Source organism: Lissotriton vulgaris, chromosome 6, assembly GCF_964263255.1.
Source record: "Lissotriton vulgaris chromosome 6, aLisVul1.2, whole genome shotgun sequence".
NCBI classification, from domain to species: domain Eukaryota; kingdom Metazoa; phylum Chordata; class Amphibia; order Caudata; family Salamandridae; genus Lissotriton; species Lissotriton vulgaris.
The window spans coordinates 553,453,114-553,525,202 of NC_141694.1; positions in this window are offsets into that span (position 1 = coordinate 553,453,114).

Consider the following 72,089-nt stretch of genomic DNA (forward strand, 5'->3'; position numbering starts at 1 on the left):
AACACCGTTCGGAAGGACTCCCATTGACTTCAAAGGAAGCCTGTGTTCCGACCGACAACACATGCTCCTATGGGGAGAATGGGTGTCTGCAGAAAAGTTTGCTCCCTGTGGTCAACTTCTGAAGCCTTGTGTACCCCTATGACCACAAATCGGAGGCTACAGAATGAAGGAGGGTCTGCTAGGGGCACCGAAAGTCTGTTTTGACAGCCTTTTTGTGCCGGACAAACTCAGTGGGAAAGGCTATCAGAAACCAACATCATATTTGGTCCATTGGAAAAGCTCTTTATAGAGCTGTACAAATTGGCTTAGACCAACTCAGATTCTTCAAATGCTGGTCAGAACGGATTCAGAATGACTGAACGGTTCCCCTTCTGACCGCGAGTATCGCAATCGGTCCCAACTGAGTCGAGCGGATGGGTTCCGACAAGGTCTAGGAGAATATGACTGTCGGCCCTGTCTGTGTATTTGGGCATGTGTGGGTATGCCTGCATATTTGTGTGGATATGTCAGTGTTTATGTACATGTTTGTAGAGCTGAAAGTTTGACCTGGCTCGAGTCAGAAGTATGACTCTGGCTGAGCTCAAAGTCCTCCTGGAACCTCAAGCCCAACAGAAGCTGAGCATTTACAGAAGATGATGTTGCCTAGTGGCTACAGCTGCAGTCCGGACACAATGGGGAGCCAGATTTAAATCTCCTCCTTGACTCAGCATGCCGTTAACTGCCATGTGCTGATACAGAAATAAAGTAACCTAGTCCGTGTGTTGTGAATCATTTTTATCTCCGTGGGCAAGGTTTCCACTGTTATAAGCTGCCAAAAATAAGATGTGAAGTCTTCCTGTCACCCACACTGTAATCACACCCTCTAAGCATTAAGGATAAAGCATTAACCTTTGACGTCAGAAAAAGATACCCATCTAGTGGCTAGATTGCAAAGTATTATATATATAGATTGCAAACTGGAATATCTGGAATCAATCCCAGCTTCATTGCTTGGCCAAACTGTGTGAGTCCAGCCAAATACTTGATTTCAATGGGCCCTTTTGAATTCATTATCACATAGCGAACACCTTCTAATACAAGAGTGCAGCATGTGTGTTGTACAAAAATCTCTCTTGTGTTTGATTTAACATCCTAAAATATTGCCCCAACCATAATAAGAATCTAGGCCACATGCAGGGTGAACATGACAACTGACTTGCCTTTTACCTCACTGTTGAACTTGGTCCTTTCTGCAAGATCACCCCCCAACTTTTTGCCTCCCCCCTCCTGTTTCCTGAATTTCGTTCTTGTTGGCATTAGAACTCTGTACACTTTACCATTGCTAACAAGTGCTAAAGTGCTTATGCTCTCTCCCTTAAGATTGTATGACTTAACAACTACTACCTAAACCATGACTTCCTGAACAACGAAAGCTAAACAACAAACAATGCTTACCAACTACTTTTTTTACAACGACTTCCTAAACCACGAAAAAAAGTTTAAATTAACCATTACTAATTGACGCCAGTATGCTATTTTAAATAAACGTGTACAAGCTGTGTCAATCAGGGAGCACAATCAAGCAGAGTGAGATGAAAGGTTGTGCTTATCTACTTATGCACCTAACAAGTGACAAACACAAACACATCAAGCTGTGCCCCTCTGCACAAGCACAATTAGACTTGTAAGGCTGAATTAGAACAGCTGTGGACTTTTGTTCCTACACGCAGTCTGCAGGGTGAGCTCAGAAGTTGCCCTCAACTGGCTTATTCCAGGGGGAGTTATTTTAAGTCCAAGTGGGTGACATGAAAGGGGTGGGCAGAACAAGCTTTGCATGACACTGGGATCTGAGCCCAGCTGCAGGCTTCACATGGGATTCGTGACACCTCTGCCTAATTCATCCGTGTGGAAAACATGTTAAAGCTGATCTGGCTATAGAGCTTTTCTATGGGAAATCTATCACCATAATTCAAAAATTGTAATAACATTTTAAAGAACAGCCCTACATGACAGTTCAACGGGCCCTGTCCTCAAGGCAGTACAGCTTGTAACATATTTAACCGCTGCAAGTAATATGTTTTGAAAACAATAAATTAATTTCTTACTTTTCCTGTTTTCTGAATTGTTTGAACCAGAAGCTTAAAAACATACTACAATTGTTTTTCAAAAGAAATAAACTCCCCTTGAAGGAAAAAAAAACAAAAAACCTGAGCTGGCTGCTGATTAAATCGCGGAGCCAGGGGTCACGGCTTCTGGCCTTCAGACCGAAAACTTCAAAGGCGACGGCCCAAATACTTCAAAACGGATTTCCACAGGCATAGTGTACTGAAATAAGTTCCTGCTGCACCATAATCCAAAAGAAAGGAAACAGGAATTCCGAAGATTTCAAAGTGTCTTTTAATCCATCCATTCAAGGCACATGTACAGTTGAGAATAATCTCAACCGCCACCCGCCATGCCTATATTCTCCACGCACATTTTAAACGATGCCATCCCACACATGGTGAAATTTGAAGTAGACACGAGCTCGGCAGCACTCGTGCCAACTTCAAATGACAACAATAACAGCATAATACACCTCCCCTTTTATTAAACAAGAATCTTTGAATTTAGTAGGTGATCTACGAATTCTTGGATTCCTAGTCGACCATGGTGGAGCAGGTATACATTGTTCTTCAACAGGTAATTCCGTGCACGAGTTGCTCACATAATTTTCATTCACATCCAAAAATACATTAGAGGCAATTCTATCACTAAGAGCAACCTTACCTTTATAAACTGAAACTCTATTAAATTCCATACACTCACATCCTCTACCCGTAAGCATTCCTAAACACTTCCACTACTCACACAGGATCCGACCAGATAGACAAACGCTTACGTATAGGACCGCCTTTCTTCAACCGTACTAAGTCTCTAACTTGGACAGAAAAGTTCCTAACAATTCTAGTTTTCAGCAAGTTATCTTTCATCTTGCTCTTGTAAGCATCCAATTTAGGACAAATTGCTTTGAAATCTATCTCAGCAATTTCTGCTTGTGCTTTGTTCTTGTTTGTTAACCACCATGGAACCAGTTTTGTGCTGGGTTTATGGCCTCCCAATAAATCAAATGGACTAATCGAAGTTACAGCATTGGGTGATGTTCTGTAAGATACCAGCATGGATTGTAAAGCTTTGTTCCAACACAGTCCACCCTTGACTGCTAACTGGATAGCCTCTTTGACAACCCTAATACATCTTTCAGTTTGACCATTATCTTCTGGATGGAAGACAGCAATCCTTTTGTGAGTAATACCACATCTAGTCAAATAATTTTTCATCTGTTTGCTAACAAACTGTGGCCCATTGTCTGTAACCAACTCTTGAGTGAGGCCTTCCCTACAGAAAATATCATCTAAAAATTGTAAAATGGCTTCTGAAGTAACTTCTCTGAACATCTTTATCTCAGGCCACTTTGAGAAATAATCAATTAACACCATCCCAAAAGAGTGATGATGCGGTAAAATACTAAACGGACCAATTATGCCAATGCCTAATTTGCACCAGGGCAAAGCAGGTAAATCCACCGGTTGTGGGGTAGCGGTTAAAATTTTAGCTGACTTATCACTGTTGGCGCATAAATCACAGAGTTTTACATGATGCTCAACATAGGAATTAATGCCTGGCCACCAGAAACTATCCTTCAATCGTCTCCTGATGATAGAGATATCAAAATGCCCTTCATGAGCAACATCAACAAACATTTTCCTGAGACCAAAAAGTGGAATAAATGTATCACCCCTCAGAATTATACCATTCTCTATAGCCAATTCATCACAAACCTTAAACTAACTAGACTCCCTATGAGCTCTCTTTCTTCTGGCCAACCTTCTAGTATGAATTCTTTCACCATTTTAAGTTCTTGATCCTTTGCCATCTCTTCATTACACAATTGCTCTTGAATAATGGCATTGTCATTAGACAACAAATTCACGTCACGCACAACATGTGCAACCTCACATTAATCAGTATCTATGCAATCTGATTCTAGACACCGAAGAGGCAATCTTGACTTGCAGTCAGCATGAACATTAGCTTTACCAGGGACATACTCTAGAGTATATTGGAAGTTTTGTAGTCTAGAAGAAAGTCTGGCCAACCTTGATGACAATCTACGCCCACCACCAGGTGACAATATATGAACCAAAGGCCTTTGATCAGATTTAATGGTAAATTTAGTTTCCCATAAAAGTGGTCTAAAATGTTCTCCCCCCCACACACATGCTAATAGTTCTATTTCAATTACTGAGTAATGTCGTTCAGATTCTCATAATGTTCTTGAGGCATAAGCTACAATTCATTCTTTACCCAATTCTTCTTGAATTAATACCGCACCTAAACCACAATTGCTTGCGTCTACCATTATAACACAATGTTTACCAATGACAAAAGGTTTGAGACATTGAGCTTTCCGGATCGTCGCCTGTGTAGTTAGATATGGAGCTTTCCGGATCGTCGCCAGTGTAGTGAGATAAGTTCCTGCTGCACCATAATCCAAAAGAAAGGAAACAGGAACTCAGAAGATTGCAAAGCGCCTTTTAATACATCCATTCAAGTCACAGATACAGTTAAGAATAATGTCAACCGCCACGTGCCATGCGTATATGCTCCACGCACATTTTGAAAGAAGCCATCCCTCACACGGTGACATTTGAAGTAGACACGAGCACGGCAGCACTCGTGCCAATTACAAATGACAACAATAACAACATAGCACATAGCCTTTTAATCACGTCTGCCTGGTGGATTTAGAGGAAGATGTGGCAAGGTTTAAAAGTGAAGGCAGGAGGCCGAGTGAAGTGCACGTTTCTGCACTGTCACGGCAGATTTCTCACACTTCAGGGAGCAATGAAGGTTACTTGCCTTTGTTGTGTTTTCTTGTAAACAGGCCAGCTGCACAGAGTGAATGAGTCAGCCTTTTACAAGTAGTAATTGCACATTGTTGGAAGGCTATTAACTCTTAGACGCAACTGTCTGCGTGTTACTTCAGTGCCCTTCCTTCATTTTCATGTAAGGATCTTGAAAACACTAAAAAGACATTATTTTGCCAATGTTTTCCTGTTTTTACTTCCTATTGACTAAAAGTCGGGCTTGGGTAGTGCTCGGCGGAGATGAGTGAGGTAACACTCCAACACTACTGAATCAAAGTGTAGATGAGGGGTGGGGGGGCAGAGAAAAGTAACATACCTCACAGACCTCCCGGATACAAACAAGACGTAAGCCTGTCGTGGACTTCAGAATATGTCTGATTCTTCGTTGTAAAGGACTTTGCTGAAAAGTTGTGGTTCAGGACTTCGTGGTTTCGGACTTTGTGGTTTCGGACTTCGTGGTTCAGGACTTCGTTGAATGTAAACCTTTGTTGTTAAGACTTCGTTGTTAAGGTAAGTCGTTGTTTGAACTTCATTGTTCAGAATGTTTCCCCTCCCTTAAACATGGTACAATTGGCTTATACATGATTGACATACTTAAGTTTCTAGTATATGGTAGTACATATACCCAGGGCCTGTAAATTAAATGCTAATAGTGGGCCGGCAGCACTCATTGCGCCACACACTTAAGTAGCACTTTAAAACATATCTCAGACCTGTCATTGCAACCAGTAGTGCTGTTACGCGCCTGGGCTAGGTACCAAGTAACAAAGCTGCACATTTTCTAAGATTGTCCAAATTTTGCACAGTACAATTTCTGCTGTGATCCTTTGCACATATTTGCGTGTGTGACAATGGGGGATTAGTTTCTCTGAAACGACTTCTATTTTCCCATCTAGCTTTGCTATCATGATGCCTTGAAAATCATTTACAAGGCCTTTTTATGCACAATCTACAAATGTCATTCTATATTCACCCACTGAGCGACAGGGCTATCTACATATCAATAACATTGCTAATCTATACGTACATCAAAAAGATGCTTTATATTATATATAATGAGTGTTAGAAATAGGCGTCTCTAGTTGCCAATGGTTTGCACCATTGTCCAAGTAGGGACCCTTCTTCCTAGTAAGAGTAAGGGGGATACACTTCTAAAATAACCCCTGCTCACCCCCTTGGTATCTTGGCACGAGCAGATCTTATCTCAGAGGCAGTGTGTAAAGCATTCATTTATGCACACATACAGTAATACAGTGAAAGTACTACAAATGGACGCCATACCAGTTTAGAAAAATAAGTAATCTTTATGTAAACCAAACAAGACCAAAACAACGAAAATCCACACTACAGTAATACAAATATGACTTTCAAAAGGTAGAAACAGTTCTGTTCAAAGCAATTTGCCGCTGCAACACTTTCAACACAAAGTACCTTGGATGCTTCAAAATCAAAAGCAAGAACAACAGTAGGGAAGGTGGTGCTTTGTTTCCTTACTCCAGGGGAGGTGATGCATTGGTTCCTTAGTGCCATGCAGAGGAGAAATGATGCGTCTGTTCCTTACTCCAGGGGAAGTTATGCATCAGTTCCTTACTGTGTGGGGAGGTGATGCGTCAGTTTCTTATTGCAGCCCCAGCATCCTTGTAACATTGCTCCCTGGTGTAATGCGTGAGGGTCGGGGATGCGTCGGTTTTCAATGCACCAATGGCACTTGCATTGAATCTTCAGCTGTGGTCCCACGATGAGTGGGTTCTTGCAGCCGCAAGCAGGGTTTGCTTCGGAATCAGTGCAGTGATCTTCATTTTGTTACTGGGGGCCAGTTTTGCAGCAGTGCTACAATATTGACCCCCTACAACAAAACAACAGCAGTGTTTCCCACAGGTACCACCCCACCTCCTCTCTGGGCTGGTCCAACTTAATGCCAGTGCTGGTTTGTGTTCCCAGTCCAGCCTTAGATATGAAGTGGTAAGGGAAGGCTATGTGCACAAATACTGGGAATTGCCATTCAGATTTAGATGCAGGAGTTGGGACACGGAAGTCTTTCTCAGTGGTTCAGACTGTGAGAATTCTTTGAGTGGATACTTAGTATGCAAGGACATTTCTCTTAATGGGGCAAGCAACGCATCAGTTGTGAACTTGTCTTGTTTTCTGAAGGGTTCACTGGCTGCCGTGATTCATCCGGTTTTCAATCTGCTCTTGAATTGGAGGTATTTGATGCTGAAAGATCAATGTTGTTGTGGAATTGAACCAGGCGTTTTATATCTGGTAATGGTTGATTTCATAGTCACATGTAGCGCACAAGTGCTGTTTCCACCTGCCCGAACAGTTATGGAGGCAACGGTATGGCCTATATGCTTTGAATCTCTGAGGAAACTGAAATCCATGCTTTTTGAAAAAGATGTGGCCTTAACATCAGCCAGAGAGGCATTTGATCTCCAGGTTGCATGGTCCTTGTCCGAGATACAGATGCTACTCCATACTAACTTCCCACTTCACTTTGGGGAGCTGGTCTGCCATATCTTTAATATGTCTGATACAAAGGGAATAGTGCACTATAAAAAATATTTTGGCTCTGGACTGTTTAGCACCTTCCATACACTCCGTATTGGGAAGCATTTTTGGAGGTCTCCCGCTTGTTCTGCTACTTGTAGTGGTTATTTTTAACTTAATTTTATTTCCTCCGCAATGGACGTCTCAGTTCAACCTGGAATGGAGACAGCACTGGCTGTGCAACGATGCTGTGAGTGCATGCTACACTGCTTCAGCACACCTTGGTTTCGAGATCTGAATGAGCACTGGTTCTTCTCCTTCAAGCCTGTTTGGCTTCACTGCATCCTACCTGTATTCTGCTGCCTGCTTTACAGCTATGAATGCATATTGGATCTATAACTTGGATATGGGAGTTGCACCTCTGGTCATTGAAGAACTGATGGACCCCTTAAAGGCCCTTGAGTATTGTTACCCCCAGCGTACTCTATTTTTTTTTTTTTTTTAAGACCAACGGTCCCAAACTTTATTCGGTTTCACAGATAAGCCAGTAGTTATTCATACAGTGTCAGGACAACGGATTATTGCTACAAACATTAACCCAGCAGATAGTACATGTCGACATATCAGTTACACATGAGTGAAAACAAACAGTTGCTGGTGGAAGTGCATCAGTTCATAAATGACGGTGTCAGGAAATGACTCATGGGGCAGTGTCCGCGGTTCATAGCACTGCAACAAGGAACTAGCGTGTTCAAAACTAAAGGTCAACAGTCATTGTGTGAAATGGAGTTCCCTGGTCAATGTAGCAGAGGATAGAGGCAGCATCATACCCTCTGATGTCGTGTGGGTCGCTGGGTGCCCGCTTCCTAGTCCGGGACGCATCTGAGCAGCTTTATATGTGATGCAGACGAGGAAGGGTGGTCGGGCGTTATCAAAAGCATAGTATGAACGGCCTCTGTGTCAACCAAAAAGAAAGTGACTGGGTAGCCGAAAACAGGGGGGGGGAGGAACATTTCAATAACCGTTAGACTAGTAGTCGTGTGTGTGGTAGTGTATCTAGGATCCTAGCTGTGTGTGGTGCACCCTGTGTGGGTCGTGCAGGGGCGGGGACAATGGAGGAGGCGGCGTCGCCGCGGTCGTAGGGCACTAGGGGGGGGGGGCTGAGCGGCGGGGGGGGCGAGAGCGGCAGGGGACACCTCCATCGCGCAAGGCCCCAGTCATCGGGAGGAGGAGGGGGGAGGGGAGGCGCGTGGGACGGGAGGGGGGGAGGGGGGGGGAGAGGGGTGGTGGAGTCTGTGCCAGGTGCGGACAGCAATCAAGTGGTCCCGCTCTGTTCTGCGTCGAGTCGGTACTCAATGCCGGCTTGGGTGCACGCGCGGTGATATGCAATCAGGGCAGCGTCCCAGTCCTGGGCGATCGGGTATTTCCGTAGGCCCGCGGTTTCCTCTCTATGGAGTGATACACTCTCCGCACAGGCCCAGTTGGCGAAAGAGCGACGCCAGTCTGCAGGGCGCGGCGGGGTGGGACTCTTCCAACGCCGTGTGATAAGACGCTTGGCCGTAATGAGGCCCAAGTCCCAGAAGCGTGCCCGTAGCTTGGTCTGCTTGGTTCTCTTGTAGAGTCCCAATAGGCATACTTCCCACGTCGCGGGGAGGGTTTCGCCCGCGGCCGCTGTCAACATACCCGTGATCGCAGACCAGTAGGAGGTAAGATGAGTGCAGCTCCAGAGTGCATGTAGGAGTCCAGGAGGCCGCATCTGGGACATGCCGACAAAGTGAGCCCGAAGTAGCGGTTCAGTTTGTCCGGAGACAGATATGCACGGTGGATGATGTAGTATTGGATAATCTTGAATCGTGCGTTACGGGGAATGACCCTGGCGCCTGCTAAAACAGCGTTCCATTGGTTGTCCGTCCAGTCCGAGCCATGGTCGGTCGTCCATTTTTCCCTCAGTTTCTGGGAAGAAAATTGCGTATGGCTGTGCAAGGCTTGTGCGAGCCAGTGCACAATGTGGGACCCGTCTCCCATCACATGCAGGTATTGGATGAGTAGGTGAGTGGACGGCTCGTGGCTGAGGTCACCCCACGCCCTTGCCAGCTCGTGAAGGAGTCTGGCGTGCATCAGAAATTGACCCACCGATAGCCCTGTGTCCGCGGCCAAGGTCTCGAAAGGCAGCAGCTCTCCGTCGCTGTACAGGCCGCCCAGGTCATCCAGGTCTGCTGCAGTCCAGCTGCGCAGCTCGGCCGAGGACAGTGTGCCTGCGCCCAGGGGTGTCCCCAGCAAGGGTAGGTTCGGAGCATAGGGCACCGTATGTTTGGTGAGCCGGAGGCTCCGTGCGAAGCACCGCTTTGCCCCTGCTACATGGACCTGCGTGGGGGGCCGGCCCAGCGTCAGTGGGTGGAAAAGTGTGAGCGCCTGTACGGGGGATAGGATGGTATCGGCCGTGGCCGTATCCGCTAGGTTCTTACCGCTCAGCCAATAGGCAACCCACTGCAGCTGCGCTGCTAAGTAATAGAGCTCCTGATTGGGAACCGCTAGGCCTCCAGCGTCTGTGGGTGCATACAGGGTCTTCAGCGCAACCCAGGGTCTCCCCTTGTTCCAGATGAGGCGTCTGGTGAGGGTGTCCAGCCCCTTAAATATGCGCACCGGCACATACACTGGCAAATTAGTATAATAATAGAGAAGCCGGGGTAGCATTATCATCTTGGTCAGAGCCACTCTGGCTGGCACATTTAACGGGAGGGAGTTCCAGAATGTGACCTGGGCCGTGAGCGAGGAGATGGCCCTCACCAGGTTCTCCTCCAGGAGATCCATAGGGTCTCGATATATTAAGATCCCTAGGTACCTAAATACCGTCGGGTGCCATCGGAGTGTCTCCCCCATCATGCGTACATCGCACTGTGGCATCTCGCCATCGAATGCGTAGGTCCCTGATTTGGCCCAGTTGACACGGAGCCCCGACATGTCTCCAAACGTCCGAAAGGTGTCCGAGAGCGCCGCTGGTATGCGCGTGAGGTCTCTGACAAATAACAACAGGTCGTCGGCGTACAGAGACACCGAGTGAGTGCCGTCCGCCAGCGGAATGCCCCAGGTGTCTCCGGAAGTGCGGAGCATCTCCGCCAACGGCTCCATCGCCAAGGCGAATAAGATAGGGGAGAGGGGGCAGCCCTGTCTGGTACCTCTTCCAATACGTATCCTGTCCGAGAACAACCGTCCGGTCCGGACCCGGACCTCGGGTGCTTGATAGAGGAGTCCCACCATCTGGACGTAGGTATCCCCCAGTTCGTACTTCTCAAGGACCTGGAGGAGATACGGCCACTCCACCGAGTCGAATGCCTTTTCCAAGTCAAGCACAATGCATCCCGAGCGCGGCCAGGTTGGGGTCGCGTAACGTTGGATTCTGAAAAACCGGCGTAGGTTGTGGGACGTGCTCCGTGTGGGTACGAAGCCATTCTGATCAGAGTGTACCAGAGTGGGGACCAGTGGTGCAAGCCTCCGGGCCAGGGCCGCTGCAAGTATCTTGTAATCGGTATTGAGGAGCGCTAACGGCCTGTATGAACCGAGTTCGTTCGCTTCTTTACCTGGTTTCAGCAGGGAGACCACGTTGGCTTCGTTCAGGGACGCCGGGAGTTCAGCGTCTTCCAGCGCCGCCTTGTACATTTTCAGCAGTTCCGGTATTAACACCAAAGAGTAGGCCTTGTAGAACTCCGCCGGGAGTCCGTCGGGGCCCGGCGCCTTGCAATTGGAAAGAGAGAAAATCACCTCTCGCAGTTCCTCACCAGTGAGCGTGGCTCCCAGCTCTGCTTGTTGGGCAGCAGTAGCGGTCGGGAGCTGCAGTGTCGCCAGGTAGTCCGTGATCTCCGCTACCGTGGCTCGTAACCATGAGCAGTATAGGGATTTGTAATGCGATGTGAACGCATCATGGATTTGTTGCTGGGTATAGACCTCAACGCCCTGGGCTGTGCGGATGGATAGGACCGATGCGGATTGCGCGTCTTGTCGCACCAACCATGACAGGAGCCTGCCAGGCTTGTCGCCCGTGCTGTGGGTGCGTGCGGAGTGCGCAGCGAAGTTGATATTCTTTAGGCGCTCCATCAAAGCAGCGTGGTCCGCTCTGGCCGAGATGAGTTGGGAATCATCGCCCCCTATTGCCCCCCGCTCTTCATCCAGCAGTGCCTCTTCCGCCTGTATCAGATCTCGCTCTACTTGCCTACGTAGGCCCGCTTGTACACTGAGGCAACTGCCCCGGGTCACCGTCTTAAAGGCGTCCCACTCGGTTCTCGGGGAGGAGGTCGAGTCTACATTGTCCTCAAAGTACTGTAAGATCTTCCCGGAGATTTCCTCTCTGAATGGGGTGTCAAGCAGGAGGTCCGGTTGCAGGCGCCACGTTGGTACGGGCGGGTGCGGGCGCTTCCAGCCATATAGCAGCGTGTGTGGGTTATGGTCCGAGTGGGTCCGACCTAGGTAGTCAGTGTTGGACACAGAGGGGAGCAGGTCACGGGACAGCATGAATCTGTCCAGCCTGACATGTAGTGAGTGGGCTCCCGAGTAGTAAGAATACACCCGGGCGGTGGGGTTTCTGACGCGCCAGGCATCCTGTAAGTTCCACTGCGCTGCCCAGTCAAGGAGGGCCTTGGAGGTCGTCTGTATCGGGGCGATTGCTGCTGGGAGGGACAAGCGATCAAGGGAGGCATTCAACACTCAATTGTAATCCCGCCCATCATCAAGGGTACGTCCGGCCACGCCGCTATCGCTGTCGACAGTCGCGTGAAGAATTTCCCCTGTTCTACATTAGGTGCGTATATGGAGGCTATGACAATCTGCTGCCCGTCAAGTCTGCCCTGTATGAAGACGTAGCGTCCCTCAGTGTCAATATTGCTGTGTGTTAGTGCAAACGGAACCCCGGGCCGGACCCAGATTAAAGTCCCCCTCGCAAACGCTGAGAAGGTTGTGGCGAATATCTGTCCCCTCCATTTACGGCGAAGCGTGGCTACCTCAGTGGCAACTAGGTGTGTCTCCTGCAGTAGTGCAATCTGGATCTGATGCCTTTTAAGATAGGAATATACCTGGTATCTACGTGAGGGTGTGTGCATGCCCCTGACATTCCAGGTACAAAATTTAAACATAGCCATCACAGTGTTGATTGCGGCCAAGCGTCCATCTCCCCCCCTCGGTCCCCCACCCGCCCCGCCCACACCCGCACAGCAGCGGCGAATAGTGAGCATCGTTACCTCACGCCCCCTCCCACAGACCCAAGGATGCACGCAATAGCAAGTCCCCAGCGTACTCTATTGCTGATAAATGCATCCTTCGAGCCATCCCGGGATGCTTTGGCTCATAGTGAACTGGATACCGGCTCCATGATACGCTTACAGGATGCAGTCCCTCTCTCAGCGGCTGCTGCAGGAACTGGATGAAATCACCTTTGCTCCATAAACATGCTTCGTGGTGCGCCTCTGGGAATGTCATCTGCAGTTGTCTGAGACATCAATGCTGCGACTACCACTCGAAAGAAATAAACAATTGGCGTTTCCATGTGAAGGGTCCAATTTGGCCAGTTTTTTAAGCAAAATGATTCAAAACAATATTTTTTTCTGCTTTTCTAGGCACCACAGTTTTCTGAGTGCTTGGAGTTTTAAACACTATAATGATTTTTAATGGGTTTTGTTAAAGAGAAGCTTGCTTTTAGATAATATGATTTTAAACAGTGGTTTTAGACCTTTTTCAGTTTGCATTTCATTATGGCATCCCGCCTTTTCTAGATAGCATTTATATATCGACCCATAGTTTGTGGAGTGGGTGTTATGGGCCCGTGTGGACCTATGTAATGAAGCTGCACATTTTCTTACTTTGTCCTAATTTTGCAGAATAACATTTTGTCTGTGACCTTTTGCACATAATTGCACATGTGACAATGTTGGAATAGTTTCCCTAAAACAACCTCTGTTTATAAATCTAGTTTTGCATAACATTATCATTATGCCTTGAACACCATGCACAAGGCCTTTTTATACAAAATGTACAAATGTTCCATCTTCACCCAAAGGGCAACAGGGCTAACTACATATCCATAACATTGCTAATGTGTATATACAAAGAAACCTGGGGGTCTATCATCAAGACAAAGGTGTGTCTAAAGCCATACATAGTGTAGAACAACTGAATGTCTGTGCGGTAATTAGATGGTCTAGTTATATAGAGTATAGTAAACCAACGCATGGAACCACCAGCAACTTAAGGTGAAATCCAATATCCAGAGATGGATTACCATCAAAATCTTGTTGGTGATGTAGTTTTCTCATGTGGTCATCCACAGGGCTAGGCTGGTGTGTCCCTAGATCAATTGAGACTACAACCAAAACCGCCTGTCAGGACTGGGGTCACGCCCGCAGTCACTAGCCGACCATGCGTGGGATCACCAATTGGAAAAAGGTGCAGTGCAAAGGGTGAAGATGTGAAGAGAAAGTGACAATAAAAAGGAATAGAGGACTCACAGTAAAATTTAATGAGTGAAGAACCTCTTTCAATTTAAAAACCAGAACAGCGCAAAAACAGCAGTATAAACAAATGACTGCTTCAGGGCCGACATGTTTCTACCAGTAGGGGATACACTCCCTTGGCTTTCCTCAGGGCCTCTGTTCTTAAAAACTTTTGCTACTGCAAGTGTTCAAAACAAATCAACTCAATTCATAAATCATAAACAGTGACATATTTTAAAGGATATATTTCTATTCCTCCATGTCAGCTGGTGTGTGAATCACCTATAACACAAAATGCAAAGTGGTATGAATGCGCTGGTTATATAACACTATAATACCGTTAACAAAGAGCAACATCAGGTTCCTTACTCACCCTTCTTGACAGGGGAAATTGCCTCACCTCACCTGCACCAAGCTCAGAGTAAGGGAGGCCACGCTCTAAGGATAAGGAAAAGTAATCCAAATCAGGGAGAGGTAAAGCAAGGTTTAGCCTAACTTCTTGTTTGGAGTTACTAGAAAGTCCTCATCCATAGCTTAAAAAACTCACAACCAATCTCTAAAAAAGGGTAACGCCCAGCTATTCGCACTACAGGTAGGATAAGTAAAAGTAAACAAAGGGGTATCAAATCACCACATGTTAGGAAGTCTTAACATGGTCCCAGCACTCACCTATCCGTCGTTGCCCCAAGCTGTGTCTGAGGCTGGGGGAGGCAACGCTGGGTAAATGGAGTCCAGCTTATATGGGTGTGTTCTCCATTGAGGTGCCCCTATCAGCGCGAGTGTTGTTGCAGCGCTGTTTCTCTAGAGTTGGAATTGCACCAAAACTTGGTGCTTCTAGAAAGGGCACGCTATTGTATTTAGCTTAGCAAATGCATAAAGGATGTCATTCTGTTGCTCAATAATCGATCGCCAGGTTAGTTAATGGTTGCTAAATGAGACGCGTGATATCGCGAGGTCTCGGCAGAACTACAACCATAGAGATTGTAGTTCGAGCTACGATCGCTATCGGAACTACCAGACAAGGGAAATGTAGTTCTATTTCCAATTCCCAATGTTAGGCCAGTTATATTCATAGAATATAATTCAGATCGCCGTGGACTTTGGGAGTGCAAATACATATCTGTTATCAGCCACATAGAGGATAGTTACCCTTATGCTAATTAATTGCGCATTACCCAAAAATTTACGAGGTCGGGTTTAACCTCGCACAGGGAATATATGTTATTTGATCGTTAACCTTGTGCCAGTTTCTTATGCTCAGATCTTTCGCATGGGTACATTATGCTGTATCACAGTGATCGGTCTCAAAAGGTGGTTCCTGGTTGCCGATTTAGGCGCGAGTTCTCGCGAGATCTCGCCATGACTACAATGATAGAGATTGTAGTTCGTAAGCGTATGACTGGGATAGCTGATCATTAAACCAATGAAGTTTTAAACACTACGCAAGTGGTCTAACCAGGCCCTATCCCAATTGTGTGTGACCTTATCTCAAGCTAATCATAATATTCTAGAAAAGGTACTTGAAAAAAACAGATATAGCTATACACATAGTACAGTGACTAAGGAAGATGTAGTGTATAAAGCTAGTTTATGTATATTCAGCAGGACTACTAGACAAGTGTGTAATGACCATATAGTAAAGATAGCCAATCATAGGGTAGTCCATGGGATTTCATCGTTCAAGCCCCTGGAATCAGTAGATAATCTGAATATCCATTGTTGTTCCTTTACAAACAGAAATCTGGCTATGTCTCCAATATGAGAGGGTATAAATGGCTTCTCTAAAACTGTCCAAGTGAAGTCAGTTTCTTTATGATTTAGCTCAATGAAATGTTTCGTAAGTCTGGAAACACTTTTTTTACAGCGAAAAGCACTTTTGTGCTCCAACATCCTAGTTCGCACCTTTCTGGTGGTCATACCCACATATTTCTCTTGACAAGGACATGTCAGTAAATAGATCAGCTCAGAACTATTACAATTAGTAAAGTGTTTAAGGATCCACGGACGGTCTGTGCCTATATCAATTTGAGTGATTTTTTCAGTTTGGGGACACATAGTGCAGTTCCCGCAAGGGTGGTGTCCGGTAACTGCTGGAGTGTTCCAAAGGGTCCCTACTGTCCTCATCGGAGGATCTCTCGGGCGAGTATGTACCAGTCGGTCCCTTAAGTTGGTGGACCTTTTGAAGGCAAAGAGAGGGGATTCGATTCTTTCATCACCAAAGTTCAGAATCTTCCAGTTGTTCCTTACAATGCGTTGAAACTGGTTGGACTTAGTGTTGTATGTAGTCACCAGGGTTAGACGGTCTAGAGGTGGTTTATCAGCTTGGACCTCCAGTAATGCGTCCCGATGGTTGTTAGCTGCTCGTTTCAATGAGCGAGTGATCAGTTTTTTAGGGTAGTGTCGTGCTTTAAGTTGTAAGGACAAGCCTTCAGCGTGTTTCTGAAAGGTGGTGGATGTCGAACAATTACGTCGAACCCGTAAAAATTGCCCATAGGGCAAATTATCCCTCAGGGATTTAGGATGTTGGCTCTCATAAAGGAGCAACGAATTCCTGGCAAGAGGTTTTTTATAGAGTTCTGTTTCCAGACCAGTAGGGGTTGAAAAAATAGACAGATCAAGGAAGGGAATCCTGTCTTTACTTTTCTCCACTGTGAATTTCAGAAAACGATTCTGAGTATTCAGCCACTGATGGAACGATATGATTGACGCCTCATCTCCTCGCCAAATGACAAGGATGTCATCTATGTATCGTTTCCACCAGTGGATGTGGGGCCTGAAAGGGTTGTTAGGGGTCAAAACACATTCCTGCTCAAATGCATGGACATATAAGTTCGCCAAGCTGGGAGCAAAAAAGCTCCCCATGCTTGTACCAGACACCTGTAGGTATATGGACTTTTCATACCTAAAAAAGTTCTCTTTCATGGCGATTTTTGCTAAGGCCATAATGAAAGGAACTGGTGTTATAGATTCCAGATTGGCCTCTTCAAGGATACGCATGATGGTATCTAGGGTCTCATCCTGGGGGATGGAAGTGTAGAGAGACTCTACGTCGAGCGAGACAAGGAAATCAGTTTGTGTGTTGAAAGTAATATCTGGAATCACTCGTAACACATCTTTGGTGTCCTTCAGGTAGGTAGGCATGGTTTGCACCAGAGGCCTCAGAAAAAAGTCCACAAAAGATGACAGGGGCTCTAGGAGGGACCCCTGACCTGATATTATAAGTCTGCCCGGAGGTGGTCTTTGAGTTTTGTGGACTTTTGGCAAAGTATAAAAATAGGGCATCGTTGGACTACTGGTTTGTAAGAACTGTGCTTCATGTGCCGTAATCCAGCCCTCATTGAGAGCTTCCTCAACTAAGATCTTAATTTCATTTCTGGCACTTGACCCCCTTATCACTATAAAGCCAGCAGATAAGGGGGGATCAATAGTAGTGCAGGATACTTCCACTTACAGAGCAGAATGTATCCGCCAACTGAGTAACACACTTTCATATGTTCTCCTAAATGAAGATCCTACTGAGCGACTCACAAATGAAATTAAGATCTTAGTTGAGGAAGCTCTCAATGAGGGCTGGATTACGGCACATGAAGCACAGTTCTTACAAACCAGTAGTCCAACGATGCCCTATTTTTATACTTTGCCAAAAGTCCACAAAACTCAAAGACCACCTCCGGGCAGACCTATAATATCAGGTCAGGGGTCCCTCCTAGAGCCCCTGTCATCTTTTGTGGACTTTTTTCTGAGGCCTCTGGTGCAAACCATGCCTACCTACCTGAAGGACACCAAAGATGTGTTACGAGTGATTCCAGATATTACTTTCAACACACAAACTGATTTCCTTGTCTCGCTCGACGTAGAGTCTCTCTACACTTCCATCCCCCAGGATGAGACCCTAGATACCATCATGCGTATCCTTGAAGAGGCCAATCTGGAATCTATAACACCAGTTCCTTTCATTATGGCCTTAGCAAAAATCGCCATGAAAGAGAACTTTTTTAGGTATGAAAAGTCCATATACCTACAGGTGTCTGGTACAAGCATGGGGAGCTTTTTTGCTCCCAGCTTGGCGAACTTATATGTCCATGCATTTGAGCAGGAATGTGTTTTGACCCCTAACAACCCTTTCAGGCCCCACATCCACTGGTGGAAACGATACATAGATGACATCCTCGTCATTTGGCGAGGAGATGAGGCGTCAATCATATCGTTCCATCAGTGGCTGAATACTCAGAATCGTTTTCTGAAATTCACAGTGGAGAAAAGTAAAGACAGGATTCCCTTCCTTGATCTGTCTATTTTTTCAACCCCTACTGGTCTGGAAACAGAACTCTATAAAAAACCTCTTGCCAGGAATTCGTTGCTCCTTTATGAGAGCCAACATCCTAAATCCCTGAGGGATAATTTGCCCTATGGGCAATTTTTACGGGTTCGACGTAATTGTTCGACATCCACCACCTTTCAGAAACACGCTGAAGGCTTGTCCTTACAACTTAAAGCACGACACTACCCTAAAAAACTGATCACTCGCTCATTGAAACGAGCAGCTAACAACCATCGGGACGCATTACTGGAGGTCCAAGCTGATAAACCACCTCTAGACCGTCTAACCCTGGTGACTACATACAACACTAAGTCCAACCAGTTTCAACGCATTGTAAGGAACAACTGGAAGATTCTGAACTTTGGTGATGAAAGAATCGAATCCCCTCTCTTTGCCTTCAAAAGGTCCACCAACTTAAGGGACCGACTGGTACATACTCGCCCGAGAGATCCTCCGATGAGGACAGTAGGGACCCTTTGGAACACTCCAGCAGTTACCGGACACCACCCTTGCGGGAACTGCACTATGTGTCCCCAAACTGAAAAAATCACTCAAATTGATATAGGCACAGACCGTCCGTGGATCCTTAAACACTTTACTAATTGTAATAGTTCTGAGCTGATCTATTTACTGACATGTCCTTGTCAAGAGAAATATGTGGGTATGACCACCAGAAAGGTGCGAACTAGGATGTTGGAGCACAAAAGTGCTTTTCGCTGTAAAAAAAGTGTTTCCAGACTTACGAAACATTTCATTGAGCTAAATTATAAAGAAACTGACTTCACTTGGACAGTTTTAGAGAAGCCATTTATACCCTCTCATATTGGAGACATAGCCAGATTTCTGTTTGTAAAGGAACAACAATGGATATTCAGATTATCTACTGATTCCAGGGGCTTGAACGATGAAATCCCATGGAGTCAAGTCAAGTCAGAGAATTAATATAGCGCACTACATACCCAGAGGGTCTCAAGGCGCTTAAGGAGGGGTAGGGAATCACTTGTCAAATATCCACGTTTTAAGTTGCTTTCTGAATGCTAGGTGGTTCTGGGTAAGGCGAAGGTAGGTGGGAAGTGAGTTCCAGGTTTTAGGTGCCAGGTAGGAGAAGGATCTACCTCCCATGGTGGTCTTGTTGATGCGAGGTACATTGGCAAGGGCTTGGTTGGAAGATCGAAGCTGGCGGGAGGGGGCGTAGAAGGACAGTCGTGTGTTGAGGCATTCTGGTCCGATTTCGTAGAGTGCTTTGTGTGCGTGGGTAAGGAGCCGGAAAGTGATTCTCTTATTGACGGGAAGCCAGTGGAGGTTTTTCAGGTGACCAGAGATATGTTCTTTACGCGGGATGTCTAATATGAGCCTGGCTGAGGCGTTTTGGATTCGTTGGAGTTTTTTCTGGAGTTTAGCGGTAGTCCCGGCGTAGAGGGTGTTTCCATAGTCCAGTCGGCTCGTGACCAGAGCGTGGGTGACCGTTTTCCTAGTTTCGGTGGGGATCCAACGAAATGTTTTTTTGAGCATGCGAAGAATGTTGAAGCAGGATGAGGAGACGGCGTTGACTTGTCTGTTCATTGAAAGTGAGGAATCCAGGATGACGCCCAGGTTCCGTGCATGGTCTGTCGGGATGGGTGCTTTTCCAAGGGCTTCTGGCCACCAAGAGTCGTCCCATGCGGAGGGGGAGGTACCTAAGATGAGGACTTCTGTTTTATCTGAGTTCAGTTTCAGACGGCTGTGTTTCATCCATTCGGCTACTTCTTTCATTCCTTCGTGTAGGTTCGTTTTGGCGGTGCTAGGGTCATTGGTGAGTGATAGGATCAGTTGAGTGTCATCCGCGTAGGAGATGATGTTGAGGTTGTGTTGGCGGGCGATGGCCGCGAGGGGGCTCATGTATACGTTGAAAAGGGTGGGGCTGAGTGAGGATCCTTGTGGTACGCCGCAGATGACTTCAGTGGCCACTGACTTGAATGGTGGAAGGCGGACTCTCTGGGTTCTTCCGGTGAGGAACGAGGTGATCCATTCCAGAGCTTTTCCTTGGATTCCGATGTTTCTGAGGCGCTGTAGAAGGGTGCTATGGCAGACTGTGTCGAAGGCTGCTGAGAGGTCGAGGAGGATGAGGGCGACTGTGTCTCCATTGTCCAGTAGAGTTCGAATGTCGTCTGTTGCTGCGATGAGGGCGGTCTCAGTGCTGTGTTTTGCTCGGAAGCCGGACTGTGAGGAGTCAAGGGATTTGTTGGCTTCGAGGAAGGCGGCGAGCTGGTTGTTGACAGCTTTCTCGATGACTTTGGCCGGGAAAGGAAGGAGCGAGATGGGGCAGTAGTTTTTGAGTTCGGTGGGGTCAGCTGTGGGTTTCTTCAGAAGCGCGCTGAGTTCAGCGTGTTTCCAGCTTTCCGGGAAGGTGGCGGATTTGAAGGAGCAGTTGATGACGTCTCGGAGGTGCGGTGCTATGATGGAGTCTGCTTTGTTGAAGATGTGGTGAGGGCATGGGTCTGTGGGGGATCCTGAGTGGATGGAGTTCATCAGGCGGATGGTGTCCTCAGTGGAGATTGGGTTCCAGTCATTAAGGATGTTCGAGGGGGGTGGAGGTTCAGTAGATGGTTGGGTGGGTTGGTCTTCGGGTTGGTTGTCGAAGCTGTTGTGGATGTCTGCAATTTTGTTGTGGAAGAATGAGGCTAGGGAGTCGCAGAGTGCTTGAGAGGGGATGATGTCGTTAGAGTTGGCCGAGGGATTGGTAAATTCCTTGACGATGTTGAAAAGTTCCTTGCTGTTGTGGGCGTTGTTATCTAGTCGTTCCTTGAAGGCGGTTTTCTTGGCTTTTCGGATCAGTTGGTGGTGTATGCGGGTGGCGTTTTTGAAGGCGTCCTTGGTGCTGGTGGTTGGGTCTTTTTTCCAGGCCTTCTCAAGGGAGCGGCAGAGTTTCTTGGATTTCTTAAGATCATCGTTGAACCATGATGCCTTCTTGCTGCCAAGTTTGCTTTGTCGTTTTTTCAGTGGTGCTAGGATGTCGGCGCTGTTGGAAAGCCAAAGGGTGAGGTTGGTGGCGGCTTGGTCGTTGCTTTGTCGTTTTTTCAGTGGTGCTAGGATGTCGGCGCTGTTGGAAAGCCAAAGGGTGAGGTTGGTGGCGGCTTGGTCGGGGTTTGAGGAGTAGGCTGGGGGGTTTAGAAGAAGCGATGAGGAGATCTGGTCGATGGTGATTTTGTTCCAGTTTCTTTGCAGAGTTGGTTGGGGTTGGTTGTTGGGTTTGGGCTTGTTGTAGGTAAAGTGAACGCAGCTGTGGTCAGTCCAGAGGAGAGCCGTAGTGTGGCTGAAGGAGACATGATTGCTGGAGGTGAAGATAGGGTCGAGAGTGTGACCTGCGATGTGGGTGGGGGAAGTGACCAGTTGTTTAAGTCCGAGGTTGGCGAGGTTGTCCAGAAGGGTGGTGGAGTTGCGGTCGTTGTTCTTTTCAAGGTGAAAGTTGAGGTCTCCCAGAAGGATGTAATCTTTGGAGGGGAGGGCGTGTGGGGTGATGAAGTCCGTGATGTCCTCACTAAATTGTGCACGGGGTCCTGGTGGCCTGTAAAGGAGGGTGCCTCTGAGTGTGGTCTTGGGGTCGATGTGGATCTGGAAGTGAAGGTGTTCAGAGTTGGCGAGATTGATGTCAGAGCTGGTTGAGATGTGGATGGATTTCTTATGGACGATAGCGATTCCTCCTCCTTTGAGGCCGGTACGGTCCTTGCGTATGATCTTATAATCTTCTGGGATGGCAATGGTGATGTCTGGGGCGGAGGAGGCGTTCATCCATGTTTCTGTAAGGAAGGCGACGTCCGGAGAGATGGTGTCTAGTAGATTCCATAGGTCAATGGCGTGCCTGTGGACCGATCGGGTGTTGAGCAAGATGCATTGTAGGTGGTTGGGGTCGGGAATCTGAGGTGTGATCGTAGCGGAGATGTTGACGGTGCCGATGAATCTGCAGGAGTAGCATGAGAAAGGTCCATGGGTGTGTCCAGGAGCGGCTTGGACGCAGTTGGGGGGACGGCCGGGGTTAAGGGCTAGGAGGGTGGAGGCATCGTAGGTAATGCGGGAGGGCTGGGCAATGCGAGGGCCAGGGGGTCTGGCGCTGGGCGCGGGCTCGGCGCGGACGGGCGTAGACGGGCTTACCTTTGGCGCACCTTCGGCGCGACTGGGGCGCGGTCGCTGCGCGTGGACGCTGCGCGTTATGACATTGGTCATAAATGGATGGTGGAGGGGGCGGAGCGTGGGAGGGGCAGCAGCTGGGAGGCGGTGGCGGGAGGAGGGGCGGACCAGGGGAAAACAACAACAGAAAATGGAGGGTCAAAGGCTAGGGTCACAGCGTGTAATGAGAAAGAGCCTAAAGCGCACAAATAAGTATCAGTATAGCGGCAATCACCGTTATTTACTCAGCGAGGTCGCGCTTCAAATTAATAAATAAATTAATCGACAGTGCAGCGCGAGAAAATCAATGGAGCGACAGTGCAGCGCTGTAAATAAATAAATAGTTGCGTGCAGCGCTAGGCGAGCAGAGAGCGGCAGAGATGCAGGTCAGGAGAACAAAACGATACCAGCGTCTTGGGAAACAGGAGCGTGGAGGAGCAACCGGACTGAAGGAGGGTCCAGGCGGTCACAGCGAACTCAGGAGCGAGTAAAGGAATTAATCGTGGGTGGGAGGGGCAGCAGCTGGGAGGCGGTGGCGGGAGGAGGGGCGGACCAGGGGAAAACAACAACAGAAAATGGAGGGTCAAAGGCTAGGGTCACAGCGTGTAATGAGAAAGAGCCTAAAGCGCACAAATAAGTATCAGTATAGCGGCAATCACCGTTATTTACTCAGCGAGGTCGCGCTTCAAATTAATACATAAATTAATCGACAGTGCAGCGCGAGAAAATCAATGGAGCGACAGTGCAGCGCTGTAAATAAATAAATAGTTGCGTGCAGCGCTAGGCGAGCAGAGAGCTGCAGAGATGCAGGTCAGGAGAACAAAACGATACCAGCGTCTTGGGAAACAGGAGCGTGGAGGAGCAACCGGACTGAAGGAGGGTCCAGGCGGTCACCTGGACTACCCTATGATTGGCTATCTTTACTATATGGTCATTACACACTTGTCTAGTAGTCCTGCTGAATATACATAAACTAGCTTTATACACTACATCTTCCTTAGTCACTGTACTATGTGTATAGCTATATCTGTTTTTTTCAAGTACCTTTTCTAGAAAATTATGATTAGCATGAGATAAGGTCACACACAATTGGGATAGGGCCTGGTTAGACCACTTGCGTAGTGTTTAAAACTTCATTGGTTTAATGATCAGCTATCCCAGTCATACGCTTACGAACTACAATCTCTATCATTGTAGTCATGGCGAGATCTCGCGAGAACTCGCGCCTAAATCGGCAACCAGGAACCACCTTTTGAGACCGATCACTGTGATACAGCATAATGTACCCATGCGAAAGATCTGAGCATAAGAAACTGGCACAAGGTTAACGATCAAATAACATATATTCCCTGTGTGAGGTTAAACCTGACCTCGTAAATTTTTGGGTAATGCGCAATTAATTAGCATAAGGGTAACTATCCTCTATGTGGCTGATAACAGATATGTATTTGCACTCCCAAAGTCCACGGCGATCTGAATTATATTCTGTGAATATAACTGGCCTAACATTGGGAATTGGACATAGAACTACATTTCCCTTGTCTGGTAGTTCCGATAGCGATCGTAGCTCGAACTACAATCTCTATGGTTGTTGTTCTGCCGAGACCTCGCGATATCAGGCGTCTCATTTAGCAACCATTAACTAACCTGGCGATCGATTATTGAGCAACAGAATGACATCCTTTATGCATTTGCTAAGCTAAATACAATAGCGTGCCCTTTCTAGAAGCACCAAGTTTTGGTGCAATTCCAACTCTAGAGAAACAGCGCAGCAACAACACTCGCGCTGATAGGGGCACCTCAATGGAGAACACACCCATATAAGCTGGACTCCATTTACCCAGCGTTGCCTCCCCCAGCCTCAGACACAGCTTGGGGCAACGACGGATAGGTGAGTGCTGGGACCATGTTAAGAATTCCTAACATGTGGTGATTTGATACCCCTTTGTATACTTTTATTTATCCTACCTGTAGTGCGAATAGCTGGGGGTTACCCTTTTTTAGAGATTGGTTGTGAGTTTTTTAAGCTATGGATGAGGACTTTCTAGTAACTCCAAACAAGAAGTTAGGCTAAACCTTGCTTTACCTCTCCCTGATTTGGATTACTTTTCCTTATCCTTAGAGCGTGGCCTCCCTTACTCTGAGCTTGGTCCAGGTGAGGTGAGGCAATTTCCCCTGTCAAGAAGGGTGAGTAAGGAACCTGATGTTCCTCTTTGTTAACGGTATTATAGTGTTATATAACCAGCGCATTCATACCACTTTGCATTTTGTGTTATAGGTGATTCACACACCAGCTGACATGGAGGAATAGAAATATATCCTTTAAAATATGTCACTGTTTATGATTTATGAATTGAGTTGATTTGTTTTGAACACTTGCAGTAGCAAAAGTTTTTAAGAACAGAGGCCCTGAGGAAAGCCAAGGGAGTGTATCCCCTACTGGTAGAAACATGTCGGCCCTGAAGCAGTCATTTGTTTATACTGCTGTTTTTGCGCTGTTCTGGTTTTTAAATTGAAAGAGGTTCTTCACTCATTAAATTTTACTGTGAGTCCTCTATTCCTTTTTATTGTCACTTTCTCTTCACATCTTCACCCTTTGCACTGCACCTTTTTCCAATTGGTGATCCCACGCATGGTCGGCTAGTGACTGCGGGCGTGACCCCAGTCCTGACAGGCGGTTTTGGTTGTAGTCTCAATTGATCTAGGGACACACCAGCCTAGCCCTGTGGATGACCACATGAGAAAACTACATCACCAACAAGATTTTGATGGTAATCCATCTCTGGATATTGGATTTCACCTTAAGTTGCTGGTGGTTCCATGCGTTGGTTTACTATACTCTATATAACTAGACCATCTAATTACCGCACAGACATTCAGTTGTTCTACACTATGTATGGCTTTAGACACACCTTTGTCTTGATGATAGACCCCCAGTTTTCTTGTATTTAGATATTGTAATAGGGGAAATTACCTGGGCCGGTCTTTAAATTCCCTTAGACCCTCCAACCCTCGTTTTTGTTTTTGTTTAATGTATATATACAACCAAAGGATGCTTTCTAGTAAAAATAATGAGCATCTCACAAGATTAGCAAAGGAGGCACTTCAGCTGACATCGAGGGTCCCTGCATGCTGAGACTTTACACCCGCCAGGTAAGGGGTTAATTCGTCCCTTGGGGGGATTCTTGTCTTGACACTTGCAAGCACTCTAGGTACACGCAAAGTAGGGCTTGCATAGTAGGAATGCCCCTGATTACAGCCTTGTATCATATACCTGCATATATACACACTGTTTTAGCACCATGGACTGCATCAACTATTTACTCTTTTGCTGCTTGTAATCACTTTCATCTGCTTCTGTCGACTGATTATCGCAGCAAATGTATTCTATTCAAGAATAACATTGGTTCAATATATATATGGAAAAAGTCCCACTGTGTAGTCTCTGTATATTTCTCTGAGCACAAGTAAGCATGAGTGACTGAGCGAATGATTCTGATCTGTTACCTGGATCCCTGAGGTGTCAGGGTTGTCATGTTCAGTGGTTGCCAGAAATGATTTGTTCTCTGCTAGTGTTGCAGGACTTACAGTAGCACTGTGAGCTAGCTAGTCTCCATGCCATCATATCCTATGTGGGGGCTTGGATTCAGTCTGGGCACCTCACCCAAAGTTTATGTTGTCCAACAAACACACAGATTTGACGGATTAGTGGGAACTATATGGCAGTGAAGTTTTAAAACTGCCACTTCGAGCTGGCAAAATTAGCCTTCTGATATGCCTAAGCCTCACTCTTAAATACATATAAGTCATCTCTGAGGTAGGCCCTAAAAAGCCCACAGGGTGGGGCGCATTGTATTTAAAAAGTAGGACATCTGTTTTACATGTCCTGGTAGTGGAAAGTCCTACATTTGTTCTTCACTACTGTAAGGCTTAACTCTCCTATTGGATAACATTGGGTTATCTTATTACATTTAATAAGTTCTAGCTCTTGGTTTGGAGCAAGTAAAAGGTAGAAATATCATATTTGGACACAAGTGGATTGTAATTTAAAATGTAGTGGTAAAGTCGGATTTGAAGTCACAATTCCGAAAATGCCTCTTTTAGAAATGTAGTATTTTCTTGCCCTAACCATTTGGTGCCTGCTGCCAGTGTTCTGGGTCGAATATGTGTCATTATCCCACAAGACATTACCCCGTATACCATCACCCCACATTTTTTACAACGCAAGTGCAATTACTGCGCGATACCATCACTCTGCAAACCTTCACTCTGCATATGACTTTACCACGCATTCCATTACAATGCAAAGGCATGCTTGGTGAAGGCATAAACTGTGTGAAAGTGCTTTACCTAAAAATATATATATATATATTCTCTGAAAAAAACATAGGTTTCAGAGGCGTTATAGTTAGAAATTAACATTTAAAAAACCTTAGAAATTCACTGAAAAAAAACTAGGTTTCTTGAGTGTTATAGTTAGCTGGACATTTCACTCGTACAAAACCATAAAAATTCCTCCGTTAAAGTTAGTGCTGCTAACTATAACTCGCGCGCCCGCAATGCACTGCTGATGATGTCACATATTACATCATTCATGACATGGTCAGTGACATCACTGATGACATCACTGATGACATTTCAAATGACATCACTGATGACATCATCCACATGACAATCTTATAAACCTCATCACACACTAGTATAACCTTTGAACACTCACTATAAAATATAGAGTACCATATTTGATCTATGAGAAAGTGCTGCAGCGTGACACTGCAAGCCCTTTAGCTGCACTGCGCTGCAAACTTCCGAAGCACAGGGATGTGACATATTTACATGAATATGTTGCAACTCTCTACTTCCCTCTGCACTGGCGCACAAACTGCAGCCATGCGCTGGCGCAGGCACCGTTGCACCATGGTGCAAGAATGTCTGTGTTGTTGGGAGATTATTTTTGTGCAGGAAGGGACACCTTCCTGCACAAAAACAATTAGTAAAGGCATTTTCCTCCTTCAATGTGTGCTGTGGAATGCAGCACACGTTGAAAGAGGAAAAAACTGGGAGAAATGGAAGCATTTCTCCTTGTTGCGCCTCGCTACACCACCTCTAGGATGGTGAAGCATTTATACGTATCTCCAGATTTCCGATTTCTCATAAATCTTGAGATGTGTCTTGTTCCATGGGTGTTGTTTGGGAACATACACAGTAACACCCATGGAACGCCCCTTCAACACAAAGTGCTGCGTTTCAATAGGCCGTATTTTCAAGGAGAGGAAAATCTACGTAAGGTGGCTTTTCCTCTCCTAGTAAATATTGAGGAGTCCGGGGCGCCATCACTACGTCAATAAAAGTGACGTACTGGTGGCGCAGGGGGCTTGTAAACCTGCGCCATAAGTGCTTAGGTATTGAAGGAGTGATACAATGAGAACTTACAGCCTGATTCATGTAGGCAATAGCGCTCGCAAAAGGGCCAGATTCTGAGAATCTGGCCCTTTGCGAGTGCGATTTTTGCATTTGGTATTCATGATACCAAATGCAAAAATCGCTATTTAAGAAGTCGCAAATATGCGAGGAATAGCATTTAAGGAATCTCTATTAGAGATTCCTCAAATGCTATTCATGACACATCCTGAAATTGCGATTTAGCACTTTTGGGGCCGCTATTTACCGAGAGGTCAGACCTGTCGGTAAATAGCAGAAACTCAGAAAAATGCTTTTAAAAGCATTTTTCTAAGTTGCATGTTGCACACACACATGTCCTTTGGACATGTGTGTGCGCAACACCTGTCCAAATGTGCATTTTAGGGGTGCTACAGGGCGTCCTTTGGACACCCCTGGCACCCTTTCAGTCGCTATCTCATTTGCGAGTAGCAAATTGCTACTCGCAAATAAGGGATACTCCCCATTCATTCCTATGGGCCTCTTGGGCCATAGGAATGAATGGGGAGTATTTGCGAGTAGCAAATTGCTACTCGCAAATAAAGAACATGTAGGAATCGCTATTTTATTAGCAATTCCTACATGAATGCCGTTTTGCGTGTCCTCAATAGCGAGTCGCTATGATTCGCTATTAGGGCCACGCAAAACGGCCCGTACATGAATCAGGCTGTAAGTGCTGGATGGGTGATTGATGAAGTGCATGAGACTGACAGGGGGTATCCTAGGCTGCATGGGTACGACTTCAGTAGTTAGTGGAGTGTACCAATATTATGTATGTGCTTAAAGGTTTGTAGGGAATGTGCACAAAATATTGTACGTGTACTTGTGTTGGTGCCTAGGTAATTCTATAAGAACACCACTAGTAATTGGAATGATGACAGTGCTGCAAACACAGTGCACAGTTAATTTATAAGTGCTTAGGTATTGGCAGAGTAATAGGATAAGTAGATAGTGGTAGACACGTGATTAAAGAAGTGCTGCGGACAGACTGGGAGATTCCTAGACTGCATGGGTACTAATTGGGTATTTGGAAGAGTGTATCAACAGAATGTAGCTAGTTAGAGGACTACATGGATAGTGCACACACTATTGTTGCTGTACTTGTGTTAGTAGCTAGGCCTTTCGATAAGTTCATGACTAGTAACTAGAATAATTAGAGTACTGCAAACAGAGTGTATAGTGAATTTATAAGTGCTTTGGTATTGGCAGAGTGATAGGATAAATAGATAGTGCTGGATGACTAATTTGAAAAGTCCATGGGACTGTCAGGGGATTCCTATACTGCATGGGTACTAAGTAGGTATTTACAAGGGTGTCTCAATAGTATGTAGCTGGTTCGAAGTCTGCATGCATAGTGCACAGAATATAGTAGCTGTACTAATGTTTGTGGCTAGGCTATTCCTTAAGTACATGACTATTAACTAGAATGTTTACAGTCCTGCAAACAGAGTTTATGCTCAATTTATAAGTGGTTAGGTATTGGTGGAATCATAAGATAAGTAGATAGTCCCGGATGGGCGATTGGAGAAGTGCATGAGATTGACAGGAAGATTTCTAGGGTGCATGGGTACTACTTGGGTATTTAGTGCAGTGTAGCAATAGTATATTTGTAGTTATACGTCTACATACATTCTGCAGAGAATATTGTAGGTATATTTGTCTTAGTAGCTAGGCCGTTCCATAAGAACATGACTTATACGTGGAATGATTACAGTGCTACAAATACGGTGTCTGGTGAATTTATAAGTGTATAGATATTGTCAAAGTGATTATATAAGTACATAGTGCTGGATGGGTGATTAAAGAAGTACATGCGACTGACAAGAGAATTAAGAGAATTCCAAGGCACATGGGTAGTACCTAAGTATTTACTAGATTGTACCAATGGTATGTATGTGCTTAGAGGTCGGCATGCATAGTGTATAGAATGTTGTATGTATACTTCTCTTAGTAGGTAGGGCATTCCGTAAGTACATTTCCAGTAATTGGAAAGATTACAGTGCTGCAAACAGACTGCAAGGTGATTTTATAAGTGCTTAGGTATTGGTGGAGTAATAGGATAAGTAGATAGTGCTGGTTGGGTGATTGGAGAAGTGCATGAGACAGACAGGAGGATTCCTAGGCTGCATGGGTGTACTTTACTAAGTACCTGGTTAGAGGTTTATATATAGTGCACAGCTGAATGTAGTGCATGGATAGTCTTTTGATTACTTAATCTTACCTTCACAGTAGTAGATATCAAAATATTCTCAACATTTTTTATAGTTGTTTTCTATAATATAAATGTTAAAAGCTTTCAAACTTTAGAATTAGGATCTGTAGGTTTTGAAGGTTTTATTAAATTAGCACAGTTAATTAAAACCATTGCTATAGAGTATCAACATTAGCGCAATTATCGCGTTAAAAGCAAAATCAAGAAAACCATCAAGCTTTGAGTTCCTATACATATAACTAAAAATGCAATCTTGTAGTTACCATTGTAATCACATACAGAATTCAAAAGCCTAAAATAAAATAAATGAATACGGGAATACTAGGCCAGGGGATGAAAAAAGTCTGTGATGATTTTTTGGGGGGAAGGAACTTGAAGAGCAGGGGCCAAGGAGGGTAAAAAAAGATTGTCCAGGAGTCTCACGTATTTTCCAGTCCTTACAAGCACTTGAGTGTCTAAGGAAGTAAAGCACAGGGCCGATACCTCCCAACATGACCTGATGCCCCATTTTAAATATTAGGGTTTTAAAAGAAGTCTTCTGGGAGCGTCAAGGGAGGGACAGCAGCACAGAAGATGCAACCATGATTCGGACCTGTAGTTGCACAGTCTGCAGGCCCCATCCTCACTTGTTGGAGCCCATCCGTTGAAGGCAGTGGAGCGCAGACCTAGGAGACGCTTAAACATTATATTCTTCCGAGCTACTGCGTTCAGATTTTCCAAGAGGTAAGATTGAGGTACCCCAGGGAGGTATGAGTTATTCAGGGGGAGCAAGACAGTGGAGGTTTTTAAAGCCTGGGGGGCAGATTTACAAGCCCCTTGCACCTCTATTGCGCCGCCGTTGCGTCACTTTTGGGACGCAGTGGCGGCGCAAAAGATGCGCCATGATGCGGGCTATTTACAACGTGACGCATCTGGGAGATGCGTCACGTTGTAAAGCCCTGTGCCTTAAGGAGGCATTCTGGTGCGGGGGCGTTCCGGCGCAGGAACTCCTCCTAAAAGTGGCTGAGTAAAATCTACAAGATTTCACTCAGTCATTTTTGGGCCCATGCTGCGCCAAAACCCTGCGCCTGCTTGAAGCAGGGGTATGGCTTAACGCAGCAATAGTAGAATGGGCCCCCTAGAGCATTGCTGGAGCTGCGTCGCGCATGCGACGCAACTCCAGCAATGCGATACCTTGACGGCACAGATGTGTGACGCATCTGTGCCATTTTTGCCCCATGGGTGGCGGAGCTGCGGCGCACAATTACTGGCATGCAGTAATGCGCCAGTAATTGTAAATATTCCCCTGGGAGTCCATCCGATGGGAAATTTGTCTAACCTGCTTATTGATAACCTTTTTCCAGATTGTGTATAGAATAGTGTCTGTGGTTAGTAATGAGTTATCGATGTCTAGCGATCTTATGGCCTTTGTGATTTGACAATTCCATGGATTCCCAGCGCTGGCAAGGGTTTCTTTTAGCCGGGCTTTTAGGGTGTTGTCTGTGGCTCCAGAGGTTCAATGAGCCACCTGTGAGAATGACTTCCGTTTTGTCCGGATTAAGTTTGGGGTGGTTGCTGTTCATCCAGTCATGGATGAACAGCAATGTCATCTGGAATTCTTGATACAGACGTTTTGACCCAGAATCGATGCACGTGTGGTATAAACCTTGCTAGAGGGTCTATATAAGGACAGGGGTTGCGGAAGGTGGGGCAATGGATCTTAAATTGGTACTACAGTGTAGTAGGTATGTCTCAATAGTGGTAGATTTCTGAAGATGCAGTAGTGAAGTTACGTTCTTTTAATAAAAATGCTGTTGATAATAGGAGATTCACACGTGGCTGTATTAGATGGTGACTACTAGGCGCTGCCGAACTGTAAATGGTAGAACACAGGAATGTAGACTCTGTGAATAGCAAAAATGCGCAGAAAACAGGGGGTTCAACTGTGGTTTTAATCAAGAGCTTCTGTAGTTCACGGCTGAATCGAACGTAGTGGCGTTCATCGTCAGCTTGATAGAACAGAATCTGCAAAAAGCAGAGATTCAGCAGGAAAATTGGGCGGAGAGTTGAGATTCAACTATGGTTTTGAACAAACGACGTGCATGGGTCACCGCTAAAAAAAGGTGTTCTCCACAGCTCTGAATCTAGCAAACGCTGGAGTGTCAAGGAACGCGGGAGAGTTTTATCCGCTGGTTGCTTCTGCGATTTTTAAGCCGAAAATGTTGAAAGACAGGGTCGTGTGGCAGGGAAAGTCTTGAGTTAGTCAGGATATCCTAAATGGCACTGCTCATCGCTAGGCTCGGAAGGAATTCTTGAGCAGCGGTATGGGAGTTGTTAATTGGGAAGATTAGTTGGAAGTCATCTGGGTAGTAGAAAGTTCCTTTCCTTTAGTGCGTGAATCAGCGGGAGGAGGTATAGGTTAAACAGGTGGGGGGATAGCGAGGAGCCCTGGGGGATTCCACAGGTGTTTCCTAGGAGAACCGCTTGGCAGCGTTTTTAGGAAGGAACTTTTAAGTGCCGGTCCTTGGCTTCCTGCATCTCTGACACGGTCGATCAGGGTGTTATGGTCGACCATGTCAAAGGCAGCCGAGAGATCTAGTAGTACTAGTGCTTGGGGTGATTTCCCGTCCGCTTTCTCCCGCACGGAATCCTGGACTGCTAGTACCACTGATTCTGTGGAGTGAGCCGGACGGAACCCTGCTTGATGAGGGTCCAGATAGTCTGACTGCTCCAGGAAGGCAGATAAGTTTTTGGCTACATGTGCTTCAAGTAGTTTAGCCAGATAAGGAAGCAGTGAAATGGGTCGGTAGTTAGTGAGGGTCTCGGGGTCTGCTCCAGGTTTTTTTAAAGAGAGGAATGAGAGATGCTTCTTTGAAAGTATCAGGTACATGGCCCTGGGATAGTGAGTTGTTTAAAAGGGTCATGGCAGGCTCTGGGTAGGCCGAGAAGACTTCTCTTAGAATCCAAGGAGGGCAGCAGACTCTGAGAGAGCCTGATTTTAATTTGGTTATCAGGTCTGTGAAAACTTATTGGTTTATCATAGGAAATTGTTCTAGCCTTTGTGTGTTTTTTGGTTTTATTTCGCAAGTGGGTTTTGAGCAGAGAGGGATGCTGGCTTTGATCAATTTTATCTTGTCAATGAAGAAGTTATTCAAGGAGTCACATAAGGATTGGGAGGGTTTGATTTTTTGGACTACTCTGTCATGGTTTGATAGATCATTGGTTATGGAGAAGATGTCCTTCGATTGGTTTTTGGAGGTGAGGATTTTGGCTGAGAAATATTTGGTTTTCGCAGTTATAATCGTTTTTTGTAATGTTTAAGAGTGTTTATGAAGATATTCTTGTCTTCCGGTAAATATTTGTGTCTCCATTTCCTTTCTGCTTGACGCAAGGCAAGTTTTAGATCTTTTAGATCTGTGCAGAAGCATTTCTGGGCTGCATGGTGTCGTGGCCGTTGTGTTTTCTTAAGCGGGGCATGTTTGTTGCTGGTAGTCAGCAGCCAGTTTGTCAGGTTTTCCTTATTATTCCCTATGGTGGGTTGAGCGATGGTGATAGTATTGGCCAGGGTTTCCAGGAATTGACCTTTGTGAATGGTGTTCCAGCTCCTAAAGTACCCTAGGTCAGGTGGGGGGATTTTCAATTTGGCGAGGTTACTTATGGAGAATGAAATCAAATCGTGGTCTAACCAGATGCAGGGGCTTACATCTAGGTTTGTTATAGTCAGATTTGTTGACCATACCTGATCTAAAGTATCCCCTTTGATATGCGTGAGGGTTGTGATGTGCTGGCTGAGATTAACCGCCATATTCATGAAAATCGGCATTTGCGATTCTGAAATAGCGAAAAATAGCGAATCGCTATTCAGAAATCGCAAATCCGAATTCATGAAGAATTGCGATAAAAAAAAGCGATTCGCACGCGATCGCAAAATCCGATAGCGATCCGATCGAAATTGCGATTAATCGCAGATTAATCGCAATTTCGGCCTACCCGTGGCTGGACTGCGATCTCGCAAATAGCGATATCGCTATTAGCGATATCGCTATTTGCGAGATCGCAAACTCGCGAGATCGGGAAAACGGGAAGTCGCATTTCGAGCCCAGTGATGACATCACAACCAGGAAGCTGCCGGTTCCCAGCACCATTTTGCACATTGAGGCACAGAGACAGGGAGCACATAGAAGAGCTGCTGCACATCTTGGCTAGTAGAGTGATCCACAGAGCCACAACCCATACCATGGCTGAGGAAGCTGCACCAGGGACCAGCAGCTCGTCTGGGAGAAAGCGAAAGCTCAAATTCTCCGAGCAGGAGCTGGAGCACCTTATCGAGGGAGTTGTGGCTAACCACGACCAACTGTTCGGTGCCAATTCCAGGAGGGTCCCAGAAATGGAGAAGAGGCGCATTTGGCAGGGGATAGCCTCTGCAGTAAACTCGGTGGGAGTGGCGGCCAGGTCCCTGGAAGAACTTAAAAAGCGGTGGTACGACCTCCGAGGCCGTGCCAAGGAGAAGGTGGCGGCGCGCCTTGGGGAGTCCTCGGGCACAGGAGGAGGAGGTCCGACGGTACCACCGAACACCGCCCTGGAGGACCAGGTTGAAAACACCCTGGAGAGGGAGGCCTGTGTGGGTTTCACTGCACTGGACTCATCCGGCCCCACACAAGACACCCAAGGTAAGTGGCATGCGACTGCGACCCTGCCCCCTATGGATGTCCATGACCAAATAGGCTCCCCCAATGTCCCATAGGCATGTCATTGTTGCACATCAAGGAATGTCCTGAAGCATTGTGGGAGATGTAGTCTGGCCACAATGTAGTAGTACCACAATGCAGCCAGTCAGGTCCCAATGCACACAAAGCCACTGCCATTCAGGGAATGTCACCCAGCATGCATGTAGCAACTGCACGTCTGCCAGATGCATACAACTAATGGTCCTCCACTTACCCCCACAGGTGGCGATACCAGTGACAGTGACAGGCTGGTGATCGACGACAGCGTCCTGGAGGTGCCAACACCTACCCAGGCACCAGCCCCTTCCGCTGCAACTGTACCACCAGCAACTACCACCAGCAGCGTCCCACCTGCAACTGCTGCAGCGCCCTCATCCGCTGCCATGGCAGCCCCCATTGTGCTCCCTGCCACCGCTGCTCCTCCCAGAGCTGCAGCCAGGTCAGTCACTCCTGTGGCCCCTGCAGCGACTGCTACAGCCACACCAGCAGGCACACCCCCTGCGACGAGCACACCTGCAACACCGGTGGCCTTACCCCCAGCAGCTGGCGCCTCAACATCCGGGGCTGCGCCACTGTCCACTCAGCCCCCAGCCTCACAATCCGGCCAGCAGGGCAGGCGTGGCAGGTCACGCCAGCGCTCCGCAGCTGCTACCAGGCGGGCCAATGGTGATGGACAGGCGCGGCTCAGCATCGAGAGACGGATGCTGCGCATACACCAGCGCCAGGCACGGCAGCAGGGGGCAATTCACCTCCAACTATACAACATTGGCCGCAACGTGGCATGTGTTGCTACCCACATTGAAGGCATGAGGGCCGACCTGGCCGGTGTGGGCGATGGAATGGCCCGCATTGCTGCAGCCGTGGAGGCCAACACCCGTGCCATGAATAGAATGTACGGTGGCCAACGCCGGCACCACCGCCAACTGTTGACCCAGCTTGGCACCTACAGCAGGGCAAGCTATGTGTCGGCAAATGCCACATCCCTATTGGCGCGGCGCTGTCTGACACAGCAGCACACTGTCATCCAGTGCAGTGTGGACATGACGAGGGTGCTGGAGACCCTCACCACGGCTGTCGTGGCTCTTCACCCTCCACCTATTCCATCTGTTGTGGGGGGTGATGATGCGAGTGAGGGGGCGTCCAGCCTGAGCTCACAATCAGCCTCACAGGCCCCACTACCCACCCGCAGCACCAGGACCCCCCCATTGCCTGACGCCCCGGAGGAGGAAGGCCCTCAGAGGCGTTGTGGAGGGACACGCTCTAGGCACACCTAGAGAACTGTAATCACCACTGGCACAGGCTGAGGTCAAGCCTGGCAAGCACAGCAGTATGGCGTAATACTGTTTGTGGGACTAATTTGGCACAGACCCTTATATTTACTTTTGTGAATAGAACACGTACTTTTATTTTGAACTTTGGCACAGACCCTTATATTTCATTTTGTGAATTGAACACGTACTTTTATTTTGAACTTTGGCACAGACCCTTATATTTCATTTTGTGAATTGAACACGTACTTTTATTTTGAACTTTGGCACAGACCCTTATATTTCATTTTGTGAATTGAACACGTACTTTTATTTTGAACTTTGGCACAGACCCTTATATTTCATTTTGTGAATTGAACACGTACTTTTATTTTGAACTTTGGCACAGACCCTCATATATCATTTTGTGCATTTAACAAATACATTTATTTTCCTACACACATTAGCGTTGTGTCATCATTACATTTTGCATGCATTGTTGATTAGTGGGGTGATGGCAGTGGTTGTACTAGAAACTGTTCACTGTGATGTGGTTGCGACGTCTGTGCCCTTCTGCTGGGGTCTCCCCTTGTGCATGGCGCGCATGTGCAGGTGGCCGGTTGTCCCCCTCAGATTCACTGCCAGAGATGTCAACAGGTATCCGGCGCTTGGTTGCAATGTTATGTAGTATTGCGCAGACAGCCACTATGCGGCAGCACTTTGCAGGACTGTAATACATGGCCCCACCTGTCTTGTGCAGTATGCAGAACCTGCTCTTGAGCAGGCCAAATGTCCTTTCTATGCAATTCCTTGTCCGTATGTGAGCAATATTGTAGCGCCGTTGCTAGGGTGTAGCAGGGTTGAGGTATGGGGTCAGGAGGTATTCACGGAGGGCGTAGCCACTGTCACCTGAATGAGAGGAGCAGATGGTGATTGCCTGTGCTGCGCTGTTACATCTTTGCAATGTGACATTTCAATCAAAGTGTACTTACCAAGTAGGTGTCCTTCCCCAAACTCTCCCCTGACCAGCCGTGTGTGGAGTCCGCTGTGCCGGAAGATGAAGGAGTCATGGGTACTCCCTGGGTACCGTGAGACGATGTCAGTGATGTATGTCTTGGCATTGCAGACCATCTGGATGTTGAGGGAGTGGTAGCACTTTCTATTGCAGAACATATACTCCATGCCAGCTGGTGGGCAGATGGCGACGTGGGTACAGTCTATACATCCGAGCACATGTGGAAAATGGGCTACATTGTAGAATTGTAGCTTTGTCATGTCCAATTCCTGTTGGCTGGCGGGGAATTTGATGTGACGGTGTAGCTGGGTGAGCATGGCGTCAACAAAACTGTTGAGGCAGCGTGACATGGTGGGCTGGGATATTCCCCCAGCAGCCGCTACTACCCCCTGGAAGCTTCCGGAGGCCAGGAGGTGCAGGCTACACAATACCTGCACATGTGTAGGCACCGCATTGGTATGGTTTGTTGGGTGCTGCATCAGGGGGTCAAGGTCCTGTATTAGCTGCATTATCATTTCCCCATTCAGCCTGTATTTAGCATATATCTGCTCTCTGGTTTGGCCCAGCAAGGTGACCCACTGGCGGAATATCCTGGCCTGGATCCTGCGTCTCCTCCGTGCTAATCGCTGTAGCCTGCGACGCCTCACCACCATGTACATTCCTGGCATTGTGGGACTCCTAATGCTGCTGCTGATGGTCCTTATGTGTGATTGGTCAGGCCAGTACCTGTTGGTGATAGGACAACGGTTTTTTGAAAAAAAATTTCAATGGCTTTCATGGTTACCACCTGCTTTGAGTTGTCCTTATTTTGCGCCGTGCAAATAGCGATTTTTGGGCTTTTCGCTAATTGCGAATTTTCTTGAATGCCGATAGCGATTTATTTTGCGAATTCGCTATTATTTTCGCAGATTCCGTGGTGTGTCGCTATTTCCGAATCGCTAATGCTCTGCGGCAGGGATTCTGCGATTATATTAGCGAATTCGCTAATATGTGTTTGCGAATTCGCTATTTTCTTGTTGAATGCCGATTACGGAAATTGCGCCCGCATTTGCGTTTTCGCAGCGATTGCGGGCGCAATTTCACTTCATGAATCAGGCTGTAACAGCCAGATTCATCAAAGACCCATTTTGCGAGTCTTTAATAGCGATTCATAAGGAATCGCTATTACAGACTCGCAAAACGGGATTCATGTAGGAATCGCAAAATAAAATTCGATTCCTACACATTCCTTATTAACGATTAGCAAATTGCTAATCGCAAATAAGGAATAACTCCTCATTCATTCCTATGGGCCAAAAGGCCCATAGGAATGAATGGGGAGTTTTCCTTATTTGCGATTAGCAATTTGCTAATCGCAAATAAGATAGCGATTTAAAGGGTGCCAGGGGTGTCCAAAGGACACCCTGTAGCACCCCTTAAATGCAAATTTAAACAGGTGTTGCGCACACACATGTCCAAATGACATGTGTGTGTGTAACATGCAAAAGAAAAAAATGCACTAAAGTGCTTTTTACTCTTTTTTTGCAATTTACCACGAAGTCAGACTTCGTGGTAAATTGCGACCAAATATTGCGAATTCGCAATTTCAAATTGGTTGATGAATTGCATTTAAGGAATCTCTATTAGAGATTCCTTAAATCCAATTCCTCGCAAATATGCGATTTCGCTAATAGCGATTTTTGCTTTTGGGATGATGAATCCCAAATGCAAAAATTGCACTCGCAAAGGGCCAGATTCTCAGAATCTGGCCCTTTGCGAGCGCAATTCCGCTTGATGAATCGGGCTGTTAGTCTCATAAGTAGGTCAGTTAGTTCATCCGAGTGAGGTCCACCGGCTGGGTCATTAGCCCAGTAGTTGAAGTCACCAATAAGGAGTACTTTTGCATGGTTAGTTGTGAGGTGTGTCATCTGTTCGGTCAGGGTTTGAGGGAACTGTGGCATGCTCTGCGGTGGTCTGTAAAGTATGACACACACTAGCGGGATGGAATCAGACTCTAATGTAATCACTAAGTTCTCTACTTGTGGTAGTATAAGGGGGTAAGTACAGAGAATTTTAGGTTTTGTTGTATTATGGCTGCTACCCCATGTCCAGTTTTTTCCTGGTGGCGGTTGGCCTGAAGTATATAATAGTTGCTGGGTAGTGCTGCAAGGATATCAGGAGCGGAATCCTGTGTTAGCCTGGTTTCTGTTAGTAGTAAGATTTCTGTTTTTTTTGTCGTCAATAGGTTGTGTATTTCGATTTGGTGTCGGACTAAGGAGCGGGTATTTAGATAAGTCACTGTTAGGGGTCTTACTTTGGTTGTGGCTTTGAGGATCAATGTTTTTTACTCTGGGAGTTGGTGTTTACTGATTTCTGGCCATGAAGATCTTTTTTCCATTATCCCGTTGGCGGTTATGTTCGCCCAATGGCGCTGATCAATAGAGTATTTGAATAGAATGATTTCAGCTGGATTGCAGAATAGGTGATAGTTTGGGCATAGTGTATTGCCCCTTGCCCCAGTAGGTCGCGGACGGGCGCAGACGGGCTTACCTTTGGCGCGCCGCTGGCATGCCCACTGCGCGCGTCTGTTGCGCTTCCGCATGGTTACCGGCATTTATATTCCACGGCAGCCTCAGCCTCTCTCCCTCCTCTCTGATTGGCCCTCGGGTGGTGGCTCTACCAGGAAGAGAGTGGAGCTGGAAGGCGGCAGGTTTTGGCACGGTAAGTGGGTTCATTTTTTAGAATTCAGTGCATCATATCGCAGCTAAATAGTGACTTTCAGATTCAAGAAATACAATTTTCAAAAGTCTCACCATATCACTGAAAAACATAAATGAGTATCTCTCTACAGAACAATTTCCTCACCACATAAATTCGCAATACAAGCTTCAAATTGAAACCAAACACCAAAAATGATGTTTCATATTTTAACTATACCTCTTTAGACATTTATAAAAACTACTCTCATCACTAATACCTTAACTCAACATATACATTTCCAGTTTGAAATCAACACCTAAAAGTATGCACTATACTACTAATGTACATATCCATACATTAAAACGATCAGTCATAATTAGCAATCCCTTTTCCAACACACACATAATACTATGCAAAGTGTATATTAAACAACATTTAAACACATTACGGAAAAGTGCAATAAATATTTATTCAATACAAAATATGTGACTAACTTCAAATTTTATGAAATATATTTCATGTTTAAAAACAAAGGCACCACATACTACACCCCACAAATGAATAACTCACCTTTAAAATTGATTTGTAGATTATGAAGTATCTGAATCGCACACAATGACTATAGTGCACTGTTCTTAGCAAAAATAATAGCAATGTTTCCCTCTCATTCTGCACACATATACATGTAAATATCAAATCACATTGCTTCCCAGATTAATTTAGATTCTAAGGCACATTTTTATTGGTTACACATATCAACCCTTGCCAAGTGACCTCTAACTGAACCAAAATTGCTTCTGAAATTTCTGGAGTCGAGCCTGGCCGTGCACTCTAAGCGATGGAACAGTGGATCCAGACGAGACTTCAAAAGTATATTACAAATAAATGTTCAATTTTCTTTTCATAACACACTACTTCTAACCATACAAGAGACTTGGGAAATCTCACTGCAATTACATATTACTTTAATATTCATAAGATACACGTTTTAATGGCACACATAACTTTCAACGCTACCCCCATTCTGCTTAATGCCTGTTTCAGTAGTAACAGTTCATGGAACACACAACTGAATACATAGGTCACAAGTTCAGCACACAATGCTGCAAATTCAAACAACAAGTGTGCTTGACTTTTAAAAAAGTCAGCTTAACCTATCTAATTTACCTTTCAAACAGTTTTTACTCACCAATAAGAAACATGCTTCTTAAACACAGAAGCATGCACCCTATTTTTCACTCAATCATGTTCTCAAACAGCCAATCACGTCTCTTCTTTTTTTAAAACTGCATCTTGTCGACCATTTTAGGGAAAATGTCAAGATTATAGTATGGGGTCCATATACAACAACACTCTGTGTTTTAATATAGATGGCATCTACAGGAGAGATGGTGTACATTTCACAGATGAGGGAAACAGAGTCTTTCTCAACAAGTTTAGACTCTGCATAGGCACTCTCATGTAGGCACCAACATCTCCCAATAAACACATGGGCTCTTTTTAGAGCCAACCAAAATCCAAACATATAACCTAGCTTTATAAAAAATACACCTTACATTTTTTTGCTGGGAGTCATGCACCCAGCACGACTAAGAGTCGCACACCCCTCGTGTTCCCACAAGGTGTCATGCTGGGAGTCGCGCACTCAGCGCGCTCACACAAAGGGCCGCGCTGAGCGTCGCACTAGGGTCGTGACTCCAAATTATTTGTAAAAAAACCCACCTCCTACCACTAATTTCTATTTGCCCCAGGGACCCCATTCCCCGGGGCCATGGGGGAAGCCAAAATCCAATTCAGAGTTTGCTACGGTAGGGCAGGAGATGGGCTCCCGCCCTTCCGCAGCAAACAGCAGTGCCCCGGGGCGGGCACCTTGGGACACTGCAGGAGCAGGCCCTGTGAGGTGGCAGTCCCCAGGGCTATCAAAGACTCCAGGAGGAGGGCCCCGCGGCCCCCCTCCCAACAATTGCAAAGCCTTGGGGAGGTGGTGGTCCTCAGGGCCAAGGGTCCGTTATGGACCCCCAAATTTGAATTTTAGTGCCCCGGGGAGGTAGTGGTCCCCGGGGCGTGTGGGGGGGGTTTGAGCTCCCCACACTGGTATGATTTTAAAAATAAAAGCCCTGGGGTGGTGGTCCCCGGCTGCTGGGGGGCTGTAAGCCCCCTGCAAATATTTATGGTAAGCCTCCGGGGGCGGCGATCCTCGGGCTGCAGGGGGCCTCCTTGGGCCCCCGCTATTACATTTTTACATGCCCTGGGACCTGGCCCACCCGGGGGTTAAAAAATACCAAAGCGAGAAAGCCCTTGCTTAGTTTTTTTTAATTCTTTTGTTTGGATCGCGCACCCAGCGCGCATTCTGCTATTGTTTAAAAAACTATGCTTTTTTTGGCCCTGCGGGTCCTTGTGGGACCCCCTGAGCAGGCCAAGGGTGACAGTATGTTTCGAACCTGTCCCCTTTTCTTTCTTTTCACCTTAGTTTCCCTGTTTCCCTCGGACTCACTTCTACTGAGGCACTAGATGGCTGCCAACACTTCCAGGTTTGGAGTATTAACAGCCAATTAGAATAAAGCTTTTTTTTTTATTCTCTCAGCAACTACTGGACGTATTTACACCATTTAAAAAAGTTATTTCTGAAACAAGGGCTACCTTTGTGCTAAATTTGGTGTAAATCCATTCAGCAGTTCGAGCTGTAGCCTGTCTAAAGTTTCCTAACAGAAATGCATTTTTTTACCTCTTTTTTTTAATTTCTGAGGAACTTCTGAACAGACTTACAATATTTAACAAATAGAGTTCTTTCTGAATCAAGGGCTACCTTTTTGCCAAATTTGGTGTAATTCTGTTCAGCAGTTCGGGCTGTAGCCGTGTTTAAAGTTTCCTATAGAAATTACCATGGAGAAGACACGTTTTGGAACCCCCCTTTTTTCTCAGCCCCCGCTCGCCGAATCACCCCGAAACTTTTAAGGTAGGAGTGGACCGGAGCAGGCCATACGTTTTGAAAATTCCGCAGAGATCCCTCAACCTGAAGCAAAGTTATTGGGAAAAGAAAAAACACTTTTTGAATAGAAACAAGGTCCTAACTATAACTACCTACTGGCGACCGCCAGTACGTAATATATATGTGTATATATCTATATTCACTGAAAAAACCATAGGTTTTACAGACATTATAGTTAGGGATTAGCACTTAAAAAACCTTAGAAATTCACTAAAAAAACGTAGGTTTCAGGGACGTTATAGTTAGTTGAACATTTGACTCATATGAAACCAGATAAAATTGCCTGTTGTAGTTATCTGAGCTAACTATAACTCATGCGCCTGCAATGCATTGGTGATGACGTCACATATTACATCACTCATGACGTGGTCAGTGACATCACTGATAACATCTCAAATGACATCACTGATGACACCATCCAGTGAATGTGTTTTTCTGGAAAGTTTAAATATTTTTCATAGATATCTATGCCAAGGTGTATTGAAGAATGAGTGGATTTACAAGTGCCTGAAAGGATTATTTAGTAGGTGCATGACTGACTGTATAAGTGAGTGATTGAACGTGTCTTACTGAATGCATGGGTTAGTGACTAAACTGTGTGAAAGTCTGTATTAGTCTTCCAGCTAGTGTGTAAGCGACTGCAGGGGTTGGTGAGTAGCTACATGAGTGTCTATATGGGTTATTGATTTGTTGTCTGAGTATCTGTATGGGTGCCTAAGTGTCTGTGTTTGTGTGACTGTGCATATATGTCTGAGTGGGTGATTCACTGGTTATATGGATTCAAAAGTCCATCTAGGAAGGGCTGTATAGGTGAGTTAGTGTGTATATGGGTGTGTTGGTTAGTGAATGAATGTCTCAGTGGTATATGTGTGAGTAACACACATGTTTCAAGGCAGTATATGTGAGTGTTGGAATATGTAAATGACTATATGTGATAGTAAGTTTTTTGAAGAGTTAGTGTATAAATGAGTGTCTGTTTTGATCAGTGATTGTATAAGACAGTAAGTATGTGTTAGTATCTGCATAACTAAGTGATGTGGTGTGTGTATAAATAAAAGAGTTAATGTGTATAACTGTATACATGAGTAAATTGGTATTTGATTGATTCTTTGCATGACTGACTAGGTGTGTGAGTAACTCTATGGATGAGTAGCGGAGTGTTACTGTATGTCTAGGTGTATGATTGCATATTATAGTACTGTATTGATGAGTAACTGCATGTATAAGTGACTGAATGGGTGTACAGACCAAGGAAATAGTGGGTGGTATGTAGCATCATTATATACATCAGATTTCCACGTGAATGATGTCATCAGTGATGTCATTTGAGATGTCATCAATGATGTAATCAGTGAAGTCACTGACCATGTCATGAGTGGTGTAATATGTGATATCATCACCAGTGCATTGCGGGCGTGCAAGCTATAGTTAGCTCAACTAACTATAACAGGCAAATTTATCTGGTTCTATATGAGTCAAATGTTCAACTAACTATAATATCCCTGAAACCTGTTTTTTTAGTGAATTTCTAAGGTTTTTCAAATGCTAATTTCATATTTTAATGTTTATAAAACCTATATTTTTTCTATTACATTTTTCAATATTTCGGAACTCTATTATACTTCTTTTTTTTTACTTTAAAATGCATTTGTATGACTGTATTATTATGCTTAGATTTTTTACGAATATCACGTTGTACTTTGGTTTGACACCTGGTTCCTTTTCTTATTCCTATCAATAAAAATTTTATTGAACTTAAAAAAATGATGTAATGTTTTATATCTTCCCCCAAAAATATGTATCTCTTTTTTATTGTTGAGAAAACTGCACTCCCATACCAGTAGCGTACCAAGCTCCATCACCACGTGAATCCGATATCTACCACATTGCTAAACTCGTACATGATGCGCATTTTGTATCCGACGGGTTCATGACACCGCATCCCGCGGAACATCATGTACGCATGAAGTCACCTCAGCTGCTACTGTGGTATCTGACGGGTACGCAGTACCAAGTCACGCGTTATGTCATGTACGTATGGGGTTGCGCCCACTACACGTTGCGCATGCGCCGAGTGCACACCGCCAGGCACTGTGTTACGTCACAGAAGTATGGTGTTGCACCGGGTACGCCATTCCTTCTTTTTTTTGTCTCAAAAGTGTATCTAAATAACTTTAAACAGTATATGACAGCAAGCGATAATGTAACATATTTTTATTATTTATATATTTCTAACTGTAATAAACTTATATTATTATAATTATATTTTCTCAAAATCGTGTCGGGTGCGGCGTCCTAGCATGCTCGGTGTGCGATTGCCATGTGACTTTAAAAAAAAGCATTTGATTGCTTCATAACATTTCCCATTGTAACAGTTGGACGGCCCCACCCATTTTAGTCATTCTCTCTACAGTGTTTGATGAGAGACTCCACTTCACCTTAAACAGCTTTTTTGAAAAGTTTTTTTTTCTGTGTACACATATCTTATACTACACAAAACATGCAACGATCATCTTGATCAATATTCATGGTCTGTACATTAGACCTTCCTCATATGATGGCCATGCATCTGAAACATTGCATCATAAAACAAATGTGTGTTACAACGATGCCCCTGGTGTGCGTGCACATTATTGTGCTTCCTTTTGGCCTTAGTATTTATAGGCTCTAAGGAATATCATCAGCCATGGGCAGAGTGCACACCCTAGATCACATGTGACAAACAGTAAACAGTAATGTGTAGATTTGTATTGCTGTACGCTCTGCTGTCAGGCTTTACCAATATAGTAGTGAGGCATATGTGAGACTTTCAGATTCACGATTATCCTTGCTTGACTGTAATGAGCGGTAGCACTGTGTATGCCGTAGCCTCACTGCTGATCCTCCTTCCATCTGAGCACATTCACATGTGTACATTTCGTGATAGCAACACTTTTACCGCACACCATTGACATGCATGTCTGCGCATATCCGCAACCTTGACAATGACATGTAATGTTCGCAATTCAATGTTTTCGAACAGCATCTCATTAGCGATAGTTGTCGCCCTTCTGAAACATGCTACAATAATATAAATTGCGCATTCTGCGACGTCAAAACTACAAGAGAAACACACATAACTACACTTCCTGGCCAGGCAGGAACTAAACACCACCCAGATCCCCGGAACAATTATTCACACCCCTACGCTGGCCTGGCGTACGCAAGCCAAGCACACTTTGCGTATGTATAAATAGGATAATAATGACGCCACATGTCCCAGTTCTTCCACACTGCCTCAGGTGATATAGCCGCATCCACCTCGCATATCATAATACGTAATAAAAAAAGGGATCCATGAGGTGTACACCATCCTGCCAATCAACACTGGATATCAATTGTGAACCCCACTGCCCGTCGTTTTTTCAAAGGGATTCATGAGGTGTACAGCATTCTACAATCAACACTACAATGGAATTTTGAACACTGCTGCTGTAGTGTTTGCACACACAACAATAACGGCAGGTGAGCATTGGGCCTGGTTGCACAGCGGCTCCAATTGAGTGCGGGGCTGATGGAGGGGTGGGCTGCATCAGCTTGAGTGTGCAGGTGCAAACAAGCGAAGTACCCTGTGTAATGATGTGATCTCTGACCTCATTCAGTCACATCTCTGTCACATTTTAACCCCTTCGACGGTTATGACGAGCTCAGCTCATCATGAGGCACAGTGGAGCTGTGCTCATGATGAGCTGAGATCGTCATAACTGCTGCGGAACGCCCACGTGGGGCTAATTCCCCCCCTGTGCTGGTGTTCCATGGGAGTGGGCGGAGTCGTGACGAGTTCAGCTCATCATGAGCACAGCTCCACTGTGCAGCATGACGAGCTGGGCTCGTCACAAGCACCGGGGTGCCTGATCGCGACCCCCTTTCCCCTGCAGGGGATTTAGCCCCGGGTGGAAGGGGGTTAAAGACCTGCTGGGCCGTACTGTAGGCCTGAGCCAGCGGGCAGCACTGCTCTATAGACACATGTTGAGCACAGTGCTGTAGGAGGGGTGGGCTGCATCAGCCTGGGTGCGCAGGTGTGAAAAAGCGATGTTGCCAAGCGTAATGATGTGATCTTTCACCTCATTCAGTCACATGTCTGTCTCATTTTAAGGACCTGCTGGACCGTACTGTAGGCCTGAGCCAGCAGGCAGCGCTGCCCTACAGACACATGGGGTTGGCTTTTAGGGCACTGTAGTGAGCTCATTACTTTACGTGTACATGCACACAGGTTTCTGCCACTGCATTACACGCACACATTATGCTTCTAAGTTCTAGCATACGGTCTGTTCCTTTGTATTTGAATCCTTGTTATAACATATTATTTCTTAACCTTGAGTATGGTCGTGCACTCCAACTCCTCTGTGAACCACGATTACCACTAACAGTTGGTAGATCGTACTTCAAAAACTAAGGATGCACTCAACTGGTGTTTTCTATTAAGCTTGAAATAAACCTTCATTTACCTTCAGACGTTTCCACCATAAATTATTTCTCCCTTTTCAGACACTGAATTGACCAAAAATGAGCAGAGTGGGGGCTCACCCCATGATGATGCCCTTGGCATTTTGAAGCCTTCCATCGTGGTATCAAGACACCGTCTCCGAGTGGAGACCTGCTCTCCCACCTTACAAAAGTACTCCAAACTCGGAGCTTGCACCGGCACGTCGTTGGACACACCCATGGTAGCAGGTGAGCAGTGAAGCCTGGGTGCGCAGAACCTACAATTGAGCACAGTGCGGGGTAAGGGGGTGGGGTGCATCAGCCTGTGTGTGCAAGTGCAAACAGACAATGTGGTTGTCCGTAATAATGTGATCTGACCTCATTCAGTCACATCTCTGTCTTATTTTAACAACCTGCTGGACCGTACTGTAGGCCTGATCCAGCGGCCAGCACTGCCCTACAGACACGTGTTGATCACGGTGATGCAGGGGGGTACATCAGCCTGGGTATGCAGGTGCGAAAAGCAATGTTGCCCTGCGTAATGATGTGATCTCTGACCTCATTCCGTCAAATGTCTATCTCATTTAAAGGACCTGCTGGACCGTACTGTAGGCCTGATCCAGCGGGCAGCGCTGCCCTACAGACATGAGGCATTGGCTTTTGGGGCACTGTAGTGAGCTCATTACTAAGTTTATATACACACAGGCTTCCGCCACTGCATTACACGTGCTGAGGTTCTGTGACGATTTGAACCCGTGTTTTCAACATTGTCGTAAATACATAATATTGGTATCAGCGAACCGCAAATGATCCATTTAGCATATCCTGGTGTTTTCGCTATGCTACGAGCAAGAGTACTCCTGTTACAAACACATTTCCGATCTACCCATGGCATCCATCTTAGATCATAGCAGCCATTTTGTGTTTCTTGCCCTCACATACGCAATGACCTCTGATTACTTGATTTCGATTAAGGACACGTAGGCTTAGCCGGCGATTCACCTTTCTAGTGACACGTGCACCTTAGAACAGAACATGCTGTAGCTGCATGACTCGACAAAGGCTGCCTCCTCTGCCCGAGGCCAGCCTTGCTATACTGGTTCTCGTGTTCGTTGGCCTGATCATGATTAGGCGGCCGAAGCCGGTAGCCTTGCCCATTTACGACCCACAAACATCCCTTATCCTGCTTTTCTATCTTCTGCACCTGGCTCTGCTCCTTTCCTTCTGGGCCTTTATTAGGGGGAGGTAACGAAATTTACGATGAGGCGGTCCGGCTCTTGAATGAAATGTTGACATGGAATTGTGATGGAATAGTGGGAACCCCTCTTCGTAATGTTTGACATCAAATATTATCGACGATTCCTGTGCAACGCCAAATATTTATTGTTTAGGACACAAAGGTTTGGGAATGTACTAGCATTGTGAAGAATTCGCCTGAAGGCTAATATTTTGTATATAAGGAGCAACCCCTCTTGTACAAATCGAACAGGCTCCTAGACACTGCCCGTGTGTAGTTTCTGTGACTTCTGTATCCCTGCAGTAATAAACCTTTGGTCTTTGACACCACCATCGAGAAGCCCGTGTTTCTGTTTATTTGTGCACCGAGACAGGTGGAACTCCGGGGTCTTCGGGTGTTATCCCTGACACCTCTGGACGGAACCAAAAAGTCCAGAACTCCAATTGGCGCCCAATGTGGGGCGACGTCATTCGGTACCGGTCCAAAAGCCTGAAGAGTTCGAGAAGCTTCGTGTGAAGATTCCTGAGGGAGGCGCCCCACTTCATCGATCCCGGCATATCGCAAAAGTGGCCCGACGTTCTCTTCCATGAGGGTTCCCGTTCAGGACGGCTGCAGTGGTCCGTTGCCTTGACCGTCGCCCTGTCTTGGACCCGAGGTGCAGTCCTTAGTACGGCGAAACGTGACGGGTTTCTCCTTGGTGACGTCTTCAGTGCCTCAGTTAAGTATTTAGTGGTTGCTAATTGGTTACTTCGTAAGGGTTGTTTAAAATCCGTTTAGTTCTTGGTTTGGTTTGGTTTCGTAAGATTATCACTGGTTGTTCTGGTTACGATAATCTATTGGTGTAGTCTGGTATCGATACATTGGTTCGCTTTTGGTAGGCCTAAGTTCTTGGTTCGAGTGCACATTCCTGTTTGTGTTTGTTTGTTCTGTGTTCCGGATTACAAAATGGTAAGTCGGAAAAATTGTATGTTGTCGTGTTTTGGTTGCAACAGTGATTCCCGGTTGGAGGACTCATGTTTGGTTCCTCCGATTGGGACTCCTCTTTATGATCTGTATTGTAAGTATGGTGTGGGTCCTATATCTTATAATGAGGTGTGGGTCCGATACACTGAAAAAGACGGTGTCCTTAGTTGGCCACTGCATGGTAGTTTTGAACCTGAAGTTCTTGACAATTTAGAAGTGAAATTGTTTAAAAAGAAAGCCCGGCCGGCAATGTTTGATTCTTTCCGTTACTGGCGAAAAGAATCTAAACAGAGAGAAATTAAAAGGTTGAAGAAAGAACAGAAAGAGCAAGAGTTGACTTTAGAACAGGCGGCTAAGCAGCTGCAAGTCAACGAGTCTGAGAAGGCAATAGAGATAGCTACTAGAGAGCGTAATTTAGCGATAGACAAGTGCTATCCTGCCTTGACATCGAGTACAACTAAGATAGTAGAGGACCCCGAAAACGATCCTCTGTTGTCTTACTTGTTACAGTCACCCCCACCGTATGCACAGGGTACTACGGCTCCGCCTGTACCGAATGTTCAATTGCCGGTTGCTGGACAACCTGGTATTCCTGCTCCTGCCCCTCAGAATCAAGCTCCTGTAAATGTAAATGTACATGTATTTATATAGCGCAAATCGCCCACATCGCAGGCATCGATGCGCTTGCTTAGGGAACCCGTCCTGGTATTCTCCTGTGAGATACCCCGGCAGGGTATCCACAAGGTGAAAGCCAGGCATCCCGCCGCGAGGGGCCGTTGTGGAGATTAAGCAAGCTATTGCCCAGAGTCGCAGAGTGTGAACCCGTGAGTCGAGTAGGCACCAGAGTGAGAATTATCGAGTCCGTGGAATTATTGAGCCCAACCCCCGTCGGGGCGGGGAATTGAACCCTGGTCCAGGGACGATCTCAGCTTCCGGGTCTGCCGCCTCTAACCCCTGAGCCACACTTCTCCACTGTGGTTAATGTAAATGTTCCTTCGGCACCCCCTCTTCCTGGGTTGCCGACTTCTTTGCCTATACCTGTATCGCTTACACCTACTACTTCACAAGCTACCTTACTTGATACTCCTACTGTCCCTGTGCTATCTGTTCCAACTGCTACTGTGTTTTCTACATCTGCTAGTATTATGACTCCGCTTTCTGTTCGTCGAAGAATCACTGATTCTGTCTCTAACATTCTGTCTCCTTTCTATAAATCTTTAATTAAGACTCCTACTTCTGACTCTGTACAGAGACGTAGTCAGCTCCCAAGTACTGAGGAACGGGGAATATTAGATTCCACGGCTCTCAGATGGATTTCGAAGAGTAGAAGATACAGTACTAAAGTTGTATTGGATACATTTATGCAGTGGAACGAACCAACACAACGATATGTGTTCGACGAGATGTGCTCCCTTTTACGAGAAGAGTTAGAAGAAGATTACTCTGACTCGAGTTTAGAAGAATTGATTAAGATCCAAAAAGAGTTTGCTGCAGGTATGATAGTAGGTCAAAATATAAAAGAAGCGATGGAACTAATTTTAAGTTATAGGAATGATCCATCACTTCGTTCACCAAGGGACTTAGAGAAGAATAGTACAAAGCAGAATCGCCAATACCCAATGAGAGAGGTTCCACCAATTTGGCGCGAAGCTATACAAGCTGATGCAGTCCTTGGTATTGCAGCCGCTCCGGCGCAATTCCAGAGAGTGTGGATACACATTCCATGGAAGCGAGCCGAAGTGTTAGCAGTGAAACAGGCCTTGCCAGATCCGCGTAAGAATCATGCTGGATACTATAAGGAGTTAGCACAGACAGTTGAGGCTTGTGTAATGAATCTAGCGGACATTGACATGTTATTTGGGAATGTAGTTCCGCAACCAATTTGGGCTAAAATTCGTAAAGAGAATCATCCTGTTGCTCTAGGTGGTGATTGGGCTGCTATCATTGCGGCAGATGGTCAGCAAATAGGTGGTTCCAAACCCGAACCTCTAATTGCTAATCTTCCGGGTAGGATAATTGACTTAATGAAGACTCTGATGCCAACATTGCGCGTTAACTGGGACAAGTTGTCCGCATGCAGGCAGAAGAAAGACGAAAGTGTCTCCGACTTTTTCACGAGGTTCGAAGAGACTTTTGTAGATCACAGTGGTCAGGATATGAGCACAGAAGGAGGACAGAGATTGTTTGTCGATAAATTCGTACACAATCTGCTACCCGAGCTCTGCAATAAATTAAAAGATTCCGAGAGTGCGTGGGCTGTCTCTACAACTGCGCAAATACTTGCAACTGCACAGTATTATGAAAACAGGGATAAAGAAGAGAAAGAGAAATCAGATAAAAAAACTAAAGATTTAAAGACTAAAGTTCTTCTGCAACAAGCATATCCCCCTCGCATGAATCAGAATAATACACAGCAAGGGTCGTATCAAAGGACAGATTATGGTTCTCAGAGACCACAATACCAGTGGAATCAATGTGCGTATTGTAAGAAAGAGGGTCATTATAAGAATGAGTGTCCAGTCTTAGCGCAAAATAACGCAGCAGCAGCTCAGAGAGGTCGTGGTGGTTTTGTACAAAATTCTAGAGGTCGAGGACGAGGTGCTATGCCTCCACAAACGAACGATCGCCCTTCCAATCACTTTGATCAGCGAAATGGACAGTCTGCTCAACAGAATAGGTCGCAACAGTATCATGTCGAATACTATTGTGAAAATGATGAGGGATTTCAACAAAATGAGTACTAGGACAGCCATGGACAGAGAGAGGGAGTAGTATCAGTTCCAGTGGATCAGAGTGGGCCTTATGTCGCAGTAGCAACATCAGGTGTAGTCGAACCGTTTCTGTTGGATACTGGTGCCGCAAAAAGTTCTATCATTTATGCGAAACTCCCTGGCGCATCTTTGTCCGGCTTAACAAATGTTTCCGTAGGTTTTTCAGGCGCCCCTGTTTACAATCCCGTATCTGGTCCTTTGTCTATTTCTGTTGGACCGTGTCAATTGAAAGCACCCCTGATTTTGACGACAGGTTGTAATGAAAATCTGCTTGGTTTAGACTTATTAAAACGCCTATATGCGACATTGTACTGTTCTCCGGAAGGAGTACAGCTTACGTTGGGTAAACGAATCACCTCTCCGATGTACTTGTCAATGGATGCACTCCCGCCAGAGCTGCGTTCACTCCCTGACACTCTTTGGGCAATTGGTCCTAACGATGTAGGCCTTTTAGAAATACCACCATATGTTGTCACTTTAAAAGCAAATGTCAAATTTCCACGAATTCCTCAATACAGAATATCTAGTGAAGGCGAACGTGCACTTTTATTAATTGTGCAAGATTTGATTAAGAAAGGGGTGGTTGAAGAAACTAGAGGAAATGTCTGTAATAGTCCTGTATTGCCAATTTTGAAACGTACTGATCCTTCAAAGCCTCCAGTATATAGATTTGTTATCGATCTCAGAGAGGTTAATAAAATTGTGGTTCTGCAGTTTCCTGTGGTTCCAGATATTACTGCATTGTTAACATTGATTCCTGCAACAGCTACATGGTTTTCAGTCATCGACTTGAAGAATGCCTTTTTCAGCATTCCGATAGCCGAGGAAAGCAGAGATATTTTCGGCTTCTGTCTAGGAGGTCGAAGCTTCAGGTTTAAACGCGCTCCACAAGGCTATTGTGAGAGCCCATCCATTTACAGCCAAGCATTAAAAAGTCAGTTAGATTCTTTTGTACTTCCTCCAGGTTCTGCTCTAGTGCAGTATGTAGATGACCTTCTAGTGGCTGCCGATGACAAGGAAACTTGCAAAGCAGCTACGATTTCGTTATTGCATCATTTGTCTAATTTGAATCACAAGGTGTCACCTTCGAAAATGCAATACTGCTGCCAAGAAGTGACCTACCTAGGTCATCTCTTGTCAAAGGAGGGAAGGAAGTTGACCCCAGAGAGAATAAAAGCAATTACGCAGATGAGTGTTCCTCGCACACAGAGAGAAGTACGTGCCTTTCTAGGTATTACCTCTTACTGTAGGCAGTGGATCCCAAATTTTTCTCTTTTAGCAAAACCATTGGTAGCTTTGAATGGGAAAAATGTTCCGAGTCCGGTGCCATGGTCTGCTGAATGTCAGGAGAGTTTTTCTGAGTTACGAAATGCACTATGTTCAGCTCCTGTATTGGGTACACCCGATTACAGCAAGCCATTCACGCTCTATGTTCACGAGAGAGAAGGTTGCGCGCTGAGTGTTCTGACACAGAGATTCGGTGATAAACAACGCCCTTGTGCGTACTTTTCATCAACATTAGATCCGGTAGCTAGAGCGTTGCCTAGTTGTTTGAGAGCTACAGCGGCAGCTGCGGCTTCCATTGGACAATCTGCTGGTTTGGTGATGAATAACATGCTAGTGGTCATGGTTCCTCATGCTGTGGATACACTCATGAACCGAACTAAGACGCAGCACCTTACCAGTGCTAGATTATCTGGCTACGAGCTGACACTGCTAGCGAGTCATATTCAGATCAAAAGATGCAATGTATTGAATCCAGCAACACTGTTGCCGGCTAATCAAGAGTCGAGTGATTCCGAACCCCATGACTGTTGTTTCAGAACCGAGGAGGAGACAAAAGGACGAATTGATTTAAAAGACACTCCATTGTCAGATCCAGATGGCACGTTGTATGTTGATGGGTCATGCTTTAAATTGGAGAATGGTGATGTGACTGCTGCTTATGCAGTAACGACTTTGAGTACGATTGTGGAGACTGCAAGAGTGAGTCAGAATTCTGCCCAAGCTGCAGAATTAATCGCTCTAACAAGAGCGTGTGTTTTAGCAAAGGGAAAGAGAGTGAATGTGTTCACAGATAGTCAGTACGCATTTGGAGTGGCCCATAATTTTGGCCGTTTGTGGAAAGAAAGAGGTTTCATTACGTCCCATGGGAATAAGATTCAACATGGTCAGCTAGTTAACGACTTGTTGGAATCTCTAACCTTGCCGACTGAAGTTGCGATTGTGAAATGTAGTGCGCATAAAGCAATCACGGATGATGTTGGTCGTGGGAATGCTTTTGCTGATGAGACCGCTAAACAGACAGCTATAAATATGATGCAAAGTGTGTGTGCCGGTTTAGGGATCAGGCAAAAGTTTCACAGTGCAAACCATCCCCAGTCTGCTGGTTTAGTTGAGGGTTACAATGGCACCCTCAAACTAAAACTTGCTAAAATACAGGCATCCACGGGTTTATCCTGGCCAGACGCACTACCCTTGGCTTTATTATCCACGAGAGCGACTGTACATTCTAGAGTAGGGCTTAGTCCGTATGAAATTGTCTTTGGCCGTCCCGCTAACATTTGGGGAGTGCCAAGGCCAAAGGAATTCTGTTCTCTGGAATATCCAATGTTGATTGATTACCTTTACGACTTGACTGCTAAATTGAGTCTTATTCACCAACAGGTTTTCGATGCATTGCCAAAGCCACCGGAGAGTCCAGGTCATCAGCTGAAACCAGGTGACCACGTTGTGGTGCGCAACTTTGCGAGGACGAAGAACCTTCAACCCAGATTTGTTGGCCCCTACCAAGTGCTGCTAGCAACGAGAACTGCTATTCGTGTGGCCGGGTCGCAAACATTGGATACATGCGACGCACGTCAAACGTGTGCCCCTGCCACTTCCTTATGACAACTGGATTAAGAAGGGAATTGGTGCCTCTGAGTTCGAGCGAACACCCAAGTTTATCCCTTTCAGCGATGCCGAACTGATAACTGACACATCGAACTCTGACTCTCCTCCTGAAGCTACTTCTTTGACTCCTGAACACTTGCCCTCTGCATCAGAAGAAACTTTGCCCTCTGCGAACTTGAACATTGCAACATCTGCTGATAATACACTATTTCCAGACCAAACAGTTCCTGCAAAACTGAGATATAATTTACGATCTCGCAATTTGGACAAATAAAGCAGGAAACTGCCTATTTTACACATTTGAAATTTTAACACTTTGCCTTCAGCCAGGAAGTTTGCTATTGTTTTATTGTTTTTAAAATTGCCTTGCCGTCTGGGTAGCCGTAGGGTCGTGGCTGTGTACCTAGTTGATTCTGCGGGGGTCAGACACAAGGTCAATCTTTCTGTTCGTTCTGGGAACTCCCAGGGCTGATAGAGGCATTTTCATCTACGTACACATCATCAGTGGTCGCGTGTGGATTGTAGAAGATGGAGCTTCCTGCGCTGCAACGAGAAAATGTGATTTATGTTCGCAGAAACAGACTTTACAGAATTCTTCATAGCAAATGTTTTCTGATGCAATGTGCTATTACATTTTTAATTGTTTTGATAACGTTGGTGGGTGGAATCGTTTTTGGTATAAATTTAATTTTTATGCCAGTAACTACAGTACCTCCCCTTGATCCTGCTACCTCTACTGTTTCTTCTATGCACTCTTTTCACTCGTTTCCTGAACATGAGCAAGCTCGACACTCAGAATTTATCAATAACACTTTCGTACAGCTCTTGCACCAACACCAACTGGTGGTCAACACTACAGACTGCTGGGTGTGTGGCTTGATACCCCACACTATGGATAAAGGCATTCCCTATCTGGTTTTGCCTTTTAGCTATAATGGATCATTTCAGGCCTTTCAGACCATTTTTGCCTATGCCCTTGAAACCTATCCTCCGCGTCCACCACGTTCCACTAAATATAACTCTGCCAACAAAGCTTTAGTCCAGGGAATTATTGACATGATCAAGGACGTCAATAATACTCCATCTTACCCTAGAGACGAATTACGAGTATATTTGAGTTGGAACTCTACAGAGTATCGCCTTAGTTTGGGAGAAAGCAAGCGTAAAAGCTCCACCCCAATCTGGGTCGTACCTCACCGAGGTCAGGTCTGTTTGCAAGGAAATGGGAGAAATCCGAGAGCTCAGCTAGGGAGGAGTGAGTGCGTTGAGACTTACGTGTTTCCGTCTAACTCTTCCCCTGCCTTCCTTACTGCTAGGGGTACTTACTTCATCTGTCAAGACAGAGCGTATACCTGGTTGCCTGCTGACTTTTCAGGTTCATGTTATATTGCTCGATTGTTGCCTCCAACATACACTGCTTCTTCAGACTATCACAAGACCAGAGTAGCAAGAGGTGTTTTCAGCAAGGAAGACACCGCTGGTCAGGAAGCTGGAGACTTCTTCAAAGGTTTCCTTCCGTTCTGGGGGCCTATGGCCAATAGTAGAAACATACGTCAGCTAACACGGGTAGTTGAATCTACTATTACCGAAACTGCTGGTGCCCTTAGCAACTTGACAGCTGAGCTTCAGGCGGATAGACTCATGACGTTGCAGAACCGTATGGTTCTAGACGTAATACTTGCAGATCGAGGTGGGGTATGCAGAATGATCCAATCGAGCTGCTGTGTCTTTATTCCCAATAATGCTCCAACAGTCTATGAGGCGATCTCTAAGCTACACAAGATTTCCGACTCTATACATGTAGACAAGGGAAACTGGTCCTTCATGGAGTGGTTGTGGACTCTGATATCAGCGTGGGGATGGAAGGTTCTGATGATCATTGGTGTCATCTTAGTATTCCTATTCTCATGCTGCCTGATTATCCAGTGTGGTCCCGCTTTGTGTAGTCTCTGTGCTGCAACCTGTTTCAGAAAACCACCTGCGTTTGGAGAAAAGGCACGAGAAAGGATGATGATACAACAGCATGTCACTGACCTGATGAGCAAAGAGTTAGACTCTGACATAGACTGAGTAATTGCCTATGTAAGGGCAAAAGGAGGGTCTGAGGTTCCGTGACGATTTGAACCCGTGTTTTCAACATTGTCGTAAATACATAATATTGGTATCAGTGAACCGCAAATGATCCATTTAGCATATCCTGGTGTTTTCGCTATGCTACGAGCAAGAGTACTCCTGTTACAAACACATTTCCGATCTACCCATGGCATCCATCTTAGATCATAGCAGCCATTTTGTGTTTCTTGCCCTCACATACGCAATGACCTCTGATTACTTCATTTCGATTAAGGACACGTAGGCTTAGCCGGCGATTCACCTTTCTAGTGACACGTGCACCTTAGAACAGAACATGCTGTAGCTGCATGACTCGACAAAGGCTGCCTCCTCTGCCCGAGGCCAGCCTTGCTATACTGGTTCTCGTGTTCGTTGGCCTGATCATGATTAGGCGGCCGAAGCCGGTAGCCTTGCCCATTTACGACCCACAACCATCCCTTATCCTGCTTTTATATCTTCTGCACCTGGCTCTGCTCCTTTCCTTCTGGGCCTTTATTAGGGGGAGGTAACGAAATTTACGATGAGGCGGTCCGGCTCTTGAATGAAATGTTGACATGGAATTGTGATGGAATAGTGGGAACCCCTCTTCGTAATGTTTGACATCAAATATTATCGACGATTCCTGTGCAACGCCAAATATTTATTGTTTAGGACACAAAGGTTTGGGAATGTACTAGCATTGTGAAGAATTCGCCTGAAGGCTAATATTTTGTATATAAGGAGCAACCCCTCTTGTACAAATCGAACAGGCTCCTAGACACTGCCCGTGTGTAGTTTCTGTGACTTCTGTATCCCTGCAGTAATAAACCTTTGGTCTTTGACGCCACCATCGAGAAGCCCGTGTTTCTGTTTATTTGTGCACCGAGACAGGTGGAACTCCGGGGTCTTCGGGTGTTATCCCTGACACCTCTGGACGGAACCAAAAAGTCCAGAACTCCAGTGCACATTATGCTTCTAGCATGCGCTGTGTTCCTTTGTATGTGAACCTTGGTATAACATATTATTATTTAACCTTATGTATTGTCGTGCACTCCAACTCCTCTTTGAACCACGATTACCACTAACAGTTGGTAGATCTTACTTCAAAAACCGAAGGCTGCACTCAACTGATGTTTTCTATTAAGCTTGAAATAAACCTTCATTTACCTCCAGACGTTTCCACCATTAAATTATTTCTCTCTTTTCAGACACTGAATTGATTGAGCCAAAATGGTTGGAGCGGGTGCTCAACCTGGCATGATGCCTCAGCATTCTGACACCTTCCATCGTGCTATCAAGACACCGTCCCCAACCAGGGACCTGCTCTCCTACCCTAAAAAGGTACTAGGGATTAGGAGCTTGCACCAACACATCATTGGACACACCGATGGTGGCAGGTTAGCAGTGAAGCCTGGGTGCACAGGACTAACAATTGAGCACAGTGCGGGAAAGGTGCTGGGGTGCAGCACCCTGGGTGCACAGGTACAGGCAAGCGATGTTCCCGTAGCTAATAATGTAATCTCTATCCTCATTCATATGTTTCATTTTAAGGATTTGCTCGACCACACTCTTTCTCACGGACCCCAGCATCTTAGACAAACAGGTGATGGGACGTAAACACTAAGGGCTGAGTGCAATAGGCCGATGCTCTGTCTCCTCCTCCCTCTGTTCTTTTGACTCTCCCTCTCCCTCCCGTTCTCACTTCCACCCACTCTCTCTCCCTCCCATTCTCACTATCTTTCTTTCATTCGGACTACCTTTCTTTTCCTCTTCCACATGGCACACATACTTATGTTTCATTTTTGTCTTTCAGGTTTTGCACGCTGCTTTAGGAGGAATCCCACCCACGTATTTCATGTTATACTGTTGTTTGTTCTAATAAACTTGCATTTCCATTTATTTGTCCTGTTTTAATGAAGGTTATTTTTTTTCAAATAAATAAGTGAGTGTATAGGTCTTCTTTTTCTGACAACACTTGTCTGTAGTTTATTGTGAAAATTGTCTGTTTATAGGAGGTTATGAGAGAAAATATTTGTAATTTTGCTGTGCACCTACTAAATATAAACCTATAGACTATTACATAAATGAAGCCTGCGTAATTCTACAACTGCATGGGTTCAATGCGTGTATCACTTTATAACACCATGAGTACTGCCCGTGTGATTATAGAACCAATAAGGCACTGCCTAAGACCACCGCAAGTTCAGGGACTGCCGAGACACACCCTGCATATTTAAGTAAAGCCCCAGAGGGTGGCGATCCCCGGACTTCAGTTGGCCTCGAAGCCCTCCGAACAATTAGTAAACAATACCAGAGAAGGTGGCGATGCCCTAGGCTACAAAATGTCTCTGTGCTCATCCACGCCTAATATACATGTGACATTAAGATCCCCAGTCCTACAGAGACCCCGCAATATAATAATAGGATTAGCCACGGAACATTACCCACCAGGAGCCTAATTTAATTTAACGACTGAGACCCTGCTTTTTTTTCTTCCAATTTTTACCATCCAAATCCGCACTATTAAAGCGATTCAAAGTTTTCCTCCTCTCGCTTCAATGAGGCAAACAAGGATTTGCTATCACATATTGGAAACCATTCATCTGCCTTTTTTTAATAGCAAACATAAATGTCCCGCAGATGCACACCCCGGGACATTGTATGAGCTGCGCCTGGGAGGTCGCGCTCCCTAGGACCATGATGCACTGGTTAGTATAAACGCATACTAACACTGCTTACACAGGTGTAGTACTGCGACCAGAGTGTAGTGAAGAGGCAGAGGAAAAGCAAAATCTTACAATATAAATAGTACCAGAGGTTGGATGACATAGTTCAATGAGCCGACAACCCTGGGATGAGTGGAAACAGCTACACGAAGAAAACGGGTCTTCAGCACAACGGAAGCAACTTTGAAGTATTGGTGGGTGCTGCCTTCTTTTTACCTTCTTCCACTCGTCGCCAAATTTATGTAGTGAAGAGGCAAATAGCAGTGGATCCGATAATGAGATTTATTGCAGGAAAACAAGACACTTTAAACACCCACCAACAGGAGCCAGACAGCAAGGCAAACGTCTTCTCCAGCACCGTGTACAAACTCCCCAAGGTTCCCCTCATGACAGCCCTACATTCTAACATCACATACTTACATTCTAGTAGAATTACATACTAACATTCTACTATGTCTTACATTGGAATACTACACAGAGCACTTGACTTTCCAGCAATGAGCTCATGGTTTGATCCAGGAGTTGTAAGACCGGTAGGGGTGAGTAGTTTGCTTCCCACTCCCTGTATTATATAAACGCAAACTAACACTTCTCCCACAGGTATACTACAGTGCCCAGAGCACATCACTTTACAGCAATGAGCTCCCGATTTAAGCTCACGGTTTTAGTCCCCGAGACTTCAGACTAGTAGGAGAAAGTAGTTCCCTAACCAATCGCTATATACTATAAACGCATACTAACACTACTTACACAGTTATACTACAGCGGCTAGTATCCTACAGCGCCCAGAGCCCATCACTTTACAGCAATCACCGGTAGGCATGAGTACTTCACTTCTGATATGGTATAAACACCTGGTAGCGGTCAGTAGTTCGTTTCCCACTCCCTGTATAGTATCAACACTTACTAACATTACTTGCACGCGTATCCTGCAGCGCCCAGAGCCCATCCCTTTACAGCAATCACCTTGGTTTGATACCCAAGTCTTCACACTGGTAGGCGTGAGTACTTCGCTTCCTGCTTGCGGTATAGTATAAACCCACAATAGCGGTCAGTAGTTTACTTCTCACTCCCTTGATTGGTATAAACGCGTACTAACACTACTTGCCCACCTATGCTACAAAGACCAGAGCACATCACTTTACAACAATGAGCTCACGGTTTAGGCTCTCTGGTTCACTCCACCATGAACTGTAATAGTGATTTCCGTCCACGCTTCCCAGTGCCACTTGTATGTTGCTCCCCGTGCTCACTGTCTTGCTGGCCTGAGGCCTCAGCGTCGCGCCTGCTCCTCCTCATCCATGGGACATGGGAGCTGCTCCTGCTTGTGCTCTCCTCACTTACAGGCACATCCAGAGCAGCTGTTTGTGCAGTCTGGGCATTCAATAGCGCCTCAAGATCACTGGTCATCCGGCCCATGCCCCTAGTGACCTCATTGGTGTTTTGGGTCATAGCCTCCTGCATGTTACTGCTTCTCCTGCATGGCAGGGATGTAGCAGTGGCCAGGCGGTTCAACGCTTTATTTTGGCCATGAGCACGCTGCCTTTCCTTGCGCCTTGCCTAAAAATCAGTGTCTAGTTTGGTGCATAGCAGCTGCACCGATTGGCTAATTCTGCGCATCCGTGCTGCCATCTCTTTGTTTACTAGTACAAGTTCATTGATGCCCTTCCCTATTTCTCCTATGTTATTGTTCAGGGACCTCATTTGGCATTGGCATGCCTGGATGGCTCTTCCCTGCATCCTCTGTATTCTCACCATGCTCCCCTCCAGACCACGGAACACACTTGGACCCTCCACAGGTGCATCTGCTAGCCTTTCCTGGACTCTGCGGCGTCTTGCACCACCATGGCCCACCCCTGCACTATAGTGCGTTGTACCAGAGCTGACATGTACAGGCAAGTTGTGTGTTTCGTCCCCCTCCCTGTCAGCTGCTTATGACTCCATTTTTAGTAGTGGGGCCACAACATGCCTCCTGCTTGGTTGTGATGCAGGTGTTGTATCATGCTCTGATGCTGGCATTTCAGGGGCTGACAGCAACAGAGGGGATTGAGATCTGCGAGGGGATGCATGCAGCTCTGGAGCCATTTCTGAGTCTTGTGCAGGAGGATGCCTACTTGGTGCACCTGTGTCCTGTGGTATGTTCTGGGTAGTTGGACCTGCCTTCTGACTCTCCTCCCACTCTGGTGGTGTGCCTTCAGTCTCCTGCGAACACCTGCAAGACGTTTCACCTGTGGACATATGAGCGTACATTTGCTAAGCGCTACAGTTTCACAGTCACTTCAATTAAATATTTCTCACATTAGCTTTGTTCTCTATGCAATTATTTAGCTGACTTTGTGGTTGGTGTGCTATATGACATGTTCTTACATTTCCTGACTACATATACCATGATGCATTGCCCTTGTATAGAGCTAGCAGTGCTGGACTGGGGTTCACTTGCCCACAAAGGGTAAGGGTAAGGATGATGGTATGGGGGGAATGCTGTGCATTTGTCTTACCGTTTTGACTTGCAGCTCTGGCTGAGCTGTCTACTTCTTCCAGTCCGCAGACGCAGTCTGGTTTAATGGTTGAGGCCACTATCTCCTCCAGGTCAGTAAGGGGGGGTGCAGGGTTCTTGCCTCCGCCAGCTTTTGATGCCTGCTTGTGGTGTTCAGCCAATTTCTTTTTGGTTTGGCTCCTGAGGTCGTAAAATCCCCTTTTCAGGTCCTCTGTGTTTCTAGTAGTCACCCCAACAGCATTTACTTTGTCCAGTATGTCCAGCCAGAGTTTCCTTTTGGCAGATTCTGCCACAGTGAGGGACTGCCTGCCAAAGAGTTTTTGGTGCACCTTCACCACCTTCTCAACAAGGACCTGCAGCTCCATGCTGCTGAATTTGAGTTTCTTCCTCCTCCCAGGCTGCTCTTTTTCTTTGCTGCTTGCCATTTTGCAGTTTTTAAAGTGCACAAAACCCTTTCTGCTGCTCAGGGACTCAGCTCAGCTCCAACTGCCTTTCCAGAACCTTCCAATTAGTTGCAGCTGCCTCTGCAGCCACTTACTGGTAGGGAGGGGGAGGGTGGTAGCACCTGATTGGCTGTCTACTTAAATTACACTTTTAGCTGCTTTCCGATTCCGTATTTACCGATTCCGTATTTACCAAATCGGTATTTACCGATTCGGTATTTCCTATTCATTCCTATGGGCCAAAAGGCCCATAGGAATGAATAGGGAATACCGATTCGTTAATTTCCGATTGTCAGGTTCCGAATTTTTCCAAATCAGTATTTTTTACCTATTTTTTATCTACATACCATTTTCCGATTCTAAAATACCAATTTGGTAAAATTAGATATTTTAGAATCGGTAAAATTGGATTACCTACATCTGGCCCGAAGACCCTTCTCCCTGCCAAATTTGGGATAATTACGGTCACCCATTCGACCTGCAGCCTTGTCTAAAGTTTCCTATGGAAATTAACTTGGAGAAAACACATTTTGGGACCCCCTTTTTTCTCAGCCCCCCTTGATGAATCACCCCCAAACTTTCACCATAGGAGCTGATATGAACAAAGAATTAAGTTTGAAAATGTCATGAGGATTTATCAAACAACGCTAAAGTTGTAAGCAAAATGAAAAATGCTCTTCCTATGGAAACTAGGTCATAACTATAACTACCTACTGGTGACGGCCAGTGAGTTAAAAAAAAAATATATATATATATGTATATATATATATATACATATATATATATATATATATATATATATATATCATCCAGAACTCCTCCGTAGGAAGAAGAGAGGCCACACAAGGGGAAACAGTGAAGGCTTCTTTATTCGACACAACACCCACAGTGGCGAATGCATTTCGGCTTGAAGTCCGCCTTCCTCAGCGCCATGGGTGTAAGCACAGCTTAAGGCTCCTGCTCGACTTAAATTGTCTTTGCCTCTTCCTGCTGCTGGACACGTGACTCCGCCCCTTCAGGTGAGTACCAATCGCGTGACACTTCCTGCAGGCTGCATGTAGTGCGGTGCCTACAGGACCCAGAATGCACCAAACCTGGCCGTTTCTTGGTGTCTTGCGGGGGTAAGTCTTGTCCCAGCTAATCCTAGTGCCCCCAGGGGGTTTTTGCCGAACATCAGTTGCCTCCTCCGCTCCCCAGTCCGCAGCCACCTCCAGAATCCGGGAAACAAAATAGACGGGGGCAAAGTGGGATCCTCCACGCCCACACCGCAATCTAGCCGATTGCTACTCCGCCCAAACAACCTCCCAGGCTTGGTGGTGGGCCCCGGTCTTTCCCTTACCAGGGACAACAGAATTTCGCAGATGCGAAGACCAGCGTAGCCAGGGCCAACTGAATGCTGCGGGGACCTCTCGAAGCGCGACATCTGGCACACGCGCTGAAATATCATCCAGAACTCCTCCGTAGGAAGAAGAGAGGCCACACAAGGGGAAACAGTGAAGGCTTCTTTATTCGACACAACACCCACAGTGGCGAATGCATTTCGGCTTGAAGTCCGCCTTCCTCAGCGCCATGGGTGTAAGCACAGCTTAAGGCTCCTGCTCGACTTAAATTGTCTTTGCCTCTTCCTGCTGCTGGACACGTGACTCCACCCCTTCAGGTGAGTACCAATCGCGTGACACTTCCTGCAGGCTGCATGTAGTGCGGTGCCTACAGGACCCAGAATGCACCAAACCTGGCCGTTTCTTGGTGTCTTGCGGGGGTAAGTCTTGTCCCAGCTAATCCTAGTGCCCCCAGGGGTTTTTTGCCGAACATCAGTTGCCTCCTCCGCTCCCCAGTTCGCAGCCACCTCCAGAATCCGGGAAACAAAATAGACGGGGGCAAAGTGGGATCCTCCACGCCCACAGCGCAATCTAGCCGATTGCTACTCCGCCCAAACAACCTCCCAGGCTTGGTGGTGGGCCCCGGTCTTTCCCTTACCAGGGACAACAGAATTTCGCAGATGCGAAGACCAGCGTAGCCAGGGCCAACTGAATGCTGCGGGGACCTCTCGAAGCGCGACATCTGGCACACGCGCTGAAATATCATCCAGAACTCCTCCGTAGGAAGAAGAGAGGCCACACAAGGGGAAACAGTGAAGGCTTCTTTATTCGACACAACACCCACAGTGGCGAATGCATTTCGGCTTGAAGTCCGCCTTCCTCAGCGCCATGAGTGTAAGCACAGCTTAAGGCTCCTGCTCGACTTAAATTGTATTTGCCTCTTCCTGCTGCTGGACACGTGACTCCGCCCCTTCAGGTGAGTACCAATCGCGTGACACTTCCTGCAGGCTGCATGTAGTGCGGTGCCTACAGGACCCAGAATGCACCAAACCTGGCCGTTTCTTGGTGTCTTGCGGGGGTAAGTCTTGTCCCAGCTAATCCTAGTGCCCCCAGGGGGTTTTTGCCGAACATCAGTTGCCTCCTCCGCTCCCCAGTCCGCAGCCACCTCCAGAATCCGGGAAACAAAATAGACGGGGGCAAAGTGGGATCCTCCACGCCCACAGCGCAATCTAGCCGATTGCTACTCCGCCCAAACAACCTCCCAGGCTTGGTGGTGGGCCCCGGTCTTTCCCTTACCAGGGACAACAGAATTTTGCAGATGCGAAGACCAGCGTAGCCAGGGCCAACTGAATGCTGCGGGGACCTATCGAAGCGCGACATCTGGCACACGCGCTGAAATATCATCCAGAACTCCTCCGTAGGAAGAAGAGAGGCCACACAAGGGGAAACAGTGAAGGCTTCTTTATTCGACACAACACCCACAGTGGCGAATGCATTTCGGCTTGAAGTCCGCCTTCCTCAGCGCCATGGGTGTAAGCACAGCTTAAGGCTCCTGCTCGACTTAAATTGTCTTTGCCTCTTCCTGCTGCTGGACACGTGACTCCGCCCCTTCAGGTGAGTACCAATCGCGTGACACTTCCTGCAGGCTGCATGTAGTGCGGTGCCTACAGGACCCAGAATGCACCAAACCTGGCCGTTTCTTGGTGTCTTGCGGGGGTAAGTCTTGTCCCAGCTAATCCTAGTGCCCCCAGGGGGTTTTTGCCGAACATCAGTTGCCTCCTCCGCTCCCCAGTCCGCAGCCACCTCCAGAATCCGGGAAACAAAATAGACGGGGGCAAAGTGGGATCCTCCACGCCCACAGCGCAATCTAGCCGATTGCTACTCCGCCCAAACAACCTCCCAGGCTTGGTGGTGGGCCCCGGTCTTTCCCTTACCAGGGACAACAGAATTTCGCAGATGCGAAGACCAGCGTAGCCAGGGCCAACTGAATGCTGCGGGGACCTCTCGAAGCGCGACATCTGGCACACGCGCTGAAATATCATCCAGAACTCCTCCGTAGGAAGAAGAGAGGCCACACAAGGGGAAACAGTGAAGGCTTCTTTATAATTTTGCGGATCTCGCGTTCGCGAATTTGCGGATTTGCAAACTCGCAATCCGCAAAATCCGCGAATTCTTGCGAATTTGCGGATATTTTTTTTTTTTGTGTTCGCAAGGATTTCTGCTAGTTCGCGAGGGTTTCGTACCAGTTCGCAATTGCGAACTTACATTTCGTCGCGCAACGGTCGCGAATTATGTTGTTTCTACGTCTGGTTCATCATCACAGGTTCCCAGCACCCTCTGTTTCACCACTGCAACCCTCTGTTACATCAATGCCACCCTCTGGTTCATCATTACTGTAGATTATGGAGGGGAAAAGCAAGCACACCATCCCTGCTTCAACTCAGATGAATTAATTTGGGGTTAGTTTATTAATGTGTCACTGTTTTAAAATTCCAGTCTGGCACCTGCTTCCTTATCTGTAATTTTGCTTTCTGTTGCAGTGCATTTTTTTTCCCCAGGACCTTCTTTGTGGCCTACTTGTAGCTATTGTATGAGCCTGCTGTGAGGGTCAGAGCAGGGTCATACAATTGTTGCAACTAGCAACTGAATTCTGGAGGGGCCCCAGTCAGGAAGCACTACCGGGAATTGTTACTAATGATGAGTTTGAACTCTTGCCCCTGCCGAGTGCTTTCACTTTTGAAAAACTCGTTTTTCTGCAATTTCGCGGGGTTCGCGGGGTGCGAACACGCGCAAGATCGGATTCGGAAGCCGCAAATTCGTGCGAATATGCAATTTGTTTTTTTTGCGGCGTGTTAGTTGGCAAGGTTTAGTGCGTTTTTGCGAGCCGCTCGTAGCGCAAGACGCGAAGTTACCCTCGCGGTCGTTCAAGGGCGCAGCCATCTTGTTTGCCTGACGTATTTCCGTTTCCGGGCGCGAAGTGTAATCTCGCAAAGTCCGCGGTTTGCCAGTACAGTCTCGCGCGTGTTCGCAAGGAAAATCTCGCGCGAACTTACCCGCGCGGTCGTGAACGGGCGCGGCCATCTTGTTTCTCATTCATTGCTATGGTTCTGGGCATGGTCTTTGTATCCTCTGTCAATCTCTGCCATCCTTTGCTTGTTTGAAGTTTTTTTTTATCTATTTTACTTATTTCTATCCCTCTATTTTTCTAGCCCTATATTTTTGTGTTTACTGCTACTTTTGGTTAATTTTAAACTACTTTTGTAAACTCTTTTCTTTTCTTCTCTTCCCTATTCTATTTTCTTTATTCCTTTCCGCCCAGACCATGGTGAAGGGAGCCGGGAAGCATCCCGAGAAGGGGAAGGGTCCCGCACCCCGTGTCCGGCTCCCGTGCGGGCGTTTGAGGGGGGAGGAGGTCGTACCCAGGGAGATCTTTACCCCGGAGGAGGTGGCCCAACTCATTTTTTATGTTCAGCGCCGCCTCCCCAGGACCATCATGGGAGGCGGCAAGATCAGTGCCGGGTACGGGGCCCGGGAGCGCCGGAAGCGGTGGGAGAAGGTGTGCCAGGCCATTTACCACCACTCTCGGGTCTGGCGCACCTACAACCAGGCCACCCACCGCTGGACGGATGTCCTGACCCGTGAGCGAGATCTGCTCGACCTCCTTGGCCTTGAGATCCCCGGGCTTGGTGAGTAGTAGTAGCTATGTCTTTACTACTATGTTTTCTCCTGCTGTGTTATTATATTGCAAATTTTTGTTTTTTACCAAGAGCAATAATGCTGCTCATTACATTGTAGGTACATTTTATTTCAAAATCTTCTGTGCATTTCAGGTACACTGCTCTCCTTCTCAGTAGTGTTGCTACTATGCTTATTTGTTTTAGATTTTGTGTTCATTTCATTGGCCTGTGAAATTATGTATGAGTGTAGTTGAAAGAACTGCGCAATGCTACACACTAAGGTTCAGATTTTTAATTACCGGCGCATCCCTGCAAAGTTGCAGGGATGCGCCAGTAATTGTGCGTCACGCCACCATCACCCATGGTGCGCCGTATTACAATGCGGCGCGCCATGGGCCCAAAACGTCACCAAAGCGTTACGCATCTGTGCCGTAAAGGTGGCGCATTGCTGGAGTTGCGTCGCAACGATGGTGCAGCTCCATCAATTCTCTGGGGTGCCCTATCTCCCCAATGCTGCGTCAAGCCGTACGTCTGCTTCAAGCAGGCGCAGGGTTTGAGTCACGCATCATTGTCCTCAAAGTGACTGATTGAAATCTTGTAGATTTCCCTCAGCCACTTTTAGGATGCGTTCCTGCGCAGGAACGCCCTCCCTTGCGCCGGAACACCCCTATTGGCGCAGGGCTTTACAACGTGATGCATCTCCCAGATGCGTCACGTTGTTAATATACGCCGCACCATTGCGCCTCTTTTGTGCTGTCGCTGCGTCACAAAAGTCACGCAACAATGGAGCAAAAGAGCCGCAAGGGCCTTATAAATCAGCCCCTACAGACTCAAGTCCAGTCCTTCCTTTGTACACATGGCGATAAGAAGAAATAGTGGTGGTGGATTAATAGTTTGAGTATTTTAATGACTGGTGAATGTAGTAGGAAACTTTAGTGTTGTCGCTGATCTTCATTCACGATGGACTTTGGCTGTCACTTTGCATGCTGCGGACTGCTGCCTGCCAATCCTAGGCAAACCTTTTTAGTACTTTGTTTAGTGAGTTACATAGGGTAGTTTCCAATTCGACGGTCCGCAAATCAAGCAATACTAAAGTAATGACGTAGTCGACCACATGAGATTGGTCAATAATATATCCCGTGGAGTCGTTCCCTATTTGCTATTTCGCAAAAATATTTTGTTACTTTGTTAGTTCTTTTTTAAATGTTTGATTTGGTTGAGAAATAAATATCATCCATGTTTTCTGTTTTTCTTTCTTTCATGTTGTACATCAGCTTCCCCCAGGGGCAAGAGGAGGACACAGGAGGAGGAGGAGGAGGGTGCTGTTGTCGATGCAGGCCAGGACCGGGCAGTCGAGGGCTCCTTTGCTGGCCCCAGTAAGTTTTAATTTTAATATAGAGTACTTATTTTTTCCTAGCGTTCCTCATTCGATTTTTTCTAAATCGTCTTTGATCTTCTTGTAGACAGGATCTAAATTCTTATCCCTATGACTCCGTGTGGTATTACTAGATTATTCTTATTAGTCTGTCTGTGTAGCTAACTAAGATTGCACATTTGGCATTTCCATTGGACTCCCATTCTAGTCAGCAATAGCTCTATGCACTGAGTGTAGTCCTCTGGGATTGTCCATAATGTCTTTTCAAGTATTCTAAATGTTTATGCTTTGACCATTGCCAACAATAAAAAGGTGAATGACCACCACCAAGAAATAATAAGATACTACTTTACTTTTGGTTTGGATAGGACAATCCATTCTACTACTGTTGCAGGGACAAATCTGCACAAACAGAACTATGGACACTAAATAATGCATCGCTTAGCTTATCAATTATAATAGGTGCTGTAACTGTTAGACTTTCCACATACCTCAGTGATAACAGACTTTGTAGTTGAACCCCCAATCTCCTTACTGACTAGATAGTGTGGCAGAGTCATTTAGCTCCCAAAGTCACCGATGGCAGAGGCACGGACTGCTTGCAAAAATTCGAAAACCTTTAGCTCATCCACTCTAGTCTGGAGGACCAAAAACCACAGAGTCTATTTAAGTTTAAAAGCTTTATTAAAAGTAAACACATTTATTAAATTCAAGTTTGTCATAAAAGTGAACGTGTAACTGAAAATGGAAAAGTGCTTAGTGCTGACGATTAATTGGACACATTTCTTGTGGTCGAGCCGAGCTCTCACCTGGTTTGAACTTGATCCTGCTCGTGTTCTTAGAAGTCAAGGTTCTGTCTGTTAGGAGAAAAAGTGGTGCGTGTTAAAAAGTAAAAAGCAAACATTCATCAGTTGTGCCAAAAAGTGCAGCAAGACAACAGCCTTCCCTGGAAAAAGGGACATTTTTACTCTAGAGTACACAGTCAAAAATTATTAAATTGTACACTTTTTTTCACATTTCTTTCTTCCTCCTAGACCAAATATTATATAGTAGTGAGTGGTGTATTCTAACATTATTAAATGTACTTTGTAGGTGGAACATCTGGAGACGGGGCCAGCGCGGAGGTGGTGGCATTGGACGAGGAGGACAACTCTGGGGAGGAGGCGGTGCAAGTGCCGGAAAAGGACATGCCTGTGAGGGTTCACACGGTGGTGGCGGGCAGAGGTAAGCTATACATTCCTTAGTCATTGAGATTGAAGACTGCAGAGTGTGCTTTCTGCACGGGTGTATTATAAAAAAAGCAGGTAGTAGCCTCCTCTAAATGTACTTCGACTGAGCTGTGAAGTTTTTGGCGAGAAGAATCCCAATCAGATCTGAGGTGAACTTGATGGATGGGATGAACGAAAAGCGAAAGAAGGGTGTAAGTAAGTGTGGAAGCACGAGAAATGTAATGATGACTGGCAAAGAAGAATGATATGTGTTTGCTTGGTCCCCGAGGTGGCTGGGAAGGTAAGAAAATGGTATGGTGCATGGCTGGGTGAATGATGAAGCAAGGATGGGTGGAAGGAGAACAGCCTGGGTGGGTGAGACAGAAACTGTATGTGTGCAATATACTTTGAATGGATGGATGCCTGGATCATTCATGGTACTATCTGACTCTTAGATAGCATATGTGAATCTAGAGAGAGTAGACGGTCACTGGATGAACTAAGTGTTACTTTGAAGAGCATGTAACACCGCACCCGCACGTCCGTTCCAGTGTAGGAAAGGCAAGGAAAAGAAGTTGTAACGTTGTCCAAAGACTACCATGAATAGTAGCAGTAGTTTGTATTGCAACTGCAAGCACAGCATATATCCAGTTATTACGGTGGGCACTCCCTACCTCCCTTAATAACTTTAGTTTAGTAGTAGTACGTCATTCATGTGTGGGGGTATCACTGTTCACTCAATAATAAGCAAAGCACCTAAAGTCATCCCATATGTCATCAAATACATCCCATGTGAAGTGATAGATAATCAGATAATTTAGCTTCTTCATTTTCCTTTTCTAATACTCATTTGCACTGTAGGGTGAAAGCTAAATTAATTAAGCAGTAGCCCTTTTAACAGAGTATTCTCAGTGCCACCCGTAATAGAAAAGTAAGAGCTTCACCACCTGCATGTACTGGACCGGTACAGTAACGCAAGTCTGTCTCACTCACCATGGTGTGCGTCTGTTTTTCTCGGGTGCAAGTTCACTGCGCTGGCATTATGCCGGCTTGCATAAGATAACGTACCAATTTTCCTAAACAAGAGAGAAGAAGAAGAATAAGAGTGGTGTACTGTCATAGTCGACTGTAATAGAAGTCCATAGTGCTCGTAGAATTTGTTCCTTAAACTCCCACTAATGTTAGAGCAAGGATGAAGAAGTCGGAGGTTACATAGATACTGTCCTCAATAGTTATGCACTGTGCTTTCAATTTGCTACTTGTACTGTGACAACTTTCTGCTCAATCATTTTGTGTTAATCTTAAGGAGCATTGGTTACAGACTATGTCTTTCTTTTTTCATGTAGTTGCTCCTTCCAAATCCAAGACACCATCAAGGAGGAAGGAGCTGGCTCGAATGGCCCGGCAACGGAGGCTGGATGCCACTGTTGCTGAATATCGGCGGCTGGTGGCCCTGGAGGAGGAGGAGACGCAGTCTGGAACAACAACAACGTCCACTGGGACAGCTGCCTCCTCCTCCGTGCGGGCTGCCAGCCAGCGCAGTGCTCCAGCGGTACGGAGCCGGGCTACCAAAGCCAAACGCCACCGCCCAGCAGCAAAGAAAGCAGCTGCCCCTCACAGGATTTGCAAGGCACACCGGCGCCGCTTATCCCTCAGACTGTCCTACCTGGAGCAGGAGGTCCATAATTATAAGAACGTGGTGGAGGGCCTCCGCTTCGAACTTGCCACCCTCCGTAAGGAGCATGATGCCCTGGCTGCTAATTCCAACAGCACCCTGCCATAGTGTCCCTTGCCCCTTTTTTAGAGACTTTTGTGGGGTG